We start from the raw sequence: 71,449 nt of genomic DNA, 5'->3' as shown, positions 1-71,449 counted from the left end.
GCCTGGCCAGAGGAGCTGGTCCGGTGGCACCATCTCTGTCTCCTGGGTTTTGTCCCAGCAGATGCTCAAACTTGGCCTTGAGTACAGTGGGTACCCCACAGCTACCACAGCTCCTCCTTCATGAGGGACTGAATTACTCCCAAGTGCCTGTTTCTCCCCCTTGCCCGCCTTTACCAGTTCTACCCCAATGGTTTATTTTCCCTTTCCTTTCTACAGTTGTTGGGGACAGCCAGAAGGGATTTGAAACTGCTCCCTCAAGGTCATCCCAAGCTCATCCAATATATTCCCCACTGGGCACCCAAGAATTTCCCCATCCCACTGATGCCTACCATGTGGTTCCAAGGAGCCATGACATGTTCATAGCAATCTAGAGATGAGGAACCCGCAGGCAAGTTTGTGTTAAACCAAGTCACAAAAGCCTTGGGAAGTCCCTCAGAGGTCACACAGTGTTACTGCTTTCCCTACATGGCCCTTGAGTGTTGCCAAGCACCCCTGCCCCTGCTGAGCAGAAAGGTCGGCTCCAGAGCCACAAGTCCTCACCAACAGGCTCAGAGAATGGACCAGCCATCCAGCTCCCCCTTCAGATACAGGGGATGGGTTTTAGGAGAAGCCAGCCCTGGGCACCTGAGGAGGCTCAGCATCACACAGAGCACCCAGAAGGCATCCCACCAACTATAACCACACGGCACTGCACAGCTGGGGGGTGCTCAATATCCTCACAGCAGCATCACCTCAGCTGTGTCCATGCCAATAAGTGCAGTTTGAAACATTAAACGTCCTTCTGTGCTGCTTTCTGTCCGTGAGCTGGAGCATGTTGGTGTCAGCTCGAGGGCCTCTGACCCACATGTTGTGTGTTACTCACAGAGGTATGCCCTGAGAACACTTCCAAAGGGCAGGTACTGCACACTCTGCATCCTCATGGGGAATCTGTGCAACCTAACTAGGCCACTGGGAATTCACACCCTGGCTCTCTGTGCTGGAACTCGCCTGTGGAGAAATGGCTTCTTCCAACACTCCTGGTCACGGGGAAGCGGCACGGAGAACTACAGCATTGCCAAATCTAAACATTGAAAATCATGAGTCATAGTTTCCGAAAATTATCTAGCTGGTATTTAAAAAGAAAAAATTAATGAACTCCATTTTTCATCTCTCAGATGACACCCAAAAGTTTCTCCACAGTTCTCTGTGCTAAAAACTCAAGTGAAAACAAACACATGACAGAAAGCAGGAGCAGAGATTTTCATGCATTCTCATGATTCCAGAAGCTGAAGCTTTAAGGAAATAGAAATAAACAAAAAAAGGCTCATGATATAAAGATTATAATTTGGCTAGCAGCAGAAGTAAAACCTCATGGTTTATGTGACAAACCTCAACTGAGTAACTCAGCTCAAAAACTTGGAAAAAGAAGGTGAAACATTCCAGCATCATTTTGGCTGCCAAAATAACAGAAACAATTGTGCAAAATTTCAACACAAGAAAAAAAAAGATCAGTGAGATTTGTTCCACTTTCATGAACTCAAAGACAAACAGATGTTGACAAAAAGACGTTACAAATAGTTCTTGTTGTTGTTCAGCTGAGCCTGACTCGCCGTGATGCGACTGCATCTCTTGTTCACTAAGTCAACCCCCTTCACTCTCACTCCTCACCAGTGGCTCCTCAGCCAGTGCCTCTGCACCCTCTGTTTCTTTTACATTTTTTACCAGCACTACGAGTTTAATTTCAGTCTCTTGTACACCACATTAACAGTCGTAATTAATTATTCTCATTTCTTCTGCAAGAAGTACCTGCACTGGGTACTTCTCTAAGAGAAAGAAGCACAGACCCCATTTCAGACACATGAAAAATCCCCATTCCTTGGTAACATCTGCACTTTTTAATATGATTCTACAATTTGGGCTACAAGTACCAAAGGGCTCAGCTGGCTCCCATGTGCTACCTTCTGTCCTCCTTCAGCACTGAAGCAATCTTAATTTTATTTACTCTACATTAGACTTGTACACCCCAACCTAAATGATACCAAGATCCAAGAGGTACTCTCTTGGGAAAAGCCCTCCGAAATGGATCCCATGTCCAAATTGAAGATGACACCAACACTGGTTTCATTTCAAGGCCATCCAGATGTTCAGTAAAGTGATTAGGAAGTGGTGTGTATCAAATATAAGATACTCTGCATTGAACTAATGCATTTATTTGCTCTGAATGGTTTTTCAGTTCAGGGCAGCACTTTGCCTGTCACAAGTAAAGTGCTTTGACAGAACACATGGACATTTCTGCTGCTTAAACTGAGCCAGCAAACAGAATGGCCAGCAACTCCTAAGTCTCAAAAGAGTCCAAAGAAGTACTGTCACACTGATATATTTATTTCCTGGTCAACTAAATGCATGAGTTCAGGTCCCATTTTTCAGCATCCTTCATGTCCACAGCCATTTGAGAGGAAGCAAATAAACATAACAACATTATTGTGGGGTCATTGAGTTTTCAGCCTGTTACTGGCTACCAGGTGTCCAGAATATCACTAAAATCAGGTAATATGACCCTTTGCTTAGAAGAGCAAAGGCTAAGAGCTTGTCCCAGATATAAGTGGTACAGCACCTTTGCCCAGACAGGTTTGTTTCAGTGCTGTTCCCAAACCAGGTGTCCATGCTTGTGGCACCAGGCTCTGGTGCATAACCTGGCCCCAGCTGTGTATTGGGAAAAGGTTGACAAAACCTGCCCAGGGCTAGCAAAAGGTCTTGTCTCAAATTACTGTAGAGTGCAAGCACCTTCTACCTCTCCTATAAGAACCTACTGGGGATTTATCATTCCCTTCAAAGAGGAAGAATGAGGATGAAGAACAGCTGAGAACATGAAATTGGTGGATCCCCTGTTTTACTGCCGTATTTAGCAATCCAAGAGAATAAGTAGTCTCCTTCTTCCTATTTATCAGAGAAATGCTCAGTGGATGTGTTGACTATTCCCGTTTGCCACAGTTTTCTAGGGAGAATTACAGCAACAAAATCCCCAGGCAATCACTAAATCCAGAGGAATCACATCCTCTGCTAATGGAAAACACTAACTCTGTCCAGCTCAGAAAAGGCACCAGCCACCCCATCCCATCCAAATGCTGCATCCACAGACATGAGCAGGATCTCCCCTGTCAGGGTCCCTTTTGACTCTGAGCCTATGTCTCTTTTTCTCACTCAGGTTTCTCCTTGTACCTTCTGCTTGTGAACATGGGAGGACTCACAGGCACATGGGGAAAAAAACCAGATAAGAGAATGCAGCTGGGTTGTAATTTGTAGTTTCACAGTCCTCGGTGGATAAGCCCCAACACAATACATCCATTTGCCTGCAAATTCCGAATTGTGTTAAACCCACAGTAGTTCTAATGTAACAATATCTTCATGCTGAGCAACTTGAAGACTGCTGAGAAATACAGCACTTAAAGAGAACAAAAAGCAAATTCCCAGCAGCACCTTCCCACCCCCATGTTTTTATTGAGTTTTAGTAGAAAAGAATTCAAAAATACAGAGGGCCTGCAGACCAGATTAAGCATTGTCTGCATTAATTTGGGGTTTACATTACTTTCAGCTGATACTCTGATGAAAAATTAACCCAGCATTCCTCCATGGCTTGGGATTTCATGAACAAGTTTTGCAGACACATCTCTGCTCCCTGTGGCTGGTGTTCCCAACAAATTCCACTTACATGGGCACATGGGAAAAGGAGGAACAGCTCTATGAGTGTATATTTGTTTGCAAGGCAGTTGCACAGATGAAAAACATGTAGAACATCAGCTCTGACACAAGAGCTCTGGAAGGGGTTGTGGTAACATGACTTTTCACCAGCTTTAGCAACAGAAGAATCTGGCCACCAAGATTTGTATGGTCTTTTGCTATACAAATATTAGAAACTGATTTAAGTGGCATTGAGATTTTTCATTAGTGCCTGAAGGAGCTGGAACTCACATCTTCCTGCACATGAGGAGGTGTGGGGCTCCTCAGTCTTAGGTGATCTTGCAGGTTTTTATCTTAAACCTATCTCTTAAGGTAAAAATAAAAGCTTTTTAAGGTTATAAAGGTGTTATGCTCCCAGCTGAGCTTATTCCATTATGAGATCTTAATTCTCAAAATACACAACAACTTCATAGTTGTCATTTCATTAGGATATATAGGATGCAAACCAGAGAACTGCATTCATAAGATTCATCAGTGTAACATATTTACATTTCCTGGCTTATTTCTGATGGAAACTAAGTTTTTAGCAACCACCTGTAAATTCAAACACCCGAGGTCCTCCCTCTCACCAGAGGTTACAAACTTGAGCCACTTCTCCCAAGGACATCCAGGACCAGAAAACTCTCACCATAAGGGGCACTAATAATCAAAAGCTCCATCTGCGACTGAGCAGGAGGAAACACGACTGTGGGAGGATAACAAGGCATCAACACACCCCAGCTGAACAGAGCACATGCTGAGCACTCCATCCAGACACCTTCAGCAGCAATCCAACATGCTTCACTATCCTGGAAAGACAGGCTCCTGCAACACCACCATAGGGCTTCCACCTTCCAGGGAAAGGCTGGTGGCCTTTTTCAGTAGCAGCACGACCAGCTCCTGGGAAGTACCAGCACAAAACTCACTAAGTCCCATTACTAACATTTGTAGCTTCCCAGGGCACAAAAATCACTCCTGACTCCACCAAAACAGCTCCTCTCTCTCACTTTTTCACTGCAGCCCCCTTCCAGCAGCCTGTAAGCCCCCCAAGCAGAGCCCAAGAACACCTACCTCTCCACAGCAACACATGGTCTTCTCCCTGTGGCTTCATTCCAACCAGCCTTGATCCATGACTGGCAGAGAGCTGAAAGGCATGGGAGCCCCTTCTCAGGGGCCATATTTCCCTTCTCCCTTCCAAACAACCTCCCTGGAGGAGAGCTTACCTTACTTATGGGCTCTTGTAGCCTGAGGGAGCTCTGGGAAAACAGCTTGTGCAGATGGAGCAGGTCAGGCCCATTCCCTCACTGTCTGCTCACAGGTGTGGGCGTTTTCCTCTCCTGAGCAGGAACTGGAGGTTGCAAAAACACAGTATGAAGCATCTCCCTGCTCTGCTCCCTCGGGTGGGATGGCAGGCAGGAACATGGGGACCTCAGCTCCAGAATTTCTTGTCTGGATACCTTCAACTTAAAGGAGTTAGACCCTCTAAGTTAAAGGAGTTTACATGAGACAGGGTAGCAAATTTGGGATTAAAGCAGGTCAAATATTAGGTTTTAAAAAAATACAGTAAAAAATAGCATCAGTTGGAAGTGATTGGCAAGAATTAACATGGGCATTCTCACTGGAGCAAGGTCTAGAAACTGTAGCAGACAAATAGAAGCATTTCCATCATGCATTGCTTTATATACACCCTGCAAAGGCAAATCACTGGGTGGGAAATGGAAATCATGAAGGAAAAATATACATGTTTCTGATTATTCTATCCCTAATGTTGTGTTCTGTCATTATGGCAGATTGCTTAATTGTGCTGCTGATTACTTTTCCTGAATTCTTCCTACAGCTGTAGTTTTTGCAGCACCGTGGAAACACTAATTAGCAGGAGGAATGTTGCCTTACATTTCTTTACAATATATACATGTTAAAAAAGAGAATTCCTCAGCATTTACTTACTTAGTCCTGCTCTGTTGTTTATTTAACCCATCTCACTCCTTGTTGATCTGTCCCTGCTGTACACCGTGCCTGGGAAAGGTGCAGAGGTCACAGCCAGACACGTCTCGCTGTAGGCTGAAGGCAGCTGTAATCCCAGGCAGCAGCAGTTCAGCTCAGTCCTTCCCACCCCGCAAAACTCACCTTGTCCAGCAATCCAAGTGTGCATTCACTGTGGGATGGGTTAGTCTTTTGCTACCAGGAATTATCTCTATACTTTGCAATATGCAAAATAAGCTGCCGGTATAGGAACATCTGCACGATGCTGTAATCTTACTGCATGTTTAGACTCCACATCCTTAATGATCCATCACAGGGCTGATTGGAGGTTGGTTAACTCTTGTTTCACTGTGACATGTGTTTGCCCTGCTTGTCCTGCCATATATTCCTGCAATATATCCACTCGCTGAGGAGAAATGCTTATTATTTTGTGGAAATTACTGCTGTGGCATTTAAATTTTTTATTCTTTTGTCCTTAAGTGCTAACTTCCAGTTCAGCCAACCTTCCTCTTCCTCCTTGTCATCCTCTCTCCAGCAGATGCAATGGGAAGAGAGAAGCTGCTCACCAGAAGTGTGTGTGGAGCCCTCACATAAGTTATTTTAAGAGGGGTCGGAGGGGATCCCAGTCTGACAGTTCCATAAACCCACCAGTATGGGATGGTTGGGATTAACAGCAAAATCTGAGGGGGAGTAAGCAGCACATGGCTGCTGTTTGTAAGGTTTGCCTCTCTCTGAAGTTACCGACACGTTGACCCCATCTAGCACAGCACTTTTTCTGTTTCTCTTGCACATTTAACCGTGGTCTGAGCCAGCACCTCAACTGTAACCCTGGGGCCAGCCAGCTCTGTGTAATCAGCATTTTAAGCCTCCAGCAGAGGAGGTTTTGCTCTGGATGCTTGAGACTACAGCTATTCCGTCAGCTCAGTTTGGGTTTGACTCTCTGGGAGCTCGCACAGCCCACGCACCACAGCACGGCCACCCTGCTTCCCAGGAAAGGAAACTTGGGTGGGATGAGAAACCTCTTCAGGCGCCCCAGGGGCCCGCGGCGTGGCTGACTCATGAGCGATGCCCACGGGGCTGCCGCCCGGCGCTGAGATTTCGGTGGCTTCAGCGAGTTCCCCACTCAGCCCTGCCCACGGCCCGCGACACGAGCGATGGGTGTTTCGGTGCACCAAAGTCAAGACAAAGCAAACCAAAAGCAGGTTGGGCTGAGCAGTTTAACAGCTCAAAACCCAAGGCGAGGAACATCTCCGCTCAGCTGAGCAGCGGAGGTGGATGAGAAGTGCCCAAAACTCACCGAAATAGGGTTTGACCACCTGAAAGCTGAGAAGGAAATAAATGAGAAATCTGGGTAAAGCCAAGGGCAGCTCATTAAGTCCTATTTGTAAGCAAGAAGCCAGCTTTGGGGCTTAGAGCAAGGAACAGAGGCTACACACCAACACAGATCCATTGGAGCGGCCTCCATGCTTTATGCACATTCACAAAATCCACTGGCTTCTTCTGGCATGTGTTTTCCCACCAATATATTGCTCCTGAAACTAAAATTACTTGAACAAATAGTGCTGTACACCAGGACAGGGACTTGAGGATGCATCACACTGACTGAAGCTGGCTGTACTGCTGGGATGGGCTGTAGGCAGAATCCTTGGCGCCTCCTGGGCTTCCTACACACCCTTCAAAGGACCAGACACCACGTGTATGGCCAGCCCCGTGGTGCTGGAGGCACTGGGCTTGCTTTGAGCCTGCAATGGAAGAGCTCGTGCATGCTTAGCAGGCGAGGTCAGCGTCTCTGGACATCTGGCAGCTCCCAACAGGCTGCCAGACATTGGGAAATCTGAGACAAACACACAAAAGCCTCCAAATGGGCCCATACACAATGGTCAGGTGGGAAATGCCTGGGGAAACCAGCATGTATGGTAACCTGGCACTCTACAGTCTGCTTTGCTTTAGCCATGATTGGAATGCAACCAGTTCTGGGTTTTGTGGAGTCAGGAGTGGGACCTTCCTCCCTCTACCCACTCCACAGTCAGGTTCACTAAGGTATTTGGACACTGGAATCTCACTGAACAACTAAATCCCATTCATTTCACTGGACCTCTGCTCACAGGGAGAAGTCCCTGCCCAAAAGAGCTTGCCAGTGAGGAGCAGAAATGTCAGGTAGAACAGATTGTTAAAAACCAATAGCAGACACATATCCTCCAGAAGAAAAGCCATTTTATCTGGCTGTTTCCAGTAAGTACAGGAAGAGGTTTCATGGTCACCATAAGTATTAGGATTGAATAATGTTTGGCTATATTAATCTGAAGTGCACAGCAGGGAATAAGGTAATTTTTCCATCCTTCTGATTATATGTAAAATTTTTATATGAGCTTTTTGTGGATTTGATTGCAGCAACTTGGGATGTTTCCCAGTTTGCTCCTCTCCCAGGACACTTTTTCTAGATCAGCTGCTAGCGAGCCCTAGTAGAACACATGCTATAAAATATTTGTTGCTTTAACGTTTCAAACAACCTAGAGAGAGGAGGTTATACTCTCCTGGCCCGTGGCCCATGTGCAGTGCCTTTGCTGTCTCGGAGGCCCTCTGTTAATATCTGCTACAGCCGAGCACCAAGGAGTGGGATGGTCCCACAGCACCATGTGGGCTCACAGTGATTCACCTGCAAACAGAAATCCATGCTTTCCTGCCCCAGCATGCCTGGTGACACCTTTCAGTTTGGTTAATCCAGGACATGTTGGCTAAGAATGTCCTCACCCACCCTCTAAGTGGCAGTGCACATAAGTCACTTTGTTACTTGAAGTCTGTATTTCTTTGTTAAAGGAGATGCTGCAAAGTGCTTGCAAATACCGTTGGCTGCTGTGAACTGTGGTGCCCGAATCAATGAGGGACATGACAGTCAATTACCCTTCCACTTTCTGTTTGTCCCCAGCAATCAACCTGATCGATACCTTCAATCTCAATTGACAGGAGGTATCAAATCTGAAATAGGACATTCCATTGTTCTGGAAGTACTGTCACATTGTGTGCAGGCGGCCACCGCATTTATTTAACCACTCATTTCACTTCCACCTGCTCCAATCCAGCGGGGTGATGTGCTCTCCAAATGCATCACATGCATCCTTCCAGCACAAGTGCCTGGCCACTGTCATGGATGGGGACAACAGGACTACAGCTCATTGCCCTGGGGCATCTTCACTGCAGAATTAGCTACCTGACAGTGGATGTGGTAGAAAATATGGATAAAAAGTTTAGGCCACTGCAGCAGGGCAAAAGGAGGAAAATCAGGAGGGAAACTCAGGTGCTGAAGCAAGGAAGATGTTTCCCAAGGTGCTGCTCCGCAGCAGCACTGTGCGAGTGGATCAGCCCCAGCCTTGCTGTTGTCCCAGGTGTCATCTCCATCCATTGCCACCCCTCATGTCACCCAGTCACCGTTCAAGCAGTGACAGTCTCTCAGTGTGCACTCACTGGTAGAGCACTTGGCTTTGTGGGAGGGAGGGTGTCGAGGAGCAGGAGGTTGTGCCTGTCTTTGTTACAGGAGACTTAGCAAAGCTTCCAAATATTTGAAGAAGAGCCGTGCCAGGAGCTCTTTCAGAGTTTCCTTCAAAGATGCCAGTTCGAACAGGCTTTTGTAATTGAGAAGGATGATTTGCATTTGTAATGGTTTAAACACAAACCCATACACACCGGCTGGGTGCAATGCAGCAGGGACAGGGCTGACTGGGATGGAAGCAGTCTGGAGCAGGGAAGAGCTTCCCTGCACTCCTGCCCTCCCACCCAAAAGCCTTGTGGGCTTTTTTTGGTGTCCCCCACACATCCCTGCAATCACAGGCTGCATGACATCTCCCTGCCATTGGCACCTAATGGTGCCCAGGCCCCCCACCATGACAGATGTATCCTCTTGGTGGCCCTTCAACACCTGTCCTTTGCACAGCAGGATAAGCTCCTCAATGGAATGACTACAGTGGCCAAAAATGGCCATGCCAACTTCTGGAGCTCTGCTGCCACGTATGTGTGGGCAGCTCAGCTGTGAAGCCAGAGGTCTCTTGCCTGCAGCAATTGCTCCCCACAGGTGAATCCCAACTCCATGACTTACCATCACAGTGCTTCCAGCTCCTGCAGATTCACTGCAGGGAACTGGCTCCTTAAAGCACATGTCCTGGGGTCAGACAGCCAAGGCTCTTGGCTTCACCTTAAAAATATTCAAGGAGGTGGTGAAAATAGGAGGAGTACCTGCTGCATCCTTGGAATCATGAAGAAAAAGCTGGAAGACTTGTACTCAGGAGCTCAAGATGTAGACAGCAAAAAAACTGCTCTCCCAAAAATTCTTTACTATTGGTTGGCTGTAACAGGTCTGAGCTGTGGGTCCCCTCACCCTCAGTGACACCCTCAGCTCCCTGCAGCATTGGCCCCAGCAGACCATTCAGGGTGCACTGCACAAGCAAACACCGCAAGCCCAGGCCAGGACCATGGCTGGAGGCTTGGATGGAAAGGAGGGGAGAAATAGCTAATCCATTCATCAGAGCCCTGCACAGCTCCAGCATATCCTGGGAAGGACTGGGCTGGATGATGCTGCTCACAGCCATGCAAGTAGGAGGTACTCCTGATGCACCTTTGGCTTCTCTCATCCTGTTCCTTATTATCCCTGAATACAAACATCCAAGGCAACCAACCTCAAAGGTAAATTCAGAAATCCCAGAGTATTCCCTCAGCCCTCGCAGCCCCAGGTCGGTTCTTGAAGCATCCTGGACACCATTTTTAGAGGACAGTCGAGTGAAATAGATCCCGACGAGCCGGCCGTGAGTTACGATGTTCCGATGTCCAACGTGCAACGGAGGCAGGAAAGCAGCTGAAAGATAACAGAGATAAAGCATTATTCCTGGGATTGCCGTATGGCCAGGAGCCAAGGCATTCCCCTTTTTTAATACACAATCCTTGTCATAAGATTGAACATCCATTTGGGGGCAGAATTTCCCTACTTTCCTCTGCACACTCCCCTCTGAAAGCGTTGTAATGCTTTACTTATTGGCATCTTATTTTGATGAATAGGCTGCAATTGGTGCAAAAATCTCCTGAATGGCTTTAGGAGGCTCAGACATGTGATCGTTGGCCCATTTGCACTAAGTACCATCACTCAAAGTCTGTATTACTTACAGGATGCTTAAGCCAGCATATTTTCCTAACAGGCACAGTCCTCTGAGGGTATAGCTAAGTGTGCTGGGGACTTCTTTGAAGTAGCGTAAACAGTATTTACTCCCCAAAGACTCATTCAGAAAAACACCCTTAAAAACTAAGTTTTGTGCTTTGGAGAAAAAAAAGCCCAACTCTAACATACTGCATAGGGAGCAGTGCTGGGAGGGGTGACTGCCTGCTGGGCTCAGAGTGGCGTGGAAAGGAGAGATGTCCTGTCTCTGCTCTTTGGCTACAGTGAAATGCAAGTATTGGTGGGGAGTAAAAGAAAGGGAAGAAAAAGGGACTTCGGAGAAATGTGGGTCAAGTACAAGAGGCTGCTTTTGTTTGTTGTATTTTATATAACGGGCAGGGATAACACAGGTCACAGTGTCTGGGAAAAGCAGACCTCAATCAATCAGCGGTGGCAGCAGCAAAGTCTCTGAGCTCAGGTGCATTTCTGCAACCTCTTACAGCCATGAAATAGCTTCTCTGCTGTCAAGCTGGCCCCAGTACCAGACTACTCCTTACCAAAGCACTTTTCCTCTCTGGAGCCCAGGGAACGCAGGTCCTTAGGGTGGTTTGTGTGAGCACCCCTTGGCAGATGTTTTGGGGTGGCACGGCCATGCTGTGTGAGGTTCAGGGACACCTGTGCTGGGCAGCACAGAGGGTATTTAACACCAGCAGCTAACCCAGTTATGAAGCCCTCCTCGTGCTGTGTGGCAGGAAAAAGGCATCACCCCCTGAGCACACTCACCTGTATGGGTTTTGCTGGTTTCTTCCAGAATTATTCCTGACCTTGTCAGTACTGTAGGAGACTCATCATCTTACTTTCTGAGTGCAGAGATGCATTTGATATGCTGCTGTTTACTTTCCAAGAGTCAGACCCAGACAATGCCCTGTCTTAACATCAAAACCAGCTCATTTCTAGGTGAGGAGAAAAGAGGGAAAGGCAGCTATTCCATTCAGCTCAAGAGAGGGGAGAAGCCACTTGCAGCATATAGAAGTTCCCTCCGTGGTTTAGTATTTCTAATTACAATTAATTAGAAGTTGTAGTGTGCTCTACCCCACCCTTTCTGCCTCTCTTTGTGCAAAATGGTTGGCAAGAGTTTTTTTCAAGAGTGTTTTATTTACAGTGTCAGAGATGTCACCAACACAAAGGTGTTAGCTGGCACTTTGTGTGGGATGTGCTGCTTTGCCCCACTGTGGACATAAAGTGCTTTTTCTGTGTCGTACCAGGAGTGTAGAGCCCTGGGAAGAGATCCCATCCCCAAGGAGCAACACAGGGCAGCACTGCCAGGTCCACTCCAGCTGCAAATCTGCCCAGCCATGACAGCTTCTCCCTGTTCCTACAACTTGCTTTAAACTTTGTGTGCTCAAAGGAAGTTATACCCTGACTATTTTTAACTTGCAGTTATGTTCAGAAATGCCCCAGAAATCAAAGACTTTATGAACTTTTCATCAACAGTTGAAGAAAATCTATTTCCTTAGTGCTCTTCATAATTTAGCCACCCTCCCCTCTTATTTGCAGTGTTTATACATGAATTCCTACAGCATTATGTGCTTTGTGTAAGCAGGAAAAGTCCAGTCCAGACACGGCTCCATGACAGATCCCCCTGACTAATAGCAGAATTATCCTTACATAAGTCCTTTCTCTTCCTTGGCACTTTTTCTCCCTCCAGGAGGGTGCTTCCCCGCACACCACGCGGGATGGAGCGGCTCAGCTCCATGCCTGATGTCGCAGTGCCATCTCATGGCAGCTCCAGTGCCAGCCTTTTGCAGGAGATCCACTTGCTTTCAACTCTTAGCAGGTGTTTCCTTGTTGAGCTGTTGAGGTTTTAAATTTATAAACTCTTAAAAAACCCCAAAACATTAAATAAGAGGTTTTGGTAGTTGAAAACTATGTCCAAAACTTAAGAGACTTCAAAAAAAAGTTCTGAGACGGAGCACAAGCAGCAGACATAACTTATTTTCTTAGAAGATGATGATCAGCTTTCCAGCCCAGCCTGCTGCCATATAAACGGTAACACTACACAAACATGTGTCTGCCATATTCCAGACCATCCCTAATGGCTCCTTCATTTCAACAAAGAGAAAAGAGAAGACAAAAACATACTTAAGTCTGGAAGCCATTGCAGGCTTTGAACAGTAAAACTACTGCAACTGTTGAACTTCCCCTCCCACCTCCTCATGGCTCTTAGAAGCTTCCAGCAGTAAATGCCCATGGGGGTTCCAAATACCAAGAGCTCCATCCTGCTCCATCCAGCATCTGTGGGTGCACAGCAGGAGCACCTCCATAAAGGCAGCAGAGAAGCAGAGTGAGCACACACTGAAATTTGAGTCTGCTCCCAGTCTTGTGGCGTTCCAAGTTGCTGGGAGGAGTGTTGAGTGTTTCAACAGACCTTTTCTTCGAGGCTGCAGCTCATCCTGTGCTCACAGGAGGATCAGCAGGAGGCCTAATCCCAAAGATTAAGATCTGGATGCCAGCAGTGGAGGGAAGGTTTCTCCCCCTCAGAGCAGCAGCACACACAGTGCTGGTGTGGAGGGGTATCCTGCTCCAGCAGGGAAAACCCAGGAAAATCAGATGTTGTTTCCAACCAGCTCAGGACCCTATTGGCAGAGGTCAAGTGCCAGGGTGGGAGATGAGCTGTCAGGACATGGAGGGTCTGCTGCCCCCCATACCAGAGCCAGCTCAACAGGTCCCTCTTAGGGAAAACCCAGGGTCTATATCTGATAAAAACAATCAGGGAAAATATTAGAAAAAAAGGAGGTGCAGCACCTGCCCTGCTCTTGGAGCTCCCTGGCAGGTACTTCTCCTGGCTCAGGCTCAGCCCCCTCTGCTGCATCCATGCCTCTGGTTTGGCTTTGACTCTCTCAAGACTGCGAGTCTGGTAGGATTGGGATCTCCAAAGAAAGCTGACAGGTTTACCCACAGTGTGGCAGGGTGGCATGACCATCAGCAGAGTTTGTTTTATGTGAAGACAGTTCCTGCCTCTTGTAGACTTCAGGCTGACTGGAGAAATGTGTGAAGGAGGGAGAGGTGCTCAGGGAACACAGACTGTGAGCAGCTAGAAAAGGTGAAAAAGGAGCAGGAAGGATGAAGGCGAAGGCAATGAGGATACTCACATCACTTTTGTCATTGGCTTGACTCCAGAGGGAGGATTGTCTCTGGAAACATGGAAAGGGTCTGCCTGGGCTCCTATGGTTGGGTGTCCTGCAGGAAAATATTCCAGGAAAGTCACCTGGTGACTCCTCACCACACAGCCAGAGCAAGAGGGTAATGGATCTGAGACACAAAGCCAGAAAAGTGGTGCTGCCACTGCTGCAGAGTGTAGATGTAGAGAACGACTCATAAGGTGGCTGGGAAATACTGAATGCAAACAGAACAAAAAGTCCCCCCCAAATTATCCCAAAATAAAAAAAAAAGCCATCAAGCTTTCTGTGCAGACCATGCCTGTGCCACACACTGCAGAATCATTTCCCAGGATCATTTTGAAAGGTTGCTAAGAGCCAGCAGTGCTAATGCATTTGGGTCAGGATTTTCCTACTCTGAACCCACTGTTTCATGACCAAAAAACACTCAGGAAAAGTCCCTTCTACCTTTGACTGGATTTACTATGTGATCCACCCCATGCCTCTGACAGCTGCAGGGGGAGGCAGGGGTGCAGGGTGCTGGTGTGATGGGAGGTCATGGAATATAGTTATGAGCTCAGGAAGGGCACAGCATGGCACAGGATTACATGTACCATCCATCACTTGCTGACTGTGTTGTTTTCTCTTTGCACACTTGTATGGAAATGTAACTACAAAACATTCCTCTGAACAGTTCCCTTATGTGCAAATATAGCTTTAAATGACTTCTCTAGGAAAGAATCCTCACTATTTTATACAAATTGTCTTGCATGTTTATTACACAGAATCATGATCCAAAAAGAAGGGGATTCATCCCATGCCTGTTCATAACACTGCTCTCCCTTACTCGTTAGGAGCTGGAACATACTCCAGGCCCCCTCATATGATAAATGACACTGACTTTGCTCTTTGCTTCCAGGCTGCTTGGATGTGCTTATTTATGGAGCCTCAGTGCACTGATGGATACGGTTCTCTCCCAGTTCCTGCACGAGACAGAGCACATTGTGGGCACTGGACTTGGAACAGGCAGTTTGGAGAGGGATCAGTAAAATCTGAAACTCTGCTCCTGGTCTCACCACTGTGCAGGGACACCCTGGGTCCGCTCCAGAAGTGTTGCACTTCCCACTGACTCTCTCTTCCTAGCAGGTGGTAGCTTCCCCACCACATTTAAAGCCCTTTTACCCATCCCATGACTCAGAGCAGAGCACCAGGCTGGACTCTGAGCCACACAGGTGCATGGATGCCCACTGGCCTGCCCTGGGAATGCTGTGCCTGGGAGGTGTGAGCAGGATGTCTCCTTCTGTATTTAGCTTGGCTGGCTCGGCCAGCCCATTCCACTGTCTGCACAGCCTCGGGGAGAGTGGAAGGAAACAACGTGCTGGCCAGCCAAGCCAAACACCAGGAGGTCAAATGCTGCAGCACGGCTTCTCGGAGATGACACACACACCCGGGGCAGGTCCACTTGACTCCTGGCACAGGAGCATCTTTCAGAACCCTGCAGTAACACTGCAGCTCCAAATGCCAGCCCCTGCCCCAGGCTCCAGCACATACCACCTCCCTCCCAGGGATGAGATTTGCAGCCTGCGAGGGAGGAAGGTGCTGGGATGGGTAGTCCTGGTGCAGAGCACAGCCCCCCTTCCCTGGCAGTGCAGTATGTACGGCTTCGGAAATAATACAGCCTTCATTAACTTGTCAAATTAAGAAATTGAGAGCTGTCAAAGTGTAGCGAAGATTGGAGGTGGCTTTTATAGCAAACCTTCGAATCTCCCACTGTTTGTCTAATCTAATTTTCTCATCCTCTTGTCCTAAGAGAATCATTACAGGAGAGGGAGAAGTGGAGAGATGAAGACAGGAACACTTTCCATCTGAAAGCACCTCCCTTCAGTGTGTGTGTGTGGATGAGAGTGTTTATATAAGCTGTGCGGGATCAGCAATTTTCCTCTGCCAGGTTTATGTTTTAAGACAACTCGTAAACTTCATCCTCTCTGGTCAATCTGCCACAGGAAGAATATAAAAATATTCTTTTGTTTTGGTGGAAACCCTCCTGTCCTGCAGCGCTGGCTTTTAAGAAGGCAACACCAGAGAGTGTTCTGAAAAAGCAACATGTGGCACATCTCAAGCTCCTGCAGCTGAGATAAAGCCCTGGAGGAACCAGCTGCTGTGACAGCAGAGGGTGAAGAAGCTGTCCAACGACAGCACAAAACGCAAATAAATTCATGGTTAACACCATCTCTGCTGGGGAATGAAAGGTTAAAACCACACCAGCAACTGCTTGGAAACAGGCTTTTGAGGCAAAGCTGCCATTCCTTGCCTGCTAATTGTTATGTTTTCCAAAGATTTCATCAAGTAAGTTGTATTCAACAAACTGCTATTTAATTACCAGAGTAGAATCCTGTTAATTAGCCAGCCCCAGAAGACAGCCCTTCATCCCTGTTAAGTGAAATTCCCAACTAATCCCTCCAGCAGCCACTGTGTTGCAGCCTGGGGAGCCCCAGAGAGCTATTAGAGATGCCCCCAAAGGTGGGGGGAGCATCAGAGCTCGGCCCCTGCCCAGGACTGTCCTCAGCCCTTGGAAGGTGCAGACCAGGACAAGTGTAGCACTCAGGAGTAAAAAGCTGTTTATTCCTCAGCTCTCCCTCCTAGCACCGTTTTCCCAGGTGGCTTCGACCATAGCCCAGCCAGCAGCTCCTCTTCCCCTGGGGCTGGCACTCCCATTGCATCCCTGGGCTGCATCCCCGTGCTCCCTCCCTTCCTCCGCACAGTCTGTGCTTGTGCCTGTGCAAGAGGCCACCAGCTCCCCTTCAGCCAGTTCCCCACCGTCCTCCACGTACCACCACATAGCATCAAGACTTTCCCCAGCTTTTACAAGGTGCTACAAACATTTCCAAACCCAAGCAGTGCTCTCTCTCCTCTCACCTCTCATCTCACCAGGTACAGAGGACAATCCCCATGTGACAGTAGCTCCACACCCAGCAGACCCGAGGGGGCAGGACAGGCGTATCAAGGATATGAAGTTCCTATAAAACTCAAAAAAACCAGTGCTCCAGCTGTGTGAAAAGATTCAGCCTTTCTGGATAGAGCCCAAGGGCACCATCCCAGGGTGGGAGGGATCAGCCAGGGCTTGTTCCCACCCCAAGAGGGAAGAAGGTTTCTTTCATTCTGCTAATCTGGAGTTTTTTTACTGTCTGTCACCATGAAAGTTAATTTTACATTGAAATGCCAGCAGAAATTAATTTTGACAGGAAGTTGTAGGCACTTCTTTGATTTCCATTTAAACAATTTAGAAGATTTTGAAGAAGTGTGTGTGTGGGGGGTGTCATTTAATCAAGTTCAATAAAGCAAATCTCCAGGAGAAAATAATAAATATTTAAAAGAGTAAAACTATTAACTGATCAGCATCATTTGGAATAAATACATCCCTACAGATGCAGGGATGAAAGGACAGTTCAAAAATTCTACAAAGTCTTTAAATCAATGGTTGCAAAATACCAATATGTCAGGTTCCTGTGAACTTGCCCTACCCAGTCTGATCCAAGCCTGATTTTGGATTGTGGCATACAATACACTGAATTTTAGTCAAGAACACATCCATCAACCCTGATTCTAAGTAATAATAACTATCATCAGAATTAAGCCATGTGGGAAAAAAATCCATGATTTTATAGACTAGGTTTTTAGACCAATGAAAAATTGACAACAGTTTGTAATGTGGACTTTAGCAGTCGATGTGCAGCTACCCTGCCCTAAGGGTAGAATAAAGTGTCTCTCAGTCTCTACCCATTGATGAAGCAGAGAGGTCTTTAATATTAAAGGGGCACACAAGGCAACAACATAAAAATAATTTCCTTCAATAGGATGAATAAAGTAATACCTTAAATTAGCAAGTTCCAGTGACATCAGCAGCTCAGCCATTCCTGCCAGCAGATCCAACTCTACTGAAATCAACATCCGTGCTGAAAACAAACCTGGGGAAGAGGTAAGAGAGTCTGGCTTGTTTCCAAAAGTAAAACAAAGAGGAGGGAGAGGTGTGTGATTAATTCTCCATTGGTATTCCACTCACATTTCCTCCAAAGACAGGGAAGTATTTCAAGTGAGAAATCTTGCTCATCAAGCTGTTACAAACATTTTTCCTCAATGTGTTCTACCCCTCTCTTCTCTGAAGTCACTTTTCTTCTCCATCACACAGGCCTGGAGGCTGTCCATGTACATCCCACCTGCAAGTATCTGCTGGCACTCCATACTTTTTCATTAAAAAAAAATAAAATCTCAATCTATGAACAAAACAGATAATTTTTAAGAGAGTTTTACTGAAAAATACACAGGTTTGAAAAAACAGGACCGGAAACATTTCATCTCAGAAAGCAATTACAGAAGCAAGACATTTGGACTTTAGAAAATGTGTTTAATTGATAATACTCATTAACTACACAGTTCATAAATACAAGTTAAAGTTGTAAATACAAGATAAAGTTGTAAAAAAAAAAAGCTCAAATATGTGATACTTATTTTTAAATTTATTTGATTTTTATGGTTGTCTCCTTAGTATGTGGAAATTAGTGCAACTTGAACAGCTGCCAAACAAAAACCTCTAAAAGAGGAAGGAGTGCTTAGTGGTACAGTCATCTCTACCTTGCAGCTTCTTCTCGTAAGGGGAACTAAATCAATCTTTGGTAGTATATTAAAGCACCTCAAATAGTTAAAATAGACAAACACTTAAAGGTTAACACTGTTTATATTTCTATTCTTGCTGCAACACAATCTATTACTTTTCTGTATTTTTTGTTTGTTTTAAAAAGGTCACTTAGGAAGTTTTCATGGCTTGAAACTACAGATGAGGGAGCCTCTTCCTTAGCACTGAAGTCAGCAGCAATTCTGATACTGACCTAGTGGGTGCAGACATGGGCCTGAAGTACTCCTGGAAGTGGGAGGGATGGATCCAGTTTGTAAAACACATTAGAAATTATTCATTACACTTCTTCATGAATGTACAGAAATGTACCATAAGAAAGCATACAATATAAAAACATAAACACCCCATCGCTTCTTAAATAAGATGGGGTGGAGTTTGCAGGTTTTCCTACCAAAAAAATTCTCATTCTAGCCTGAACGAGGGTTCTTCTGAAATCAATACAATTAAAAGACACTAACGTCATCCCACACAGCGTTAGTCCCAACATAATGAATATAATTTAATGAACTCTTTTCTATTTACATTTACAGTATGTGTGCTGTTGTCAGTGCATGACCAGATTACACTGACTATTAGAATATTAGAATAAATGCAGTGCAATTTCTTTCTCTCTTGGGACAAAATCAGTGAGTAAATCTTAACATGATAGGAATGTCTCAAAGTGAAAATTGAAAACACATTTCCCCAAGCCAGCATTCCTCTATGCAGAGCACATCTCAGAGAAGCAGTGCAGCATCTCTGTGCATGTTTGCTTTTCACTAAGTACAGTACAGAAGGAAAGAAAGCCTGCTATCTTAATGAAATGGGAATATAGAATCAGGTTGCAAAAAACAAGTGGCCAAAATATCTTTTAAAAGAAACAATGAAGAATTAAAAATGTCAACTCAAGATGAAATGATGAATTGCACATTTAGCAGTCAAGGCAACTGTTTTTCTTCATTTTCAACAGCAATAGCCCAGTTTGAAATGTCAGAAACTCAAAAGGAACATCTGCATGTAGCACTTCTGCAGGGCTTCCACCATTCTCCTCCTTGTCCAGACCACCTCAAAACACCAAAGAACAACAAATGAGCTTGGCACACACTGCACTTAATGCTTTCCATGTCAGCCTTCGAAAGCATGATGCTCTCTGTGGGCTAGGGAAGAGAGAAGGGGAAAAAAGAATAAAAGAACATGTAAACTATGACAAGAAAAAGATTAAAAAAACAGAAGATGGCAGTGTATAAATCAGTCAAGGAAGACATAACATGCCAACAAGTGATCTTTGGGAATACACTATTCTGATAATACATTTATAGAGATACTAAAATATGAGATCTTTTAAAATCCTGATTGTAAATGGTTCCTCTAAATGAATCCTTAAATTGAACAGCCTGTAGCCTTGAGAGTTATCAAGAGATTTGTCTCACTTGTTTTATGACTCAGGCATATTAAACATGAAACCAAATATATTCTACGATTAAATTACAAATATCTTTTGAATGATAGCTAACTTTACATTGAAGGGACATAATGCAATGACAGCTGCTATGTTCCTAAGTGATTAATGATGAATCAGGCAGGATATTCCCATGGAAATACCCTCCCAGCATCTTGTTTTTCTAATGAAGGTGGAAATTAACTGTACAAACAGTACAAAACACTTACGTTTATAGAAGACTGCCTTAAAAGATGTGTGTGGCAGAAGTTTGTGAATCTTTTCCAGAACTTTTGCTTCACTTGCTGAAGAGGCATTCACGTTCCAGACTTGCACAACATCTTCACGGTCCCGAACACTGACACTAACCCCTATTACTTCATCTTCTGCACAGAAGGGGAAGAATCATTAAGGAATACTTTAAAAGTGAGACATGTCTAATTTGCTACTTATGTATTATGAAACAGTGCCCAAAAGCTGGGGAAAAAAATGAAGACATGAAAAAAAAAAAAAAGCAATCTCCAGTGAGGAAAATACCAATGTTCAAACCAGACAAAATAGTTACCAGAAAGAACCACTGTGTTTATAGAAGCTATTGGAAATATTACCTCATAGTGTTTTTTATGAAGTGCCATAAGATTATTCATCTTTGCTATTAGCACTCTTGATTAGAAGGGAATCACAAGACTCCCTTCAGTAAGGTCAGCAATAAGATAATTTACCTACAGTAATGCCTACAAGCAAAAATGTGAGGATGAGGGTGAAACAACTAAAACCCCAGGAACAGTACCTGGTGGAAATCAGACACCAGCTTTTCCAGACTTTGTTCCCTTTTTCCTTTACATTTTGTCAAGACAGCAACAGAAAAAGGAAAAAAAAAAGAAGAAATTAATAAAGCCCCAGTCAGGCTGCTGCTGCCAGTGCTGGTAACTCCATGTTTTGCTGAGAAAGCCCTTTTTGGTGTGAAATTCTCAGGATGCAGCTTTATGGAGAGCTCAAAGGCCAAGCCACAGCTTTCCACTGTGAGCTCCATGGCACAGCTGTCCCATCCATCCTAAGGAAGGGGTCAGTAATGATAACACAAAGATGTTCAAACCAGACAAAATAGTTACCAGGCAGCAGAGTGACCCCAAGTCAACCCTACCAGTATATAAAGGGTGTGAGAGACACCATTTGGAAGGTCTTTGCTGAACTGCTCTGTGAACCTGAGTAATGCAATTCTTTTTTATGGAATGACAGAGCAGTGAAGGAACATTCCTAACAGGATATTCACAGCCACTGTAACATCCAGTTTAGTCAGATATTCATGCTTAGGAGAGAAGTAAATATGATCAAAAAAAAAACAATGGAGAAGTGCCATTTGAATTGAAGAGTTAGTTTAGTAACAGCTCCCAGAACACTTTCCCTCTAGGCCAGTCAGTGAGTTCATCATTTACTTTACCCAGAAGCAAGAAACTATTCTTTAACAGAACCTTAATGAATTAAATGGTCAGACTTGTACTTGCTTTTCATGACTAAGAAGTTGCCTTTGATGATCTGTTTTAAAGCAGCTAATGTTCACAGTCCCTTCAGAGAGTTCCTTTCCTTGCAAGGAATCTTGCAAGCCTAGAGAAGATATTTATTCTGAAAGGGACTTCATTAAATTATTACCTCTGACCAAAATAATATGTGGGCTTCTGGATGATTAATGCCTGTTTTCCAGTAAACCAGCAAAGTACTTTTAGAATATTTATGTAAATTCAATTACATGAAACATTACCTTGACCTGAGCAGTATTTTTAAGCAATGAACAAACTATTGCTTCTGGGTAGAGTGCTAACCTGGGGTTCAGGAGAGCCAGGTTTGGGTTGTGGCCCTGCTGTGGGCTTTTAGTGTCACCACAGGCAAACTATGCAGTGTCCCCCTGCTTCAGGTCTGCGCTGGTGCTTCCCCTGACAGCTCCTAACCAGTGGGACCATGAGGGCAAATGGGGACATCTATTCAAGGCCAGGTTGGATGGGGCTCTGAGAAACAGGCTCTAGTGGAAGGTGTCCCTGCCCATGGCAGGGGGTTTAGAACTAGATGATCTTTAATGTCCCTGCCAACCCAAACCTTTTATGATTCTATGATTGATCTAATTTAGATGCTTCCAACAGTGACAATCCAAACAATCTGTATGGAAGTGCCATTTAGGGTTCCATAATCCTGATACTGGGGAATGAAAATTAGTTATTTAAATACTGGCTAACTGACAGATGTTTAATAACTAGAAAACCTGCTGGCTTCCCACAGACACAAGCTGTCAGCATACCCTGTCCTCTTCTTAATGACAACAGGTATGAACAGAGTTTCCAGCCCCACACCCCATTTTTAGCAGTGCTACCGTGTTCTGTATTCCAACTCAATTTGTCATGCTTGCCTCAATCATTACCTGCTGCACAACAATCTGTAAATTGCTCTCCAATAGTTGCCAGCAGTAGCTCTTTCCAAACTGCAGCCTAAGAAAGCAAAAAAAAGTTAGCTTTGCATTATTATTTTTTAATTTAAAAGTTAGGTTTTCTAGCTCAGTTTGGAGTGTCTTCTCTTTCTGAGGTTGTCTAAAAAAAAAGGAGTATTTATTGCAAGTACCTGCTGTGTTATATAATTCATAGTTAGATCTGTACAAGATGGTTCATCTCAGTCAAGGAGATGCTGTGCACACATGTGATGAAGAACGAACTCAAAAAATGAGAAACAGGCATAAAGGTATTATTTATGTTATTTACAAGGCACTGAAAGCTGACTGAAGTTCACCTTCAAGCAGACCTTTCAGAAGTGACTGGGGCCATGTGGTGTGTAGTTTGAGAGATCAAAAGTACCTTCATTTCAAAAATGGGCTGTCATTCAGCCTCTGAAAAACAAGGCCTCTGGGGCCCCTAAATTCACTGCCCAGTAATGCAGGCTTCCCAAACCACTTGTCACTTCTGGCAATCTTCACACCTTGGATTATAAGAGGAAAAAGACAATTTGAGTCTTTTGTGATCACTTGGGACTGCAGGGGAGCAAAGCTGCAACTCACATAGAGGAAAAAAGCCCACAGGCAAAAATCAATTAACTTTTGGCTGAAATTGAGTGCCATCTTTCAGCATTTAATGCCTTCTGCAAGGCTGTCACATTTTTCTGACACTTCACTTTTCGTGTTTAAAGGCCTGATCCAAAGCATACTTGCACACATAAACACCACGTGTGAAGAGGTCAAATCTCCTCGCCATGGAAGTTCACAGGAGAAGTTACCCACGTGCATTTGATTAGGGATGCAAAGAGAAACCCAGTTATTTCATCAGGGCTCAAACAATGACATGCCTGAACAGACTTAATCTTTAACACTTTCAAATTAAAGAAAAAAAAAAAAAAAGAGAAAATAAAAAAAGGAGGGGAAAAAAATCCTGAGCAGCACTGCAATTTCCCAAAATGCACACAAGGTGCTCTGACAACTCACCGTTGCCAAAGGGGATGATCCTACTTGTCTTTTCTACTTTACACCCATCAAAAAACTCTCCTGGCCTTACAGTCTAATTAAAAATAAAAAAACCCCAGGAGACTTTTTGCAACAACAGAGTACACTAAGTTGGCTCATTAAACAGTCTGATGAGGATCAGAGCCAATGTAAGAGGGATCAGAAGAGAAGGAAGTAAGATCTTGCCTCTTCCAGTGGGAGCACAGCCATGAGTTACTGGTGGAAACAACGCCTTGGTCCACATTTGGCTGCAGAAAGTCACAGGCTACTCAGAGCCATCACAGGGGCAAACAAGCCACACCAAGCAGAAATAGTCCTACAGAGTTTGACAGGGAGTTTAGGAGCATTTCAGTGAAACTCTGTGCTGTGTCGACGACTGTGGTTCTGGTTATAATTTAGCATAGATTATCAGGAAAAGGTTTCCTGTTTTCCTTTGTATGCCTGTAAGCAAATAGTCTCGAGAACAAAGGTGATTATAAATTCCCATGTTTCCAAATGGAAACACTGTGGCTTTCAATTGCTTGATAACACGTTGCCAAATGTTATCTAAAGCAAGAGAGATGTAATTATTGGAAAAGAAAGGTTTGCTCATTGTATTTAAAAGGTTATGTATGGTAAAACAGTGCTTGGTTGTTGTGTTGGATGATGTCAGAAGTAAAAAGTTTTACAACAGCTTTATCAAATACAATTTAAAGATACTCCCTTACTAAACAAGGTCTGAGTAAGAAGTCAACATAACATACCGTACTTTCTTTAGGGACCTTCATTTTCCATATACCTCCTTTGGCATTGCTTTCTTCTTCCCTGTTATGGGAAATAGATCAGTGAAAATAAACAGTCAATTCCACATCTAGATAACCTTATGTTTGTGGTTTAATTTTCCCAGAAAAATCCCATCTGAAATGCAATTACTAACTCCAGGGAGCATGACTCTGACTTCTGACATCACAGATAATTCTTTCATTGTTCATATGAAGTGTATCTCTCAACACCTAATCCCTTTTCCTAAGTTTTGTGTCTTGGAAAATACTTACATTTTCCCTGACAACAGACCGTCTTTGAAGTGGCTGCACACTGTATGGGAACAAGCCACAAAACTATTTTACGTTTTACCATGGTAACCTTTTATTTTGGAAAACCTCTGGCATATTTTCACAGAAGCAACTTATTAGTCTCCCATTCATCCAATTTAACAAAAGAACATGAGCACACTTCGTTTCAGTTTTGTGACAGCTAGAAATTAATTGCTCATATTTAAAAAAGACTGAAGTTGCCCAGGGTCAGGGCAGACATAATCATTAAACTGCCTTGTAATGACAAAGGCACAATATACAAACCTGTGAGCTCCTCAAGTTTATTCTGCCCCAATTCATTCAATAAGATTTTAAATTATCACTTTTACTTTCCTGTTAAAACTCTGTAAAAGCAAAGTTAAAGGAATAACCCAAAATTCATCTTTGGTGGGAGACTGTTGGTCCTGGGGAATTTCCGTTAGGTTTCATAGTGGGTTTAGATATTCCAGTCCTGACAGATGCTGGGGAAAGGGGCTGGGAAGCTTTAGGAGGACACCTTCAAAAAACCTGCAGTCCTCAATTCTTACTTCAGAATTGGTTTTTCTGTCTAAAAAAAAAAAGTACATATATATATATATATATATATATATATATGCTGATATTGGCCAATATACTTTTGTGTGTAATTACTGAAAAGTTAGTGGGTTACTGATGAGATCAATCTCTGGCAATCCCTTTCCTAAAATACAAAATTACTTTGATACATTTAAAATAAAACATAAACAAGACATTCCTGTCCCACACCTGTCTCCTTTCTCCACTTCAGGTTCTTCCACTGCCCATTCCCAGAACTGTCTGATGACAACACACGTACCAGAGTGGGCGTCTTTCTCCCCGCATTAAATGGTAACTACATCTCAGAGGCAAATTTGTCACAGGAGGAATGTTGTTGTAGACACTCCAGAAATCCTTGAAAAGAAAAAACACTTGTTGCACTAACACAAGAGAGTACATTTCCTGCAGATTTACTGCCTTGCTAGTTTTCTCTAAAACAAGTGCATTTCCTGCTCCTAGAGAACTGGCATCTTCTATGTTATAACAAAATGCTTGGAGAAGAACTTGTTACAAGTTAATTTCTACTTTTTTTTTTTAGATGCCAATTCTGCACAAGTGAAGGTGGAAAGAAGGGAACCAGTCCAACTGCAGATTATTTTAGAATCAAGGTCCTTTTCAATAGGGAGGGAGGAAAAAATAATCAAAACCAGTTACACTAAGTATGTGAGAACAAAGCAGTACATAGTATTTTACTAGCATATAAAAAAATATTTATATCAAATATCCTAGCCTAGCCTAAACTTCATTGTGATTATCCTGAGTTACAAAACCACCACAAATGATAATTCTGGTGAACTAAATGCCTAACCAGCAACCCAACTACTTTGTCTAAACGAAAGGTTTCAACCACATGCAAAGAAGGTGAGATGCACGTGTTAATACAGGAAGGGGGGAGAAATCAGAAGATCCAAGTTACCAGGAACCATTTGATTACTTCCCAGTGTCTCTACTGGTACAAGCAGAAGCTGTCATGCATGTTTGTGGTGGATAAAAGGCACCCAAAAGCAGTAGTGAGCAACAGGGAGGGATGACTAAAAAGATCCCAATCCCTGTTCTTCTTTATCCAACAGCCGGGAATACAATTTTTAAAGACTTAAGTTGCATCAACACGTGGTGATGCAATATTAATTAGCAGTGCAACTCATTAAGTATTATCTACACATAATATTCAAGTATTATCTAATACATTAAGTATTATCTAATACTTAATCATTAGCACAATTTTAGTAACAAAGATTGCAACATTATGTGATAAAATTTTCCAGTCCTTGGTGACTCTGCCTACCAGCAATTACCATTTCCCAGTCACAAGAAGAGAGATGGAAGACTAATAAAAATATAAAAACTTGTTATGAAACACCTGTTTCAACTTTTGTCTTATTCTTACCTGGTTGTTTGCCCAAACCCTAAAACTACTGACAGAAGAAGCAGAGCTACACTGGCAGATGGCTGTGAAAACATTTGAGAGCGCTTTATGTCCTGAACCAGGGACTTTGTTTGGAAGGTTTTGGGTTGAAAACATCCCTCAGGTAGTGGAGGCTGGAATTCCTCATTGAGTAGGTACTGGCCATGAAGGAGAGTGATGGAGTCAATGAAGATTTTGGCTTCACTTCCCCAAGGAAGATCATATAATATGAAAGCCTTGTTTAAAACTCCAGGAGATCACTACAGCTGTGCTTCTCAAAGAGAAGGGTTTGACACTGCCTTAGAATTTCAGAGATTTAGTGAAGTAGAGTCAGCTTAGCATTAAGGTGAGACAAATACCAATTGGCTACACTTCATGGTAACTGTGGTATTAAAACAGAAATGCAATTTTACTTGCAAGAGATGTCCACTGCTAGGCACTGGCAGATGACACAGACATGCAGAATTTCTCATTACTGTGAGTATTCCATGATGTAAGAATACTTTAATTTAAGTCAGTTTGCTAAATTTTTTTTTGATTCATGCTCAAGGAGGAAAGACCAAAAAAAAATCCCACAAGCTGCAATTTTTAGTCTTTGTATAATGAATTTCTGCATTAAATAAAACATGGGAAAAAAGTCAGAAAAATTGTTAAAATCCATCAAGTATAACAATCCAACAGAGGTACAAGTGGAAACTCAGGAAAATTTAGTAATCCAATATGTTCAATCCAATATGCTTCCTCCTTTCCTGGTCTGGAAAGCCAAGTGAAATTCAAACAATGACTCAGTAATACACACACACAACTCCAAAAAAACTCACGTTTCACACCTCAGGTAAGCAAAGCCACAGCTGTGACTCATTCTGTGAGGAAAAATGAAACTTAAGGTGTGAAGTTACATTAATAACATATGGTAGCTCCTGTAGCAGAGCCAGACACTTTACCTGCACTGTTCGTACTGTATAAATCTTCTTTAAGTTTGATGCACATTCAGCAGCTGTCGTACCAGGAAGTGATCTTGAAAACAAAGTAGAGATTAATTAAAACATCTGTTTTATCAAGGAGGGAAAGAAGGGAGATGGAGAGGGAACGTGAATCGCATGAGTGCGAGGTTGAAATATTCGCGTGTCAAAGTGGAAGCCCAACTCCAATTATCATGAATCATTTAAAGATAAGAGTTAAAAAGTGCTTTTATACTTGTGAATAGGTTAATATTGACCACGTAATTTGTAAAATATGTTGATTAAAGCGGAGAATTAGGGGACTGCATGGTCATCCTCTGCAATTATTTTTAATTGCACTTAATGCACTTTAGCCCCCTTTTTAAAGCGTTTTAAGGCACTCCCAGTGCTTCACACTTGGGAAAAAAACCATAATCCGCGCTGTTCCCTAAGTGCGGGCCGCTAGGTGGCGCAGGCGCACAGGCGGCGGGAAGGCGGGATGCGGGATCATGGAGGGATGAAGGGATGCGGGATCATGGAGGGATGAAGGAATGCGGGATCATGGAGGGATGAAGGGATGCGGGATCATGGAGGGATGAAGGGATGCGGGATCATGGAGGGATGAAGGGATGCGGGATCATGGAGGGATGAAGGAATGCGGGATCATGGAGGGATGAAGGGATGCGGGATCATGGAGGGATGAAGGGATGCGGGATCATGGAGGGATGAAGGGAAGGCGGGATGCGGGATCACGGAGGGATGGCGGGATGGGGAATCAAGGAGGGATGAAGGGAAGGCGGGATGCGGGATTATGGACAGATGAAAGGATGCGGAATCGTGGACGGGTGAAGGGATGTGGGATCGTGGACGGATGAAGGGATGCGGGATCGTGGAGGGAAGGCAGGATGTGGGATCATGGAGGGATGGCAGGAAAGCAGGGTGTGGGATCATGTAGGGATGAAGGGATGTGTGATCATGGAGGGATGGCGGGAAGGCAGGATCATGGAGAGATGAAGGGATGCGGGATGGCGGCAGGACCTTCCCTCAGCCCCACACCGCCCTCATTGGGGCCAGTCACAACCATGGGTCCCTCCAATGGATGAGTCACGCACACAGGCTGAGGAGAAGCACACATCCCAAAGGGCAGCTCCCCTGCCAGGTGCCAGGTAAACCAACACACGCAGTTCTTCCACCACTGGCACTATGTCTTCAAGCCACATCTACCACCAGCACATCCCATAAAGCCACAAGATTCTCGGGTTGGCCTCACTGCCAGACACGCTGGTACACCAGGAATGGTTCAGCTTCTCCAGCTCACCCTCATACTGACCATTCCCAGCTCCCACCTGGAGCTGCTCCCTTTAGGCACGCACAGCACCAGCTGCACTTCATCCTCTGAAAGGCCTTTTCCAACCTAAATGATTCTATTCATAACCTTCGTCATGAATCTTCAGTGTTTGAGACATGGGACGGTGCATCCACACCCCCAGACATCACTTGGCTCCTGTCACCACACTAATAGTGCATCGTAACACCCACCTTACAATTCCCAGCACACAATCCCACAGACACAATTTTTAGAGGAATGAGGTCAAAATTGCTAAGGCGCATTCAATTTGTTAGAACTGGAAACATTTTTTCTCTTCAGAAGCTGAAGTAGGATTTCTAAAGAAAAATGAAGATCAAAGACAAAGCAACCTCCCATTGTGTCCCAGAAGAGGAAACAAAAATGTGTAAAATTACTAAATCTGGAAACAGAGGCAACAGAACAAGTTTAAGGAAACAGAAGAAAACGCAGCTGTTGCTCAGGTACCAGTTGAAGAAAGGATAAAAGGAAACCACATCTCAGTAACCCTCCTTGATCTGATCAGAATGAACTATGTCCAGGGAAACACTGAAGTTACTCTCAGTTGTTACAGATATCATTTAGGCTCTGGGGCAAACCCTAGACATTCACATAAAGGAAGAAATTTAATATGCAAAACTACTGAAACATCATCACATCTTCAAAAGTCTAATAATAGCTCTAAGGTTTTTTGAAGGCTCCTATCAACGTAAGCTACTTTAAAAATACAAAACCAAATGAAAAATCCCTCCCAGCTTTTCCAGTATAGAACAGGCAAACTAACACCTACTTTATTATTTGCTTGTTAATTACCAGACATAAGAGCACATCACAGTGGTGGAACTGGCAAGAAAACAGTGTTACATGTCCAAATCTCAAAAATCACTTTAACTAGAGGCTATAAAAACAAGCAAACAAAACCCAAGAAATTGCTATGGCACAGATTCTAGTCCTGTGCTCATGAACTATGAAAACTTCCATGAAAAACTGAGAACTTGAAACCAGCAACAAACAAAACTGTCATAAATGTGATCAAAAGGAATTATCATAGTAAGGATTTGGGGGTTTTTTTGTGTTTTGGCAGTTTTTACTTACACTTTACACTCAGCATTGAAGAGCAAAAAGAGAAATTCACTATTTAATAGAGAGCACCAGTCAGTCTGGTTTTGAATGCACACAAAAAGGTAGTAAATAAAACAGACTTTGAAACTTATCACGTGATATTTGTCAGTAGGGAGTAGTGGATTTGCAACAAACTACCCCTTGTTTTTTCCTTGTTGCTGACAGAAGTAGCACCTCTCTACTAACACTTGGTTTCATGTAGAATAGAACACAAACAGGTAAAGCCTGAGATAACTTTGCTTCTCGCTGTCCCACACCACTGCTCAAGAAATTACTTCTCTTAGGCACTCTTAGTAACTTAGCAGTCACCAGTGCATGTGGGGTAACATATGCTGTACAACATATAGTATCATCACCCTATATCCTCATTCTGATACTGCCACTGAGTTGCCTCAATAGTAAGGTTTACTCAAATAAAAGATTAAAATGTGTTCTCCAACCATAGCCTTCAAAGGTTACCTAGATAATCATGGTAGCCATTTAGCACATTCAATGCCATTTGAAAGAGCAGCTAAGACAGGTAGACAGAATATTCCACTCTGAGGTTATAAAATGGTTCATTTTGATAGCTGCAAATGACATTTTCCAGAGAAACTGTGATCAGCTGGCAGAAAGCACCAACCAAGCAGTAAATTATTTTTTAAAAGTTGTGGTGAGTGACCATTTATTTCTAGTGACCTGTCCAGTAAATGCTCCATGCCCACAAGATTACATAGTGTTATTTCAGCCTTTCATCTAGCTTTGGAAAGTGTCAATCATGTATGGGTATGAGCATGAACCTCCAAACATTTTTATTTAAAAAAAACCAAAACCAAAACAAAAAAAAACCCAAACCAAAACAAAACCAAAAAACCCAACCAAACAGAAAAAACACACACACAAAGAAACCCAAACAAAAAAACCCAAACAAACAAACAAACAAAAAGTCCCAACAATCAAACAAAACCAAAACCCTATTGAAAAGGCTGTGATTGAGAATATGATGATGCATCAATTTAAAAGTTCAAGATCATTTGTTGCAGAAATTACACCTGTACAAATTTGGTTTGATGGATGTGTATAAGGCAGAGACAGTATTCTAATCACAGACAGACAGAAGGAAAAATTCCTGCAAAATTCTGGACTGCTGGCAAATCTGAACTGCAGTATGTCTGTGATAGTCACCCATAAACTCAGCAGATCCACACAGATGATCGATGTGGGGGTTTTGTGCCTTGAAACCCATGAAGTTTTGATTTTAATTTTTTTCAACTTAGGATAGAGCAGAAGTTCAATTTAAGTTAGCAGAAATGGCAGATGACTTCCAGTTGAAGGAATCTGTAGAAATTCTTACTTTTATAAGTATTCCAGGAAACCCTTACACTGTACACTAGGAGTAGTAAGATGGTTGTGTACTTTACTAAAAACCTCAATACACATGGTACTACGAAACAAGACCCTGCAAATACTGACCCTTGAAATGAAGCCACTACAGGATTCCTCCCATTTGGATAATTTTACTGCCATCAAAATAAAATTAATCTGATTTGCCATACTGACCTGTCAATTACTGCCATGGAACAATTCATTTCCAAGGAACTCAGCAGGCCCTGCCAGTCCCCCTGAGCACAGTAACAGGAAGGGGCACGGATCACAGCACCAGCCTGGCACTGACAGCTCTTCTGGGCATGAAAGTAGTTGGTCTGTTGCCACTCCACCTACAAATGCACATCTGGGTTCCCTGTGGAGAGTCTGCACATAAAATATTCAATGGTTCTCCTGGCCTGCCTGTTCTGTGCCCTGTGAAGCCACTGCTCTGCTTCTTCGGGACATTATGGGAAAAATTTTAGTGCAATATCAGGGCTAATTGAGCTGCCTAATCAGGCCAGACCCACTGTACAGCATCTCACGGTGAACCACATGGGAACGTGGAAACAGGAATAATCTACATAAACTGAATCCTAATGCTATCTTGCTTCACTACTCCTTCATTATTCCAGCATGAATAAAGAACAAAGGATACAAAGATAAATCCCATTGTTTTTATCCATGAATAAACCTCCAGGTGGTTGTGCTTATGTTAATTTCTGACGCTGAACTGTAGCTTTTCTGTTTTTCTGCAAAGAATTAAGTATAGAAGTTGTTTCATATGTGCTCACACTGGCCTTTGTTTCCCAGTGGGAATCTCATCATGGCTTTAGCGGGAGCTTTAAAAGCTGCCAAGCAGTTTTGAAAATACCCCTGCAAGTGCTTAACTACAACGGCTTTTGGTATAAATAAGCAAAATATTTACTTACAAAGCATAAACTCAAAAACATGCTGTGGCAACTAAATAAATCTGGTAATCCATTCTGACTACAAAGACTGATTTCAAGCCATCAAAGCCTGTCAAAATGCACTTAGTGGGTTGAACATTCTTATAATATTAACCATCATTTTTCATTGTAAGCCACCTACTCATAAGCTGTAATAGATGAAATAGAGGATCCTGGATAAATAAGATTTTTCTATAGGGAAGAAGGGAAATTATTAAGTTTAGTTTCAAACATCTGATGTGTTCAGTTAAGAAGATTAACACATTATTAAAATAGCTCAGTTATCAAAATTTATCTACTAAACTTTATATAGAACTCATCTATAACATACAGAGAGAAAAATCAGCGCAGATAATACATCTATGCAAGAATATTTTGTCTTTCCTGAAGTAGACTAACAACCCCGCATCTTTGCCAATGTTTATAAGCACATACTTCTTTGTCTCACAAAGACACTGAAGAGTTAAACTTTTCTTGCAACAGAAATAAAATTATCTAAAGAGCATTGTTTGAACTCAGGCGAGAAGGCAAGGCAGGCAGGCCATGATCCTGCAAAGGGACCTGCCCTGCTGCACACTCAAGAGTTCCATGGGAGTGAGGTTTATCTAGAAATGAGGCATCTGTCCTAGGCTTTTGTGTGATGTGTGCCCAATTCCTGATAGCACTGATTTGTGTAGAAGGGTTCTGGTATTTTCCTTGCCGTTGACAGCACTGGCAGCTCAGACGCAGTGAGATCTTCAAACGATGGCTTTTTGCAAGGACGTGCAACATCTTCATTATCACATGTGCACGCACACACACACACACACTGGACTGAAAACCCTGACCACTGACAAAGCCTCTGGCTTCTTGTGATGCCGAAAAATCAAACAGCTACTAGGACTGTTATTTCGGTAGCAAAAGGCTTAGTGTAGCAATGAGATGTACGCTGGTTTTGGCTGGGTGGAGTTGGTTTTCCCCAGTTGGTCTAATGGGGGGCTACATTTTAGGTTTGTGCTGAACACAGGGTTGATAATATAGAGGTGTTTTTGTTATTGCTGAGCAGTGCTCGCACAGAGCCAAGGCCTTTTCTGCTTTTTGTACTGCCACACTGGCATGTAGATAAGTACTTGTACAGCAACGCTGGCTGGGGGTGCACGGGAAATTGGGAGGAGACACAGGCAGGACAGCTGACCCTAACTGACCCAGGGGATATTCCAGACCATATGCCATCATGCTTAGACTATAAAGTGGAGGGAAGAAGGTGTGACATTTGGAATGATGGCATTTGTCTTCCCAAGTCACTGTTATGCACGATGGGGCCCTGCTCACCTGGAGTTGGCTGTACACCTGCCTGCCCGTGGGAAGCAGTGAATTAATTAATTCCTTGTTTTGATTTGATTGTGTGCACAGCTTTGGTTTTTCCTATTAAACTGTCTTTATCTCAACCCACGAGTTTTCCAGCTTTTACCCTTCCAATTCTCTCCCTGATTCCACTGGTAGGGGAGTGAGTGGCTGTGTGCAGCTCGGTTTTTGGCTGGGGTTAAACCACGACAAAATGGCATGTGATACCCAGGTTAAGTAACAGTTGGGATTTGCAAACTAGGATATTTGCATGATGTCCACAAGTACAACAAAAAGCATAATCGGTTTCACAGCTTTATATTCATACAAATATCACACCCAGATCCACAATCCCAAATCCCATTAAGTGATGCTTTTAAGTGCCCAACATGGCCTGTTATCCAGTCTTTGATAGTCATGTTACTTGACTTCTTTTGTGCGATCCCTACATTGAATGTGCTCCACAATACAGTGACCAGACTTGTAATCCTCATTTTTAATTAGTTATATTCAGTGATGCACACTGACACTTTGTCATAAAAAGCAATTTAAAGGCTACACAATGTAGCAAAAACTAAAAAGGCAACCTTTCATTTCAGAGCTAGAGGCCACTACAAGCAGCACCAGAATCTCACCAAGGTTAACAGAAGTGTAAAGAGCCACAAGCATGAATCAGCTTCCCAAGGTGGCACCAACAACCTCTGGAAGACTTCCCGAAATTCCCCATCCTCCCTAAGACCACTGCATGCAAAAGTCCTGCAAATGAAACATGTGGATATGAACTTGGAAACCTGCTGAATAGATAAACAAAACTGCAGATCTAAACTGCTGGTTTCCAAACTTTTACTACGTGACCTTAGAACATTTTAACCATTAAAAAGGAAACCTCATTTCTCTTAAACGAAAAATACCTGCCAGCTTTTCTACTGCCTTCTATGAAACTGCTGACCTGCGAGCATTTGAAGATCATAGATGGGATTTTATTTGTCCAACTGGTGAATAATATTCTCCCAAAGCTTTTATCGTGCTCACTTTCCTAAGGCATTTATGGAGTAGGAGACTGGACAGAGATATCAGGTGGTTGCTATTTCAGACACACATACCAAGAAAGGCTCAGCATTTATGGGAAATGCAGTTGTCCTGTGACATGTGTGAGGTGATGGCAATGAACCAGGACCTGGCCGTAGGATACCAGCCTCCAGATGTTCAGCCTGTGCCAGGGCATTCACAGAAACAAGTGCTGATGTAGATCAAACAAAGGCATTTAATTCCAGGGCAGATGTATGCAGTGATGCTGTGATAAAAGCAAGGCTGTGAACCCCAAGGGTAGCACATCCCTAGTTGCTACACAAAGCACCACTTAGTTGATGGATATTTATTTTAACAGCGTGACTTAATGAAAAGATACATTTTAGAGATCTTAAAATTGTATGTCATGGATCTCTCTCACAGTAATTTAATAGAAAAAGATAACTACATATCTGTCTCGACATCTATTTATCCTTACACATCACTTCTTCCTGCTTTTCAGTCCAAGTACAGGGTAAAATGTAGCAGCAGCCAAAAATCAATACCATCTCCTGAGGAAACAGCACTGCTCCACACTAGGTACTACTGAAGTAAGTTAAAAAAGCACCCACAGTTATGTGCTACAGAAAGTCCATCCAATACAAGCCTAAGCAGGGATTCCTCCATCAAATCGCCATGGATGCACCAATAAACATCCCAGCCACTTCTCTGCAGAGACATGAACCTCCACACACAGCAGTAAATTAAGTTCTTGGTTCCATCTCCTGTGTGCTTCTTAATACCTTGAACATTTTTTTGACAATAAAACATGCCTTGTTTGCCATCATTCTTGTTCCCTACCATTATTCCATTGCTGTTGTCAGTGAACAAAACACAGTTTTGTGTATAAATGATCCCACTTTTTTTTTTTCCCCTGATACATACACTCTTGGATTTATAAGTTAAGAAGCAACAAGACTAATTAAATGCACTTATATGTGATCTGAAAGAAGACAAAATCAAAAAGATCAATAGAATAACTGAATTTTAAGAGTCTAAAGTATGGTGGAACCAAGACTTAGGAAAAAAAAAATCATGATACAACTCAGGAACTTGGAATGAGTTTTAGCTTCCAATGTTGATTATAAAAGATAGACATGCTTATCTGCACATGGCTTGTGTAAACAAACAGATCTGGTTGGGGGTTTGCTTAAACACCAGTCCAAATGGTGCTTTTTACAGACAAAGACACAAAAAATACTACTCGGACCCTGAACCCAACCACAACTATGTCATGAGTACAAAAGGATTAATCAGAAATTATTGGTGGGTTTATTTATTAGATTTGATTTGTGGGACCTGAGAATATTTGTGTGCTTTCAGCAGTTTCTTGTTATTTCCCTGTCATGAGTTGAAAAGTTACCAAAAAAATAACTAAAGGGGAGAATTTCACCAATAGCGTGAGGCAGTTCAGTGGCAGAAAAGCTGATAAAGGAGAGAACTTTCCTTCTGGAATGAGGGGGGCAGGAGGGAGAGGAGAAATACACCAGAAAACTGGTAAAAGGAGACAGAGAGGATTAAAAAACAAGATGCTAGAAAATACACACTTGAAAAAACAATCTCGAATTCTGGTTATAAACTTTCTGTTTCAGTTTTGACTTTGGTACTTCTTCCCTATGCCTCGCTGTGTGCACCAAGGGGGTGAGCTCCCCTGGCAGAGGCTTTCCACGGCATTAGAGGCTCCATCTTCAAGCACACAAAATGTAATATGAACACTGCAGTTAATTAATAAATTTTAGCTAATCCTTCAAAACAAGAACGGATAACCTACAGGAGCCAAACCTGATATTAAAAGAGTTGTAAGACTAGGCACGTCCCAGCCGCTGGGACCGGGTCCCTTTGGGCAGCAGCAGGGATGCACAGACCACAGCAAGCAAAGCACAACCTTTACCCTTCCATTCCCGGGGCTGTCGAGCGTCATTTCTAAATTTAGAACCCAAACCTCCACCGACCTTTCCTGGGTCAGTGTGCGGCCGTTCAACTACAAAACCGAAAGCGTTTCCAAACCGGTTTCACTCCGCGGCTCCCTCCTCGATGGGGACAGGCACCGGGACAGTCCCTCGCACCAGCGCTTCCCCCGTACGCAGCCCAAGATTAATTTCCCGGTGTCCAACCTGCTGGATGAGCGAACGGATAACGCGCAGGGATGCTCTCCACGGAAGGATTTGGGGGGTTTTCTCCAGCTCCTCTCCGCCCCCCCAGCCCCACTCACTTGTCCAGCCAGAAGGTCCATGGCGAGTGGAGCGGTAGCCCCGGTAGCCCCGGCGCCTCCTGCTCGGGGGGGCTGAGCGCCATCAACCCGGGCGGGCGGGGGGGCGAGGGGCGGGACGGGCGCGGGGAGGGGACAAGGGACGGCGAGGAGGGACGGGGAGGGGGCGAGCGGGACTCGGGCTTGGAACAGGGGCAGGAGAGGGACAGAGAAGCGGGGCAAGGGTGCGACGGGAAGGACAGACGGACGGCATGGGGAAGGGGGAGAGGGAGCCGCGCTGATGGTGACAGCGATGGACGTGCCCAAGGGCCCATTGGAGAGCACGGGTGGCTCCCCAAAGGGGCCCTGACCCAGGACATGCACTCTCCCGGTCACTGCCTCTCCTCTGGGAGGGGAATCGCCGATCTGCTTCCTTAGACCTTTACGAGGACCCACGGCCACGAGGCGCTGGGGCAGACAGGGTACCCAAAGCCCCCGTCGGGGCAGACAGGGTACCCAAAGCCCCCCTGTCCTGCACCGCTGCTGGCAGCTCCTTCTCTGCACAGGCACAGGGCACATCGCAGACCTGATGCGTCTCTGGGGCTGCCTTTTTAAGCAAATTAACCGTCGTGCTCAGTTTGGCTTGGCAACACTGACCAAAACACTGAATCTCTCTGAGAACCCAAGGTTTAGGACGCAAAACCTTTGCACGTTCACATAATGGAGGGATGGCTGCTGTGCAAACTGACCATGGATGGAGACAGCGCAAAAACGAACCTTTCCAGACTTTGGGGGGGATAATATTTCTGTCTTCTCATCTTCTCTACAGCCCATTTAATTTATATATTTGGTTTTATAGGGAGATGTTCCTCACAAATCCAACATGGACACGAGCAAAAAAACCCCTCACGTTATTTTTATAATAGTATTTTTAAAATTAAGATTCTTCCTATTGTGTAGTAAAGTAGTAAACACTCACATAAAGTTAAACACTCACATAAGTGATAGCAGGATCAAAGACCATGAATCACAGATTGCCTTGCAAGCACATTTAGTAGGATGAATAATTTTATATATACTTCATCCTATAGGAAAAATCAATAAGGACACACTCCTTTAAAGAAATAAAAATCTAACTGTAGGAAAGGGCAAAGATCATCCATAAAAAGCAGTCTGCACAGTGACAATAAAGAAACACAAAAAGTTAATGATTATGTTGTCCAGATGGAAAATGCAAGCCGCTAATCTAAATTAAATAAGATCTGGAAAACCAGTTGCACCATCTCATGCAATTTAATTTATTCCTCTTTAAATAGAAGGCAAGATAATGACCATTTGGGAGAGCTTGGAATCTAAAAATTCATTGCTATGTCCGCTCCGAGCATTTTCTCTCTGTTTTAATGGTGAGCCCACCAAAAATGTTAATCCTGAAGAAAACCCCTACAATAAATGGCTGTATCTAGGCACAGATTTTCTCAGAAGAGCTGGAGAAGACAGGAGGAGAGTGCTAATTTCTTACGACCTCAAAGGGCCACATCTTGCCTCCGTGACTGCCAATGACAGTCTCCACGCCCAACATATTTTGGTGTCCTCTGCTGAGGTTGCCAACAAAGTATCACATTTTGGATATGCAGCAGCATCACTGTGGAAGTAAGGCCTAACTCACTAGGCTGTATTACAAAAACTAACTTTGAATCCAGCACCTGCCTCTGATGGGAACCACATACTTCAGCGAAAACCTCCAGATTCCATTAGGAGGGAGCTGCTCATCAGTTAAAACATTATAGCTCAGGCTGAAAACAAATCATCATGTTATAAACAACCTGAGCTGCAAGGAACAATATAAAAGTACAACCCCCACACCTCTGAGACACGGAGTGAGAGCCAGGCAGCACAGCCTGTATCATTATTCCAAATGAGACATGTAAAGCCTCCGTTTATTCCTTATTTACATCGGTAAATACCAGGCTTCACAGTGGCACAAGGAACACTGTGGGAATCTCAACTAACAGTAAATTAATTTGGCTGTGGAGGAAGGGCAATTACAGGATGCATGGAATTAGCGCATCCTTTGCCTACAGAGATTTCTAAGTCGTGACACAGAGGCAAGGACGAGTCTCCCGAGATGGATCTCGCAAGGAAAAATGATCACGAGCGCAGCATCCTGATTCTGCTCAGCTACCTCGCACTGCCAGCACACCTTGAGAGAAATCAGTTCAGAGATTAAAAATCCCAGCAAGTTATTACCACTTTCGGAAAGGTATTTGTAAGGCTTTAATTAAAAATGTATTTTATTGATATTTGCCATCTATTTGAAATGTTCCTTTGTAAGGAAACCCTAGTGGTGCCTCCTGTGCTTTTAGTGGTGCCTCCTGTATCTTCTCAAGCAGCTTTACCAGAAACAAAGTGTTACAGTTCAGCCCTGTGCTACAAGATGGTGCAGAGATTAGTTGCTTAAAGCTCACCACCAGGGAAGGGGCTTGTGGCTCCATTCCTTACACCTTCTCCCAGCCACATCCTCCTTTTGCTTGCAGAGTTCTCCAGGGAAACAGATAGTTTTCTGCTAAGGCCTTATAAAGCAGGATTGTGGGGAGGAGAGCAGGACTCAGCCAGTAGATTAACTCAGCTAATTTCTGATGGGTAACAGCTGAAATTTTCCCAGGTAGCAACTGGGAAGGAAAAAAAACCAACTTGGAGTGGGGAATACTGTTCTGCCCCATTCTGTGTGCTCTCAGCACTGTTTGCCTGCACCCAGTTTCAGGCACCTGAGCCTTTTTGCCACACAAAGGCCCAAACCACTCCATGCTATGCTTATTAGAGCTGAAGAAGGTACATTACAGCCAGAAGAAACAATGAATACTTCATACCTCCTTCCATGCTTTTACTTGAGATTTAAATCCCTATTTTTACAATCCTTGCTGATCCCAAAATCTTGACAGCAATGGGTACATTACATGTGCTTGAAACATTATTTGCCTATTCCAGGAGATTTTCCAATATTCCCTGCCCCAGCTAGTGCAGGAAATCCCCCTGCTATGATACAGTGGTGTTTAGAGGGGACACATTGCCTCTTAAAACCATCAGGACCCTCCTTTCCCCTGCTGAGAGTTGTGCACCATCACTGTGGCAACTGGAGTGCCTGCGTACATGAGAAATATTAGGAAAGCATTAGGCTTATTTTAGCTATATTCTAAATATTAGGAAAGCATTAGGCTTATTTTAGCTATATTCTAATGCAGTGTAGCACCTGGAAGGGAGGAAGGGAACAAGCACCGTATGAGCAGTCCTACTGCATTTCCACCCTGGAAGCGTTCCACAGCTATGTCCGAGGCGACAGGCACCACACCTTAGAAAACATCTGAGATAACCTGGGTTTGTTCAGTGCTCCTGATACAAAATGAGTGCTGTGAAAGGTTGGGCTGGACCTCTCTCCAGCCAAAGCTCCTCTTTTTCACTCTGAGACTGAGTTAGCTGGAACATAAACCTTCCTGGACTTGAGGGATGGCTGGAGCACAAGCTTTGGCTGCTGTGCCCAGCTGCTGCTGCTGCTGCTGCTGCTGCTGCTTCACATCCCGAGCCAACAGCCATGAAATGTAATTTCTCTACCAAATGCTGGTGTCACGATCACTTGCTCTTGAAACACTGCCTGGGACTTCAGAAGCATATTAAGTAACACAGGAGCTGTTCCTGAGAGGTTCCCAGGAAGATAAACTGAACAACCGAGAGCTGAAGCAGAGGTGAAGATGAAGGGATTCTAGTTGATATTTGCTTCCAGAGGCTTAAATAAATGTTTTTTAAACCCTAAAACACGATAATAAAGTGTTGAATCCCAATGCTTTTGGCAAAAGCTCCCTCATCTAGGAATGATTTCATATCAGCCAAGCTGTTAAGCAGAGGTTGTCATGGAAACAAGTTATATTCAAATGATATGGCCAGAGATATACTGTATTTAGTGAGTTCTTCATTTGCTGCATATTGGGAACATGTCAGAACTAAATGATATTGCATAACTTTGTTTTGTTAAAAACAAACTGGCTCGCTGCCCCTGTTTTTCTCGCAGGCTTGTGTCCAGTCCTGCCTGGGACAGGTGGTTTTCCACACAGTACCAAGCACTGCTCCACAGGAGGGGCTCCTCACACAGCTGGTCCCTGCAAGCTCCCATTCACAGAAGCCTTCCTTCAAAGGCATGAACCTGCCCGAGTCAAACAAGCAGAGGAATCTTTCCTTAGCTTCTACAACTGACATAACCATCCATAACGAGTCCGAAAAGAAATGCTGTTAACCAGATCCTTTCCTCCTCCACTAAAAAAGTTCCTACATATGCATTGTGAAAGTCTGAAAAAAAAAAAAATCTATACAATTACATAAAAGTAAAGCCAGTTCATGTGTTTGTGGGCATCCCATAGGCATCCATGACCTCCTTGTAAACACAGGAATCCCATTAACTTACTGTTGGTGACTGATGCCAGAACAAATCTCAGAGAGGACACGTGCATACTAAATTTGTACCTCTGCTTTTTTAGCTGTGGAGCTGTTAAAAAGTGCAAGAATTTTGTTATGTATCCCAGGAGTAAATGCATATTTTTCTTAATATAAACAAAATAGATGGAATCATTCTTGCTCAAGCTATAAACCAAAATCAAATCATCTTTGGCCAGGATGCTGTGTAGAAACTTTATCCTGAAGAGCGAAAACAAAAATGAAATACAAAATTGGCTCCAAAATCACCCTCATGGGAAACACTGTGCAGCTTTTATGAAGCAGAGTCCAAAGGAGGGTGGTTTAAGCAGTCTCCCAAGGGATCAAGATTCCTGATTGCCCAATAGAAGCTGAGCAGTAAGTATAAGTCAAACAAAAGTAAAACCTTACCCTTGAAAGTTGTTACATAACTGAACATACTGTAAAATGCTTCACGGGAAGGTGATGGCATCTCACAGCCTCCAGGTCCAAAGGCATGGAAAAATGGAATGGGAGCTTGCTAACCTCTGGGGCAGGTTATTCTAAATTTCTCCGAGCTTTCTATTACAGTTTATAAAGAAAAAAACAAGGCCAAATTGCTCCTCTGGTATGCAAAAAAGCAAATCACAGGATGGAATTCTGCCAGATGTGAACATGAAGAATTCAGTACCAGTCCTCTACCTTCCTCAGGTTAATGTACAAGTTGGAAATACACCAGTCTTCCCAGGATTCTTGATGCATTCCAGAATCACAGCTCTCTCTGGTTACCACCACTTGTAAAGGAAGGCTGAGCCTCATCCAAAGCCCTTTACAGTTAAATAAAGACATGGATTGACTTCATCATGCTTTAGATTAGATCTTTTTCCTTTACTTAGCCATCTTTAGGGAGCTGAACTGGCCTAACCCAACACTCAATACGTGCATCGGGTATTAGGAGACTTGAATTTCCTACTTAGCTTTGGATACTCGGCTTCTGCTTTCATCCCTCCCTGTTCCCCACCCTTTGAAGGCACTGGGACTACCTAAGGTGCTAAAGGATGCCCAGCAAAGGTGAGGTCAGGGGCATAAATGCAAGAAACCTAACAAACCTCAAAGTTAAGTTATATGTTGGAAACAAACTCCAGAGAGCTTGCTTTTCTTGGTTTTTCAGTAAAATATCTGCAGAGTGTTCCACTTAGCTATTGCTTCCCCAAACATGGGGATCCCAAAATAGCACCATCTTTAATGCTCTTCTGTGTTATAATGTTATTGGCATCACATCTGGCATTGGCTTTGATGTGGAACATGAGCTTAAATACTGATCTTTTTTTTTTACAGGCATCCCAGTACACAGCTGAAGGAAACAACGTGCCAGAGTCACATCCTACAGGCTGAGCAAACCATGTTAGTCCATAACACAGAGTGAGCCTGGGAGGGAAACCCTCAACTATTACCTATATTGTAAAAAATAAATTCTAAAATATAAACCCCAGAGAAAATAGTATTTTATAGGCTTTATGCTCATCTCTTAAAAATTACGAGCTCTACAGTTCAGCTCATAGGGGTCATTCCACTTTCTGCATCACACCATCAAATCTGGGACCTGTCCAAGCCAGCAAAGCCAAGGGCCCCTCTGGAAATAAACCACTAGAGGGAGACTTCAGCAATGGAATACCCACAGGGAGAAAATCCTGCACATCCATTAAAAAAAACCCCAAGATTTGGGTCAAAGTTGCTCTTTGTGTTTCTTCTTCACAAATAAAAGTGGCTGATATTAAAGGGTCAAGTTTGGCTTAGTTACTGTAAGCTGAGGGAGCGTTGTGTAAATGGGATCAGGCAGTCACGTATTCTTCTGCTGTTTGTAAGAGGTTAGGCTGACTCTATTAAAAAAAAAACCATACCAAAAAATACCCTAGCCACTGAAAATACTAATAGCTGTATCCTAGCAACATCACGGATTCCATGTGGACTTTGTTCTGGAGTCTACAGTCCTATTTCATCAAAATTATTGACTTTCTCAAAGTCTCTAAACGACCATCAAAAAAACAGTTAGTGCTTAAAAAATACAAACATTTAATTAGTCACATTAATAAGAAAAAAAGAAGTGCAGCATTGCATGCTAGTGCTCCCTTTTCATGCAGCTCAATTTAGCTTCCTTTGAAATCATCATAAAAATTCCCACTTTATTCATTCATTCAGTAGCAGAGCCGGGTCCCTCCTTCAAGAAAAAAGCTGGAAATGGCCCTTCACAATTTGGCAGATGAGGTTTGTTTCGCAGGCTGAGCTCACTTATTGTATGGATCAAACTCATAGAGCTCTCTATGATCCCCCTAGTCATCATGTCCTTACTGTGAAGGTAAATCAAGTGGCATTCAAATGATATCCAGAGGCTTTCTACAAGGCTTTTGTACTATGCATGTAGCCAGTGTCCTCTTTTTCCCTAAGCTTTGTTTTTATTTAACCACGACAAATATTTTCAAGATCACAAAAAACGTGAAATCCTGTTGGATCTTCCTAAAAGCTCAGGCCCTGCTGCTCTCATGTATGAAGACTTCAGGTTTAACACAGCTCTGGAAGGTTTTTCCTCATCAATCCTGCATTGCTGAAGTGAACTTTATTAGATAAAATGCAAGGGCAAAAGGCCAAATAAATAAAAAATGAAGTGACCCAACCCTTCCAAAGAAAAACCCTTGGCACAAAAAGAACAATTGAGAATAAACCCAACCCCATCCCAAACAATTAAGCTCTTACCCTTAACTTGCATGATGATACAAGGAATCCTGGGGCATTTTGGCATTTAACTCAGGGTTTGGGCAGACTCAGGTTTTGGTCACAATTTTCACTCAGCTCCAAACTACACCACAGCTTTTCATACAGTTTTTATCTGTTATTCCAAGCTTCAGTAAATTAGCAAGACCTTTTACCAGAGAGAAAGCACTATTAAAAGAGTAGATTCCTTTTCATCAGTCTGCCTCAAAAGCTCAGTTGATAGGGTAGCACAGAGTAGAATGCTTCTCACGCTTTACTTAGCCCACAAAGTTGGTTGAGACCCACCAACACTTTTAAACTGCAAAACCTTTTAATGTGCTATTTCTCTAGTTCAAAGTTAAACGACGAGAGAATGCCTTTGTTGAAGAAGGTAATTTAAACACAGAAGGGTTAGTTAGAGACTTTCAGCCCGTGACCATGAATCTGGTGATGGCTGGATTTGAATTCCAGGCATGGCACTGAACTGTCTGTACTGCTCCAGCCTTGAGCTGACCTCTGAACTGCTGCTCCTGGTCATGGGAACACGCTGCCAAATTATCATCCTGCTCCAACAGCTCAGGAAGGGCTTTATCTCAACAGACAACACCCGTTTAACTGAGAATTTAGCATTCGAGTGTTCATGGGCTCTCTGATACTGTTAAATCTCACAGTTTTAGTCACACTGAAGGTTTTTACATTGCTCATCCTTTCAGTTCCACCAGCTGTGAGGGGGGAAGGGGCCATAGGCAAGGAAGGGATATCCATTTGCACAGAGTGCCAAAATAAGGGAGTAGTTCTGGCTTCATATAGGCTGTGCACAGGTGTAAATCAACAAGGTAATAAATATATAGGACAATAGAGCAGCAAAGAAATGGGCTTTCAGATTTTATTTACTGAAGTTAAAAGATGGTATCAGAAGCTACTTCCAGGACCTCACATAACTTTCCCTGGTGACTAGATTAATTCCAAAACTGCCCCAAGGAGAGCAACTAAACAAAAATTTGAATACGAAATTCTATTGCTAATTATGCCTTGAAAGAGAGCTGTTGGGTTGATTTATACCTGTATGTAAATATGTAAAATGGGGGGGGGAGTAAAATACACAATAAAGATGGAGATGCTTTGACTAGCCAAGCTGCTTTGATTTGAAGGCTCTCTTCAGCATTTAGTAGGAGTAGAAACCTGAGCCTGTTGGTCAGTTGCAGCAGGATTGCTTTTGATGGCAGACACTTCAGACAGCAAGTGGAGAACAGCAAGGGCTGAATTCATACCAAGGAAATAAAAAACTGCTTTCACGGTGGCTTTGAAAAAGAACTTTCAGTTGTGCGTTACCTCTTTTCTTTTTTTTTTTTTTACCCAGTGAATTTTCTAGGCAGGCATTCACAGTAGATCTATCCAAAAGCAGAGAAAGGATAGCAATGGAAATAAGTTGTTTCATGATCAGCCCAGCCACCTTTTGTTCCGAAGCTACCCACGCTGTCCACGGTGAATTTCCTGTTGGGAATGGCCAAAGGCCATTTTGCCGTGATGAGGGTGATGGATTCATCCTGGGCTGATGAGACAGCGCAGCCCCTGTGCAGGGAAGGTCATTTGTGAGGGCTGAAGTCACTCGAGCAGGGAGATGTGACAACACAGTGTGTAAAACCTGTTGTTGCCTGCTTGTCCTGCTGCCAGGTTTAGCCTCAACCTGAGGAGACAGCTGCAGCACATGCATGTACACACATGTAATTAGGTACACACTTATTTCAAGACTTTGTAGCCCCTCCTGCTAACCAAGAACTCCTGCCTGAGAAGCACCGCAGCAGCAGAGCCACAGGCTGGCAGTGCTCCTAAAGGCTCCTAAAAGCTGCTTATCTTTGGCCTAAGGAGTTTATAGCACCCATGTATCCCCAAAAGCTCATTAGCTCCTGGGTAAGCAGCTGAGACACTAGATCCACAGGCAGAACAGCGGTGGCTTGAGTTTGCTACAGCACAGATAAAACTTCTGGGCTTGACTAGTCTGCAGCAGGCTGGTTCAATAGCCTGAAGCAATCCCACTTATGTATAAACTGGAGAAAGCCTGATCTCATGAAATGCTCCTTACTATCTGGCTTTGCTAGAAGGAGTGTGTGTAGCTAAAACTCAGCTCTGCCACGGGGCTGCACCCGCCTCCCTGGTACCCACCGAGAGCCAAAATCGGCATCTGGCAGCATCCCCTGCCATGGCAGCAGAGGAAGCCACGTGCCCTGACACGGCCTCACATTGCATCTGCTTCTCCCTTGCCCTGCACTCCTCCATCACTCATTGCCTCCAGGGCAGAGGGGTGGGAATGCAACCCAAGCAGTTGGCCTGCATCCCAGGAGAGACAACTATGGAGACGGGAAAGAAGGACAGGAAAATCTGTGCCTGGGGAGGTTCCCCTGGAGATTTTAGAGGAATGGTTTTCCATAACTTTCTCAGCATGGCTGTGGGACTGGATAGCAGCTACAAGCTCCTGTAGAAAGCCATCATGTCAGGGATATTTCCTGTCTCACTCTGGCTATTCCCTGTGTCACAGGGGAGGTTCTTTCACAAAGGAGCTGCTTCTGAAGAACAGCATGTCACCAACAATTCAGCAGGTTAAGTTTAGCAGAGCCAGTGACAGATGTGAGCAGGAAGGAGCTATTCTTCCCCTCTGCTTTTCTTCCCTCTCCATTGAGCAAAATCTTTAAAGACCAGCTCCCTTTGCAGAAGGCTACAGAACTTTTAGCAAGTGGCATGCATGGAGGCATTCACAGCCATGATACCTGTGTCTGGTTATTTCCAGTCAAAATAATCTCCTACTCAATTATGGAGAAGAATAGAGAAGCTCAGCCTGACTCACAATCACATGGGGGAAAAATGAGAGGAGTTGTTCAAGTTCAAAACGTTCAGCTCGCTGTGGAGGAGGATTAGTACCGCTGTGGAAGGAGGCTTTCTCTCCCTCTGCAACAGCACAGCACTAAGGGATGGAAAAGACCCGAGTCCACTTCCCTGCTGTGCCAAATATACTCCTCCGTTCTTCTCTCCTCCCTCCGCAAGAGAGCATATGAAGTATTAAACAGCCAGGAATAAGCCCTTGAAAAATGTGATCGCTGGCTGTCAGATACCTCTCTGCCACAGAGATGCAGCTCTGTGAGTGTTCATCTGCAGATCCTCTGCTGCCATCCAGGAAATTGGGAGCCAACAGTGACATTAATACTCCCATCCACTGTGGCGTCACCTGCACATTTTGTACGACTGTGCTAATAATTCTGTGAACAAAACCACATCCAAAATGCTTCATTAGTGCACTGCTGAGCACAGATCCAGGCTCTGCTGGCCCATGCCCTTCCCAGCCTGATGGCAGTGCCCAGTGCCCCATCCCTGACCTGACATCTGGACCCTCTGCAAGCGAGAGGTAGGGTGGGGGTTTTCCAGCATTGGTTTAAATCTGTCTTCATTTCATTGGCATGAACCATGGCTGTGCCCTGGTTACAGAGGGCAAGCATGGCTCCTGTGCAGAGGAATTATTTTGGGTAATACTGTAAATTTTGCAGACTGAAAACTTCTCATGCTGTTTTAGCCAGTGCCCAAACATTACCTTAATGTGTCATCTTCTGTTCTGTCATTGCCACAAAGTATTATCATGATCCTTGTAAACACCCACAAACTGGCCTCATTATCTCCTGGCACTCCCTCCTCCCCTTCCAGGGATGACTGATAGCCACTGATCCACCACTGGCATTCCCTAGGCTGCAGCCTCGTGGTTCACTTATCCTCCCCCTTCCTTCTCCAGGGTTCATATCAGCTCTCTCTCCCATCACACCGTTGGATTTTAAGTTCCCTTGGCAAAGGGACAGCTTTTTGTTTTGCTTATGTAGCACCCTGGTCCCTGACTCACTCTGTTAGGTGCAAAGATAACACAAATAATGAATGTCATCTGGAGAACTGTCTGGGAATTACAGGAAGCTGGGAAGCAGGATCTAAATCTTTTTGTGCCAGATCCGACTCAAGCCTCCATTATCCCTTTTTGCTCCAGACTGACCTTTCCATCTCCTTGATTGCTAAGCCTGAAAACTTTTCTTTGCCTGAATTATCTGTGACAGCAAAATTGCTTTGGCTGACTGCTCTCACCTGTCCTGCTTCCCTGTGGCATCTCAGGCCTGACGGGGCTCTGAAATTGTCCCTCAGGCATGTCCAGACATTTCCTGCTTCTTCCCTTACATCACACCAGGTTTCTACTACACTAGTAAAAGGGTACAGGACACTTCTCCTTCCAGAAACATTATGCAGAGCTCCTAGACAGAGGAACACAAATAAGACCCCCAATAATAAATACCTAAGGCTTGGGGAAGCACCAGTGACTGATAGAAAGAAGGCAATATGCCACAGTATTTACTGTAAGAGTCCCTATTTCAGCTGTCTTTCCTGTTCAAGGCAGCGAGAGGAGAACATGAAGAGGCAGCCAATTCAAGTAAAGCACACTGAAAGGTCAGAGGAATCCATCTAGCTTGTGCAGCACCATTTTGTAAGCAGAGAATAGCTCTTAGTTAAACTTGTTTTGTGAAAGTGATTGAAGGGAGAAAGGAAAATAGCTTAACACACTCATTACAATCTCTGAGAATTACCTGTTCCTCATGACTACTGTGATGGATCCGGCTTTTGTCAGGCTGTGCCCAAATCAGGGTGCACCCACTGTTTCCAGCCCCTGCAGAGGCACTGGAGGCAGGAGCCCCATGTTTCAGTGCCATGTCCAGGGGTACATCCTGCAGCATCCTGCAGAGCCAAGCAGCACCAAGGACAAAGGCTTTGCCATGGGGATGTCAGGGCAATCCCTGCTGCTCCTTTTGACTCTCAGTGGTAGGCACCTCCTCAGGCACCGCAGTCCCTACAGGCTGGAAGAGCTCTTTGAGCAACTCTGTAACAGCAGAAAGGTTGCAAAATACCCTAGTTCTCATTTTTTAGTCAAATACTGTAAATCTGGTACTGTCCTAATGTCCAAACTGAGACTGAGCCTGGACAAGGAACTTGTTTGAACCTGATGGGTCTGATGCAAAGAAGCCATGAAGCAGCTTGAGGTCACTTACCTGTGTGGGGGCACCCAGGTGGGGCAGGGAGACTGGAACCAGGGCTGGGTGAAACCCATGTCAATCTAACCCTTTGGGAGGTGAGGAGCCTGCTGATAATGAAGACTCTTAACCCCCCACCTGCCCCTTATTTTCTCCATACCTTCTGGCTGTCCCTTTAGTGTCTCAGTTCTCAGCCAGTCCCAAATTCCAGTCTCACACCTCCTATAGTGCCACATAGTAGCCCCATCAGGGGAGCAGGCATGGGAAGACAGATGAAACACCATTCCCTGCCGGCTCTCCTCTCACTACAGGTGGAAGAAAGATGAGCTAGCAATTTGCTGCTGGCCTGGCAAGATAGCAGTGAATTACAGCAGCTCCTGAGCCAGCTCAGCTGCGCTGGCGAGCATTCAGGGAGAGGAGAAACCCTTCCCGCAGGCACGGAGGAGGGAAGCAGGTGTGCTATTCCCTTTTGTTCGCTTGTTGGCAGAGATCACAGAGCTAACACGGGCCATAAGGTCCCCTCTGCTCCTCCAAAAAGCCACACGCCTCCGAAGACAACTGATCCTCCTCGTACTCGTGGTTGGCAAAGCGCTTTGGCTGCTGGCACCCTGCCATGGGAGAGCCTGTTAGCGCAGTCCCGAGCTGCACCTACGTGGTGTCCCGGCTCCTCCAAAAAGACACCGCTCCCGACAGAGGTGCCGGGGCTGCCGAGGGGACACCGTGCACCCGGCACTCCAGTCACTGCACGGATGTGAGAAACGCCTGGAAAATTGCACAAAGCACTGAACAACCCGTGGGCAATTCTCTGTCACAGTAGAACTTTGGTGCAAATGAGAAACCTAACAACTGAAAACAGCTCAGACGCACTGGCTGGAAGCAAAAAGCAGCCTCAATTATCCACCACCTTTTTTTTTTAACCCCTCTCAGGATTTCTTTGCTCTCTTAACACCGCAATAAATAACAGACACAAAATAGATCCATGGGAAAATAAAGTCCTGTGTGTGATACACATTGCCCTAAACACATGTTTGGCCCAAAGTCTGGTTTTGGTTCACCACTGTTTAAATGCCAGTTCAGCAGAGCTGCTCTCGTGGCACAATCAGGGTCAGTGCCTGGCCCCTGCCACACAGAGAGGCTTTCTGAAACCAGCCAGGAAGTTCCACTCAAAAGATGCTCCACCAACATTTGCTTTTGGGGCTAATGCAGATGATTTAATTGCTACAGTTTCTGGAATAAAGCTGAATTTACTGATGGCTTTTAATAGAATGCTCAAAAAGGATTTCAGACGTGTCCTTCACAAGAGGCCATGAAGGAAACTCAGTAATAGTACGATAATTGCATTAGCATCTCCAGCGAGCCCAGGGCCGCGCGGTGGTGCGTGCCTTACAAGGCACACAGAGAGGCCTTGCCCTACATACACAAAGTGGGAGAGAGGACAAGGATCTGCATCTCACTGGCCTACATTAAACTGTGTGTTATAAACCTGCACCAACAGCACAGGGGCATCAGCAGGTGCTCTGTGCTAGTCGGGTCAAAGGTGTTTTATCCAGCTCAAAAAACCTGCCCCGCCCTCCACAGGTCCCGTGTAACTGAGCCTGGGAGCTGGTAAGCCCCTGTGCAACACAGAAACAGGGAGAGCATCCTGTTCAACCTTCTTAGGAACCCTGCTCAGACCCCAAATGTCAGGCTCCATTAGGAACCCAAATGTAAGGTTCCCGACTTGCAGAAGCACTTTTTCCTCAATGTTCACACTGAAACATTTGCTACATGAGTTTGCCGTGAACGTCTTTTCCCTGCAAACCACCGTGCCCTGCAAGGGACTGCACACACAGATGCTGTGCTGCAACAGGTGCTGCTGGACTTGTCTCTCCTGCGAGCAGAAAGTTAAATGGCCATTTAGCATGGGTAAATCTAGCAAAAAAACACTGGGGATTGTGACATGGGTATATCGTTGATGTGTGTCTACACTGGACCAACACATGTGCCCTGGGTACCAATACGCGTGTATACGGGCACATATACACCTGTGACACGCCCATGTGGAGACAAATCGGCTCCATCAGCTGTGAATGGCATCACCACCGCCCGCGGGAAGGGGACGCAGGGGGTCCGCGGGATGGCCGCAGTGGCCGGACACCCCAGCGCACCCCTCGGGCCACATCTCGGCACCTGCCCCCGGCGGGAGAAGGGCGGGGTGCGGGGGTCCGGCGGCGGGGGGCTCCTCCCAGCCCAGCCCAGCCCAGCCCCGCTCCGCTCCCATCCCCGCTGCGGCAGCGGGACCTCCGCGCCGCTCCGCGCCGCTGCGCGCCGGGCTCAGCTCCGCAGGGGCCGGGCTGCGCGGGGGGCGGGCGCGGGGGCGGAGGGACGGAGGAGCAGCAGGAGGAGGAGGAGGGAAGGGAAGAAGGAGGGAGAGAAGGAGGGGGGTTTACCCCATTGTCCTCGGCAGGAGCTGGGCAGAGCCGCCGCCGCTGTGCGCAGGCTCGGCCGGCCCCTCGCCCGGCGCGGAGGAGCAGCTGCCGGCGGTAAGGGGAGGCTCCCCCGGCTCATCCCCGATGCCCCCGGGGCGGCGGCGGCGGCGGGCGCGGAGCTAGCGCGGGTGCGGGAGCCGCATGGCCCGCGGGGAGCGCGGCGGCAGCGCCCCGCCTCGCCGGGGCGGCGGCGGCAGCGCGGCGGCGGCGGCTGCGGGCAGGGGGGCGCCGGGCGGCGCGGCCCTCGGCCCCGGCGCGCTGCCGCGGCGCTGAGCCCCCGGCCCTGCCCGCGCCGAGGAGGACGAGGAGGAGGAGGAGGAGGAGGAGGAGGAGGGAGGACCCGATGGCGAACAGCAGCGAGCTGGGGAGCAGCAGCAGCCCGCACCTGCCCAGCGCCGGCGGCCTGCTGAGCGCCTCCGGGCTGAAGCTCGCCACGCTGGGGCTGATCCTCTGCGTCAGCCTGGCCGGCAACGTGCTCTTCGCCTGGCTCATCCTCAAGGACCGGCACCTGCACCGCGCGCCCTACTACCTGCTGCTGGACCTCTGCCTGGCCGACGGGCTCCGCTCGCTCGCCTGCTTCCCCTTCGTCATGCTGTCGGTGCGCAGCGGGGCCGCCTGGCCCCACGGGCCCCTCAGCTGCAAGGTGCTGGCCTTCCTGGCCGTGCTCTTCTGCTTCCACGCCGCCTTCCTGCTCTTCTGCGTGGGGGTCACGCGCTACATGGCCATCGCCCACCACCGCTTCTACGCCAAGCGCATGACGGGCTGGACCTGCCTGGCTGTGGTGTGCATGGTGTGGACCCTCTCCATGGCCATGGCCTTTCCCCCCGTCTTTGACGTGGGCACCTACAAGTTCATCCGGGAGGAGGAACAGTGCATCTTCGAGCACCGCTACGTCAAGGCCAACGACACGCTGGGCTTCATGCTCATGCTGGCGGCCGTCATCGCCGCCACCCACTTGGTCTACATCAAGCTGCTCTTCTTCATCCATGGCCACCGCAAGATGAAGCCAGCCCAGCTGGTCCCGGCCATCAGCCAGAACTGGACCTTCCATGGGCCAGGAGCCACCGGCCAAGCAGCTGCAAACTGGACGGCTGGCTTTGGCAGGGGGCCCACGCCGCCCACCCTCGTGGGCATCAGGCAGGCCACCCACAGCCAGATCAAGAGGCTGCTGGTGCTGGAGGAGTTTAAGATGGAGAAAAGGCTCTGCAAGATGTTCTACATGATCACCTTGCTCTTTCTGCTGCTCTGGTCCCCCTACATTGTGGCCTGCTACCTGCGGGTCTTCATTAAGGCCAGCTCCATCCCCCAGGTCTACCTGACCACCTCCGTCTGGATGACGTTTGCCCAGGCAGGGGTCAACCCGATCCTCTGCTTCATCTTCAACAAGGAGCTCAGGGTCTGTCTCCGAGCCCACTTCCCGTGCTGCCAAAGCATCCAGAGCACCCAGGGCACCATCCTTTGTGATCTCAAGAGCTTTGGGATGTAGGGGGGCTTTTCTCTTTCTAAAAAAGAAAGATGGATATAATTTTCCATGTTTCTGCATATGATCTCAAGAGAGTGGGGGACATACTAAACCACCACCCAGCACCCAAACCTTAGGCTGTAAGAAGCTATTTTATTTATTTTTCTATATTTTGCGTATGCTCTCTTCAGAACATAACCAGTTGCTGTCTATGGGAACAGGTACTTGAGCAGAACACCCCCAAACCTTAGGCAGTAAGAAGCTGTTTTTCTTTGTGATTGTGTGGTTTTTAAAAACAAAACAGGGCTCCAAGTTTCTGGTCTTGCTTCTAATGTTTCTAAACATGATTCCAACAGATACGGATTAAGGCCATGACATTTTTTTTGTTTCCCTATTCCTGTCTGTTTTGATAAAGGCTTAACAATTTTACTCATGTAATATTTGATAAGGGCCAAGACAATTTTATACTAAAATTATTTTTGATGACCTCAAGAGGTGTTGTTTTATTATTATTTGATTTTAAGTGAAGAACAAGAAGAGGACGTTCCTAATGTGGTCAGAAGTCAGTTTTGGTGGGAGCTGTTGGGTTCATTCATTCTCAAATGGTTTGAATATTTGAAGCAGTTATAACTTTTGCTTGACATGCAAACAGTGTAGAACTAATTTCAATTTTTCTTGTTGCACTATTCATTTGGTAATATTTCAGAACTATTTGTGAAACGTGATTTTAAAATACCAACTTTAAAAATAATCAACTATAGCAGTTTTTAAAACCTAGATTGAAATTCATATTTTACTGCCTTTATAGGAAGTTATCTACAAACCTGGGTAATACTTGTACATTTTGACTGTTTTCTTTAATAAAATATTGAAAACCTTTACTGTATGTAATTGTTTCAGAATGGCAGCATTCTGCTTTGCTGACAAATAACTTGTGTATGTGGAAGGTTGTATGTCTTGTGTCTGAGTAGATTTCACAGCTGAGGTTATTATGGACAAGCACAATCCTTATTTGCTGTTAGATCTCAATTTAGGTGTTTATACCAATAAAAGTGACTAAAGCTATTTTTAAGAAGACTTAAGTTCATGATGGGCAACAGGTTTAAATAGCACAATTCTTTGTGTCTACTGAAACCAAAATTCTGTTAATGGCAGGAAAGACTGTGCATTTGTGGATCACTAATTTTAGTTGGCAAAGTAGTTTTTTAACATGGTGGCTTAGTTAATACCATACTCACTTTTAAACTGTATTCTTAATGGGAAGTTTACATTAATTAAGCAGGGCATTTTAACCTGCTCTATTGTTCTACAAAAACTTCTCTGGAAGTATTTTAACCAGTAGCCTGATGGCAGGATCCTGACAACATTTGAGCTGTCTCAGAGGAAGCTGTCCTGGATTTGCTTCCCTTTCTGATGGATCATGTAACATTTAAAAAACATGCTGGAGCAAGTCACACAGAAAATGACAGGGACAACCTCAGTTTACATTAATAAATCTGCATATGCTATGATTATTTCTGTAGAGAGTAGTCCAAAGTTGGTAGACATCAACTGAGAAATAGTTGTCCTGACTGAAGAGACACGTGTGGAAGATCAGAAGAGGGCAAAAGCTGCAGCTTCAGATTTGGGCAGGGAATGAAATGAGGTGGGGCTTCTAGTTTGGTTTTAAGTCTTGCTTCCCACTCCCAACTCAGATTTGACCACCAGAGAGGCAATGTTTCTTTCAGTGCATGAAGAGAAGGTTGGAATTTGAGTTTTTGGTATACCTGCAGTAGAAGCTGGAACTGTACCAGTGCTGCCAGAACTGGGCTAAGAAATATGACCATGGATGGGGTGTCTTGAAAACAAAGGGAAACTTAATGATCATTTCCAAAGCTGTTTGAAAATGCACCTGGGTACAGAAGGAGAGCTGTCACGTACTTCAGATCACAGCAGCAGCTGGTTATCAGTGCTAATTATATTTTCAGCCTGCAATATCATCTCGTAGCTTAGTGAATCTTAGAGAGTAACGAGGTTACATTCTTTGTGTTACAAAGAATGTGAGGCAAAGCGTGGATGCTGTTACTGGGAATTGTGTTCCAAGTATATACTTTACATGCCTGGTTTACTGTTAGGTCTTTTCTGCATGGTTCCAACTTTTGCAGAGTCATATTTCCTTAAGAAGCTTCCTGTGCAGGGGCCTAGAACTGTGATCTCTAACCCAAATCTTGCCATCTTTTTCTTAATCATGCTGCTACTGAAGCTAATATTTTCTTACTCTATTAAAAGTATGATATTTTGGCATCCTCTCTCTCTTCCAGGCTATAAGTAGTATGGTTATGATTCTATTTAAACCACAGAGATGGGAAAATAGTTATTTTAAAACCTCCTTAAAAGCTGCAAGGACCAGATTTTTCACTTCTAGGAAAATTAAGCACAAGTTATAGAGTCAGTCATATATGTGGGGGATGAAAACTCACCTTTGGGTGACCTGATGGTTTTATTTAGAGTTGGCTTACACAACTGCTGCTCTGTTGAATGCCAGTCTCTGTGCAGAGGCATCCCCCAGCTCAGTGATGCCCTCACTAGGTGGGTGAGCTGGTTCTTACCTACTGAAGATAATGGATGCTTTGCTATCACCCATCAGTGGCAGCCAGACCCAACCTTGCTACAACAAAAGAATACAAAAAAGGTTAAAAAGAATATCTGTATACCCTGCCTTTATCTTGCACACAGCTTCCAGGGCTGTCTTAGGACTTCTGATGTACTCTGAGGGCAAAATCAGTGCTGTTTGAAGTTAATGTTTGAAGTTAATTTTATACTTTAGGTACTTGTAGTGTCAGTCAGATTATGATCCTGGCCACGGTAGTACAAAAGAGAAGGAACTCCAGTGGCTTTAATGCAGGGTTTAGATGGGTGTTGTACAATAGGGCTTAATTCCAGAAGATGTGAAACTAAATATCAAAGACATACACAGAAAATTAAACAGTACTGGGTGCCAGCACACCAACAAACACCACTTCACTGGCTGAGCGTGCACCAAGAAAGTAGGAAAAACCAGAAAAGGCTGGAGAGACACCAGAGAATAAGTATTCCTTCTGAAATCTGAGAAAATGTAAGAAAGTTGCAAAAAAAAAAAAAAAGTAGCATTTCCAAAGCACAGCACTAACATCTCCTCACAGCAGCCTTTAGCCTGCATATGGGGAAAGTGGGTCACAGAGATTAAATGCTTTGACCAAGATCAGAGAAGGGGTGTTGGAGAGGAGGAAAACCTGTTCTGGATTTAAAAAAAATTAGAGAAATAATGTTGGGGACTATGGGCTTAGCACAGGGAACCATCACTGCTGCTCTTGGGACCTGTGAGGTGTGGCTGTAAACCTCCCTATCCCAAAAGCCAGAGTGCTGCTAGTCTCACTCAGAAGTGCAATGGCCCAGACTCAGTGAGAGCTGGGTGTTAATAATTACCTCTCATGTCTATGGGAGAAGCTCTTGCAGCTTGTGCAAGTCCTAGGCTCACTTGGAAAAAGTGAGTTGGTCTGAACCCCTCTCCCCGTCCCCACTGACTAAAACACAAGGTACTTGGAAGGTTTGGTGGGCTGTACATCAGTGAGACCTTCCCAGCTCTTCCATCGACCTGTGCTTGACTAGAACATAGATTGAGTCTTCTCACTGCCCCTCCAGGCTGATGCATCATAGTTTTCCATATTCTGGGCACCACGAGTGCTGAGTATCACAGGAAATACCAACATCATCTCCCCCAGAGATTCTTCACAGTCTGGCTCAGAGGTCACAGCATGCTGCTTCTGCATATCTGTGGTGAGGAATTGCAGTTGTGCCGAGAGCTGCTCTGGAGAAACCGTGATCGCTGCTGGCATCTTCATTCACCAGGTATTTAACACATTCCTTACAAACATTTCCAGTCAAAGTCTCGAAGTCAGTGGAAGTTTTCAGTATAAACTTTAGTGTCAGGCCAGCTTGAAAAATTACACTGGTCTGAAATCCCAGCTAGTGGCTATAATGATCTGATTTACAGCTCTCAGTGCCTGGAGTACTCTGGGGTGCTTCTAGCTCTGCTGTTGGATTTGGGATGAGTTTGCTAGGAAAGAAGCTGAAATATGTGGCTGCAGCCAAATTATCTTGTTGGGTAAAGGTCTCATTCAGTGGTCGCGCTAGAGATGAAGGATGAGCAGGGGATGCATAGCCCACAGGCTGTCATCCTTTGCTTTTCCAGTACCAGGTCTGCACCAGGGGAGGCAAAGCTGCCTCCCAGGATGGTGTGAAGCATGTAGCTTTGAGGAAAAGGGCAGGAATTTGGCGTAGTCTGATAGCAACAGTTGTTTCCTGGGGCTCTATCTGGATGTGATACAGCTATATCTCCAGAAGGCTTCTCTGCCATATGCTGTGGGACTGCCCTGGGACACATTGTGTAGAGCTCAGAGGAGAACAAAGCTGGCATTTTCCCTCTCTTCCCAGAAAAGTGTGCATGGAGTTTGGCTGGACCTCTGCCACTTACCCCACGTGGTTAAGCACAGTCACCTTGCTCCTTGGAGGCACCTGCACTTGCTCAGAATTGCCAAGAAACCACCCTGAGGGAAGCGGCTCCAGAGAGAACAACAGACACGTATTGTCGGAATGTGATGTTAAGTATCACCTCATTAACTTAGGCTGCAGATTGGATCATTCTGTGCAGTATCAGAATACCCCAGAAACCTTATTAGATAGTTATGCTGCAAATCAAAAAATTATTAGAAACATGGCAGGGGGGCTCTTTTCTAATAGAGGTTCCCTCTTTTTTTAGCACAGCTTCCTTTGTAGTTGCTCAAAACACTGCACAGGCTACAATTAATTCTATTATGATAGGAACCAGGAAGCATTTCCCATGCTATCATATTCTTATGCTTCGCAATATTATGAAGTATATGACATGCTGAAGAAATGGAGCCATCAGAGAAAGACCATCAGTGAAGACAGTCTCCTAAAAGCTGGTGCAGGGTCATGCTGGGCTAGGGCTGTTACAAGGGACATCTTACCCCAAACCTCTTTTATGCCGGTGACCTCTGATGCCATGTAATTCAAAAAGGACCTTGTGTGGGGTAAATCCTTACTCATCTGTTGGTTGTAGAACTGGCAATAAGGAGCTGACTTTCCAACTTGACATCTGTGGCACTCTGACTTTCCCTAGAGCTGCTGATGCTGAGCATCTCTGAGCCTGTTTTCACTTGGTAGAATTCATTAACTGCCCCACACCTCAGTACTTTGTCCAAAGAATGATTAATTATTCTCACTCACCTTTGTACCACACAGAACTACTGGTGGCAAAAGCAGAGCATTATCACGGGTGAACAATCGCTGACTACACAAGCTTTCATCACTTAACTTTAAAGTCAAGCTCAGCCTTTCATGCAAGCTGTTGCATTTCTGTATTTCTATTCATGTTTAATGACCTCAGTACTTGCACTCTGTCTTTGATCTTGAGTCATGCATGGTTGTACTGTGGATGTATTTATTGGAAGGCCACTGTCTTCAGTGCTGCATTTTTCACGTCTACCGTGACCAGGTTGATAGCACAAAGCACTTTGTGTAGGAGGCTTTCAAGTTCAAAGCTAGTCTTGCAAGGGCACAGGGAAGCTGTGAAGTCCCAGCTAATTTTAGGCAGTCATCATGGCACTAATAGTGTAGGCAGAAATCAAGAGATGGCCTGGTGAAGAGAAAGCCCGTCCTAAAGTTTCTGAATGTTATTTACTGGCATGTCATTAAAAAAAAATAATCCCGTGTTTGTGTGAGGATGATTAACCATTGGAACAAATCATCCAGAGAAAAAAAATGGATCCTCCATCTGTGAGACATGCAGTGTGAGCCTGCGTGCCTGCCCACGGCGCACCTGCCCGGAGCCTGCTCCCTGCCCAGCCGGGGTCCCTGTGCCAGGATCTGGGGCTCAGCCCCAGCACAAAGGGCATGAAAAAAAACCAGAAATGCCAGTAAACAGCAGTGAACGACCAGTAAACAGAGCCCTCTCTGTCTCAGGGTGATTCACTACTTCCTTTTGCTGACTGTTTTAAAACACCGATTTTACCATACCATATAAATACCAGTGCTCGTTTCAGAAATTTTAGCAGAGGTAGAGCTAAAATGGCTTTGTCATTAAAGAGGGAAACACAGGAAGATTCAGAGGAAAGGCTGAAGTCTGGGTGCTTTCTGACAGTGAGAGAGAGGAATGATTTAGTGGAATATTACCTCACTGCATCGAACCACTCAATCTGTCCCCATCTGTCACCGAGCGCTTGCAGGAGGGTGATGGAAAGGAAACGGTTGAGCAGCTTGATAGTCAAGTAAATCAACTGGGCTTTTTCCTTTTCCTTTCCCTCCCTCATTAGGCCTCACACACTCACACTACACAGCAGGTCCCTCAGCGTGCTGTACCAAGAGCAAGGGGACGATCCCCTGGGCGCCATGGGACTGCAGTGGCTCTGGGGCAGACAGACCAGCTCTGACCCCCAGGGTCAAAATGCCCTTAGGAGCCGGTTCCAGCGGAGCTGCAGGAGACATCTGGGTGTGGAGGAAGGTGGATGAAGAGACAGTATGTTCAGCCAAGCTGCAGTGTGACTAAAGGGGGGAGAACATGGGCACCCAAGCCAAGGAACCAGCAGCGTCACAGGCAGAGGTAAAGCTGGAGCCATGGTGTGAAAGGAAGGAGGGATATGTTTGGGCTGAGCGTCACCAAAGTGCTTCCCAGCAGGATGATGAGGGATGCTGCAGAAGCTGGGCTGTGCAGAACCTGCCACAGGGCTGCTGGTGGGGACAGAGGTGTTGGTGATGATTTTCCTCCCCAGGAGATCCTGAACTCTCAGCCAGACAGACTTTTTCTTACTCTGTGTTTGTGCAATAGCTCTCTGAGCCTAAGTGCTGATGTAAACCAAATCCAAATAGTCAAAGGCTCTGTTGCAATGTTGAAAGGTTTGTTAGTGACTTTGGGAAGTTTAATGACAGCAGGGCAGGGAGGGAGCTGAAATTATGACACCACCACGATCAGGAAGTTTTGCTGTTGGATTTGAAGGGGTGGTGGACCTTCCTGTCAAAGTTTCACCCATGAGAGAAGAAACTGGGGAGGAAAAAAATTAAAACCCTACTAATTTGACAGGATGTGGTGAAATTTTTGGAAAGAGTGAGAATGCTTGCAGCTGCCTCGCCAGTGCCTTTCCCTTAGCTGGCCCTTCTGGCAGGTCCCATGGAAGAGGTTAGAGGTGTGCTTTGCTGCCTGGGCTCCCATGTAGCTCGGAGGAGTAAATAAAGGGTGATCCCAATTTTGCACCCCATAGAATCAATGTCTGCTTTGCTGGTTTGTGAACTCTCTGCAGCAAGAGCCACAGCTGCCCATTCCTGTTGAAAAGAGCCCACAAATCTCTGCATGAAATGACACGAGTGCACTCACGTTCAAGAGAAAAAGTAAATAAAGCAGACCCAGCTCTGCTTGCTGGGCTGGAACCAGGCCATATTTTCAGTCTGCTTCTGCAGCGTGTTACAGCCTTGGGATTTACAAAACCACATTACATTTAAAATCAGATTTAATCCCTTCCACATGTTGTGATGCTGTGTGGGGGTTTGGGAGACCTGGTGGGATTCCCAGCCCAGGAAGAGAGAGGCTGCCCAGGCAGTGCAATGCAGAGCTCCACAGGGGTCCACAGTCCATCCTTTCTGTACCATTGGCTGGGATGCAATGCAAGGACAGCAATGCATCCCAGGACAGCTCAGGCTGCAGCGATGTGAGTACACGCTGCCTAAAGCACAGACACTTGCTTTGTATGATCTATGAGAGTTGTAACCTTCCAGGGACAGGGACATGCCTGTAACATGCTGATACCTGGTGCCATGGTACAAAGGAGCATCAACCTGGGATGCTGTGGGCACTCCTGGCACACAGTTAACAGGTACCCAGTTTCCCAGGTAAACTGGGGGTTGCAGAGGAGACTTTCTGTCATTGTGACATTGTGTGTGCCTTCATTTCCCCCCCATACTAAGGTGCCTCCCACTCAGACTTTTGGGAAACCCATACCATGGGAGTGTTTGCAGGTGTGCTATATGGTCCTATTGCTCATTCCTCCTCTCCTGCACACTTTGCTGTCACCCTGCACTGAACTCCTTGCTGTGAAACAAGCTGCCATCCATCCTCCCCTCAGTGCACCAGACTTCCTTGGCTTTAGCCCTTCACATTCAGCCTTTCCCATCCCTGATGACCAGTCAGAGAGGCCCAAAGACTGCCACCATCCTCTAAGGCAGACATGTCTAAGGCAACCTGCCTGGCCAAATCATTGAGATGTGTCCTGCTGCACTGGGCTGGGTCTGCCCACAATCAAGACTCTCCTTGAGAAACAAGAGGTGATTTGCTTTATGTACATTAAACTCATCTCCATTCCTGTGCTCAGAATTATTGATTAGTCTGACAGCTGTACCCCTGCTGGTTTGCCATTTCATATCTGTGCACAAGAGAAAGGCACATTGATTTTGCTATTATCAAAATCCTCTTGTATTTGCACAGTCTTTTCTCTTCCTGCAATTTTCTAATTCCTTCTGGAAAACATGCTACACATTGTCAAGATCAAATTCCTGAGACATCTTGTTTAAATCAAGGGATTCTTAGCACCTTCTGTTTCTTTTGAATATCCATCTGTGCAGAAATAACAAACCAGAGAGCTACTGGGGCAGAGGGAACCACCAGCAAGGACCTCAGTCTATGGTCAGACTTGCTGTTATCATACCTTTTTGTGGTGTATTGTGATGAGGTGTTGTGAAAAGTTGCCTAAAGAAGTAGCAAAATACCTCTTGACAAAACATGTTATAGGGCATCCTAACACATTAGACTTTTGAGGTAACAAGATTAGTGTTTCCAACCCACCCACAGAGATATCAAATCAAACAATCTCATTTACTTACCTCTAAACAGGTACATGTTCTTCCATTCTCTTCTCTCAACCAGCAGTATAACCTTCAGCCTTGCTTCAGTTAACCTCCTTTCACCTACTGGTCCTGTAAAACCAGGGTTTTTGTTAAGGTGACCTGTCTCCTCATTAAGGACCCACTCAGATCTGAGTCCCCCTTGCCACACAACCAGAAGAATTTATTTGTGTCATCTCCTCACTCAAAGATTTTGTAACTTTATTATTTTTTTTAAGGGACATAATTTCCCAGGGGGGGAATTGTGGGCAGGAGAATGCAGATGAAGCTGAGCTTCAGCTGGGCTTTCTCCTGCTCAGCAGCAGAGCCTTCCCTGCAGCCCCCCAGGCTCACAGGTGTGTGCTGGCTCAGCCAGCTGTGCACCCACAAACCCCAAACACCTTGCTTAACCTTTCCTAATAAGCATGTAATCAAATTAAGGCAGCAGCTCATTATATGTGGCTGTGTGTTTTCCTGCAGTGGCTCTCTGCTAACCCAAAATCTGGTTATAAACATGGAAACTCCTCCAGTGTGGTGGGATACCAGCATTATTCTATAGCATATCTGTAATATCAATATTCATATACTATTAAAAATTAATGCACAAGTTTCTATTAATAATTAATAATACTGCAATATTAATAAAATTAAACCAAACGTTGGCACAGATCTCCTAAGTGGAGTGAATAAAGGAAAGTGTTTAAACCAGGCTCTCTCTTCACAAACTGGGAAAGGAGGCTTTTCCCCTCTACCAAGGTGGTTCCAGGACTGCACAAGTTCTGTTCTCTTTTCTCATCTGATTTTTCCTGCCAAGAGAAATCCCCTTCCCTTCTTCCTAGGCAGGTAAGAAAGTTATTCCTGGCCTAGGATTATTGCCAAGGTGATCCTGGAGCAAACCAAGCAGCACAGGGGACTGCAGAAAAGTTTTCATGGCAGGGTTGGCTTGAGGCTGGCCACCTTTTCCATCAGTCATCTTGAGTGATTTGCTGTCCTCCTTAAGTCAAAAGCTGGTTCCAGGGAAAAGCAGAGGGGCATGCATGGCCATTTACATTTTGAAATGCTTCTTGTTGCCTATTATCACTGTAAAGCAAAGGTAAAAGGTTCCCTCTCAGCCTCTTCCACTGCAGAAAGAAATTAAAGGGACTTTGCATGTGCTTGAGTGAGGAAATCTCCCCTAGGATGGGAGAAAAGATAATTGATTAGGACAGACTTTAGGAAATAATTGGGATGCAAAAGCTTAATCTTCCTTCCAAAATGATCTCTCAAATCAACTAACCTTCATTGTGAGTGTCAATTAATGAAAATTAAATTACTAAAAGGGGAATCGTAATAATTATTGCGAAGTGAATGTGGTGGAGATGTAGGACAGCGAGGTTTTGCCTTTGGCTCTCCTACGTCAGCAGAGAAGGTGTGGAGAAGCCCCTTGAGGACAAGTATGGAATAAGGTCTCTCTCAAAGCTTCACCTTTCAAATGCCCTGTCCAGGAGCATCTGCAGGACATGAGAACTTCCACCTGCGCTAGATGGTGTGAACTTTGAACTCATGTAATTGGGGCTGTTCTCATTACCCAGATAAATGCTTAATCCCACAAGTTAATTGGCACAAATTACAACTACAAAGTTGCTCTGCTCTGATCTGATGAACTCTCCTAGGAGTTCAGTTTGGCAGGTCTGAGGCAGTCCTCAGATATAATTGTCCACTCATTTACAATGATATAAACCAGGGTTACTGCCTTCAGTGCAGTCACTGGTGATTTATGCCAGCAGGTGATGAGGAGCAGGGCTGGTGTTTCCTACTGTGGTTCATCTTTTGTGCTTTGGTTAAAAAAAAAAAATGGAGCAAGAGATGGGACGTATCTATTTTTCTTCTTGATTTTCCCTTGAGTGTAAATTGAAGTCCATGGTATTAAGGTTATTTTATAGTGATAGACTTGGACAGAAAAGCAACTCCCAGACTCCCAGTGTGTCCTGCTTCTGCAGACTGAGACTGTGTGGGTGCACAGGGTGTTTGGGGAGTGGCAGTGGTAGGATCAGGTTTGGGGGCTGTTCTTAAGCCCAGGTTATGGAAATTTCTGCAGCACTCACATGTCACTGCACTGGCATGGGAATGAGCTGGTCTTTCACCAGCACAGTCCAATAGAGAGGCATTGGGGTGGGTGCCCTGGGGTTGGGCTCTCTTGAGCAATCTTGTCCCTCAAGACATTTATTTTTCTAACATGTGCAGGATCCACGAGGCTCTGGCAAAACAACTAGTCCAGTTGTTCCTTGCTGTCTCCTCAGGGAGGCTGTGGGGCCCAGAGGAAGGTACCTGGTAAACTCACTGTGTTGTTTCTCCTCCTTTCTAAGTAATACAGGTCTTTGCCTTGATACAAGTGTGCCAACTTCTCCAATCCTGCCCCCCCCCCCCACCATCATCAGCAAAGCACTGATTGTGGAAAGATGAATGACTTCACTTTTCCAGTTCCAGCATATGTTTGCATGTCTGAGAGCAAGAAACGTGTGAATCTCACACAAACTATTGGAATTCCAGCTCTGGGGACTGACAAGTAAATATGAAGTCACACAGTATTTCATAGAAAACCCACAAATCTTATGTTTGCTGAGCTAAAGTTGATCCTTTGAGGCATGTGCCAAGAAAAACCTCTCATATTAGTTACACCAAGATTCCTCCACAGTCTGAGACTGCAGCCTGATTGAGGAGTTCATGCCTTGTAAAATCCAAGTTTCCCTAAAAGCAGCCAGAGGCACATAATCTTTTGCTAAGCTATCCTTAAGGAGCTCTGCTAGCTTGGTGAATCGAGTATGGGATAACAGATTACACTAAATAAAAATGAAAAGCCACAATGACAAAATAATGTTATAATATTAAAATAAATCAAATCATATACTGCCATTATTCTGATACAGAATTTTTACACAGCAAATTTGATACATATACAAGAAGTCAGGCAGCCCATTACAATAAACTTCAGGGTTCCTTTTTTTTAATATAAACTACATCTTAATACATAGTTTGAGATGATCGGGTAGTCTTACACCAATTCAGGTAACAACAACTTCTCATCTTAGAATACTAAAATAACAAATTTTTTTGATGCTTTGAATACTGGAATGCTTTGGTTCCACCTGCCACTTTTTAAAGGTGTAAAAACTACATCTATTGGTTAAACCTTTCTTCCTAGAGACATGCCTAACTTACAAATACAGTAACATAAATAAAGATACAAAATGCAATGTAAATACAGTTTTTTGGCAATCCTCATATGCTTCACACTATGCACTTATTCAACTCTCAGTTCAATTCAGGTATTCCAAGGTGTAAAAATGCGGCCAAAATTTTTCAAAACTGGCAATAAACTTGGATGTTTTCATTCTGGGTTTAAGCTGGAACCATGAAGACCATGAAATGGTTCAGAAATGGTTAAGCCCCTGCTCTCAGAAAGAAGTTTTGGTTTAGCAGATGTCATTTTGCTCCCCCAAAATAAAAGCATCTGCCACTGCGAGTCCCTCCTGAAAACCTTGGCCACAACAGCACAACTTCTCGTCTCCTGTTGATGTTGGTGAGGCAGGAAAGTGTGGTGAGGGGTTTCCCCATGGCAAGTACCTTGTTCATCACAATAACGAGAAAATGAGAATAGCGAGTGGCTCGTTCTAGCCCGGAACAGCTCCTGCTAAAAGAAGACATCTTCTTTTCTGAAGTGCAGCATACATTTGAATTTGTTGGAGGAAGTCCGTCCGCAGGTGAGGCCCGGGAGGCACGGGCAGGTGTGGTGCATCCGCCGCCCCGAGAAGGGAACCTGGGCACAAAGAGCACAGACATCAGGGACAGGGAGCACTGTGGCAGTGGTGCTTGGGGGGATGGATTCGGAGGAACAGTGGGAATACAGGAAATGCTGTCCCCCTCCCTCCCTCCACAGCCGGAGATCCCCACGAGCTGCAGCACGAGGGTGGAGAGCAGATGGCAAAGCCAACCCTGTTGTACATCCTGGTCAAGCCACAGCTAAGGGCAAAATGTTAACAGTCATGGTGCTGTGTAAATCTACATCTGTGACACATGTTCTCCATTTACTCCCATTTCCTAAAGGAGTCTGTTGTGAAATGACAGTGGCCTTCAGCATCAAAAGTTGTGGTGTCACTGTGCAGGGGTTTCTGTTTGTTCCGATTCCTGCCTTGTCACATGGCACAGAGCAGGACCCAGGAACCTTGGGATCCCGTGGTAGTCAGGCTGGAAGGGACCTCTGGAGGCCACCTCATCTGACCTTCCTTGGAGCAGTATCCTTTTCACCACAGGGAAGAGTTTTCTCATTTCATCCCACCCTCCCCCAGCCACACTGTGCTGCAGGGAGCACATACGGACTGCATTAGACAAATTTAACTGTGCCATGACATGCACATGCACTGACACTCTTCAACAACTTGATCACAAGCTCTGCCTTTTACAGAAGCTGAGCAGGACAGCGCAGTGGGACGTGGCTGGGAACTGCAGTGCTGCCAGCTGGCAACACACACTGAGCATCGCCTGGGTGCAATGAAGGAAGCACAGAGGTACAAAGGCACTGCCAGAGAGGCAGGCAACCCTAATTCCCTCATTTCCAGATTTCTAGGTGTTTTTAGCCTGGAATTTTAATATTCCAAGGTTGGTTTTTTGTTGGTATGTAAATTTTCTCTTTAAGAAAGCCAAAGGGAGAAAGTCTCACACAGTCCCTGGTGCCTCACACCAAGAACCAGCCTGACTGCAGTGACACCCTGCTGGGTGGGGGGGTGGGAGGGGGACTCACATCACCTGCAGTGTCCTGGGCCAGCACTGTCTGAAGAGTATCCTCAGCACAAGGGATGCCTTGGGCTTCCCCAAGCCACACACCACAGCCCCTCTGCTTCCGTGTGAGCATGGAGGCCACCAACCACAGATGCTGAGAACTCCCCATGGCAGTCAAACCTATCAGGTGCCCATGCACAGCACTGCAGCAAAACCCACATCCTGAGTTCTCAGCCTTCCAACAGCTCAGGGGATTTATTCAAAACATTACAGTTGCTGCAAGGAAACGTTCCTTTCAGCGGGACTCCCACGCTGTGCAACCTCACCTACCTAGTCCTGCCTCAAACCCTGCCTGGTCCTGCCTCAAGGTGCCAGCTGGGACTGCTAATGCATAAATCCATTGCCATCTAGTTGCTGAGAAGGAAACTAGAAGGTGGAACCCCAATTGCCAGCCATCTCCTCCAGGGCATCTCCAGGTTCCTCTGGGGGTCCCTGAGGTGCCATGGCCATGCTGGTGCCTGCTTTTGACCTGTCCTGCATGCAAATGAAAGGTTTTGGTGATCAGGGCACCAGCTGCTCGCTATTCAAATATTTAGGGGGGAGGAACCATTGAACAAACACTCCATCCTTAAAAATACCTCATTTTGCATACTATGGTAAATCAATCTGCTTTGTGTTTGTCAGGAAGAGCAGTGGGGTGAGGAATCTAAATCTAAAATTAACCTCATAAAGCTTACAAACATCAATGCCTGACTAAGTCTGGGGTGGACAGGCATCTTTGATTGTAATTAGGCAGGCAATCACCTTAAAATATATCACAGAGTATAAATTATTGCCCAGTAGCAATAAGCTCATAAAAAACCCTAGAAGACAATTTCTCTTATCCTGACTTTTGGTAGTATAAAGAACCTTACAAGAAAAACCTGCTACATTACATGGTAAAAATGAACATATCACAGCTGAAAATTTAAAAATTTAACTGTAACAGAACAGAGCCTTGAACTTCTTAAAACTGAGATGAGAAGTCAGGCATTGGATGAAACAGTGAGAAAGGTAACTAACTAGCTGCACATTTATAATCTGAATTTATTGCCTTGGTATCTTCCTGTTGTGATGACTCTTGGGCCAAGCTCTTCCCTGAGGATGGCTCTGAAGAACACCAGGTTCTCAAACTCCCTGGTAATATTCCATTCAGTCTTTCATATTACTTCTAAATAAACAGCTTTTTTTCATACTGCATATAATATACATAATTACACAGCCTTAAATAAACCTACTTGTTAAAATCATTACATTAATAATTCCGTGTATCATCTAATAATGTACTAATATGTAACTAATATTATTTATGTGTGTGTATATATGTATACATACATATATATTTGAAATCAGTAGGTAGAAGAGAAGAGAGTCTGTGGTGAGTGTTCTCAAGTCCAAGTATGGACTTCTCAATGGCTTCTCAATGCACCAGGTGCCCCAATACTGACTGGTGACATTTTTATGATTGTGATAGGATCTTGTCCACTTCCAGTGGGGGCAGTGACATCTGCTATGTTCCTGCTCATGCAAGTAAGGATTGGCAGGGTCGGGCTTGTGAACTGCTAACGCTATTTCAGATCACGTAACGGAACAAAAGAGCAACAACAAACTAATAAGGAAACAATCTGGAAAGCGTGTAGTGCTTTCATCCTCTGGTTCTCTCCTGCATAATTCTGACAGTAATGTATTTCCTTACATACGTACCTTCAGCGCTGTTTCCACACAGATGCAAATGGCTGGGAATGGCAAGGAATGGGACGTCTCCCTGCCCGTTCACCACACACAGTTTTTATGCAACGTGACGTGCAGCGCAGGATATTCCTGCTCCTTTCTGCCCTGCCAGCCCCCCCCCGGTGACGTACTCACTCGGTGACTCAAGGGATGGCACTCCTCTCCCAAATTCCCCATCGGTGTGCACATCCGCAGGCTGCGGATCCACAGGCTGACCGCGCAGCACATCCCGCCGCCACACTGCTGGTCTCGGTCGCAGGCCTGGAGTTCAATACAACATTAGGCAAATTAAATGAATAACAAGTATATTCCAGAAATAGGACAGATCAGATGCTCAGGAGCTGCCTCTGACACCCCACAAGTTACCACGGCTCATTAAGGCTGATTTGCAATATCTTGTATCTCCTACAGATCTGAATGTACGGGCTCCTAGAGTTAAGCCCAGGTTGTTTAAAGCCAGGACCGCACATGGAGCTGCTCAGGGCCAAATCCAGGACTGCCAGTGATTTGTAGTCCCAGATTCTGAGCACTGATGGACCATGGCCCATGCTGCTTGCTTTCCCAGATCGGTGCCCAAGTGAGCTCAGGAAGGAGCAAGGACCAACCACACTAAACAATCACCAAAACAGTCACCAAAACAGTCTATGGAGAAGCTAAGACAGGAAATCAACCATTAGTTTAATGACTTTTAAGTAACTACTCCTTATAGTTTCTTATGATATTATCATGGGGTTGAGTGCCCTTGCAAGGCTACATGATAGTTTGTAAGAGAAGTCCAAGTGGAAGTAGCTAAAATAGAAGTTTAAATATGGATTCTGTGGTTGTTGTCTAGAATTACATGTAACTAAAAGAGGCCTTAAGAAAAAGTTTGCCTAAGTGTCCACATCCAAAAAATGCTGCTGTGGTTGCATTCCCCTCCAGGGGAGGGAAAAAGTATTTTAGCCACTTACCCAATACAGCTTAGATAAGCACAAACCAAAATTCAAACTAGTGGGTATGTTTCAAAAACCACAAACCATGAAGAGCAATTGACACGTTAGGGTTTGAAAACAAGCTACTGCACATCTTTCAGCTACTTTTTAATCAAAAGTTTATCAGGCTTTTTATTATATAAATTTAATGCAAAAACCAGTCTCCTTTCTCTGATGGGAAATGCCCTTTTTTAAAGGTTCTGATTACACCCCAAACGTAAGCTTAATTAACTCACTGCTCTTGGTGTCTGACACCAGCAGTGATTGACCAAAGGCACTGGTCAGCACTACGTAAACAGGCAGCTCATAAAAATGTACGTAAAAGATGATAACGGCTCTGGGGAAGACGTATATCAGAATAAACATTCTCTGGAGGGACAAGCTTACAGATCTGACCTTGGGATTTACATGATAAATGCCTTTGGACTGTACTCTACTGGGTAAATATTGCACTGGTTTCATCAGCAGAAGCCAGATCAAAATACATATTTAAAGATCAGCCAGAAGCTTAGGAAGAAGCTGTTGCCTGAGGATAAAGTTATTAAATAGTGTGTGTAACCCAAACAGCTCCTAAACACACAGCTCTGTGCTACAGGTGAGCCCAAACACCAGAGTATTTACTTGCAAGACTAATATGGCCATACAATTACCACTAGAGCCTGCCAGATAATGTTCATTTTCTGACCTCTCTCTTACAAAAAAAAATAAATAAAAAAGCACCCTAATGATCTAATTTTGCCCTAATGAGAAAAGAAGAAAATGCAGGTCCAGTGATTTTGGCTGCCCCCGGCACACTGGTGTCCACTGCTCAGCTGGAGTCACAGGCTTTGCTATTTCTCGCCAGTCAGCTCCTGGCTTCCTTTTTTTCTCAGTTGTGTACCTCAAACCCCATCCATCTCCATGGGACCAGTCCTGGGATGAAGCACCACTCAGTTGAAAAACACACCTGCGTATGTCCTAGCAAGCAAGGGTCTCAATGTCCATGCTGAACAATTTCCTTCTAAAACTCACACCCATATATATTTACATCTGGCAGAGCTTTTCAGGCTCCCTTTCCAAAAATGCATGACAAGTTTTGAAAATATTCAACCCAAACACTCCTGCCCACACCTTATCTGCAATGTGTAATTCATACTGCTTACTCCTAATCTTCCCGGGACAACACACGAACACCCCATTTAAACAGAGTTTTGTGGAAAATCGGCTCGAGAATATTTCCCAGGTGAAATGCCAGCTGCAAAGGCAACTGGAGTCAGCACATGAACCACCACTGAAGTGAGGAAAGTTTGAATCAAGTCCTTAAATTGCAAAGGAAAAGCACCTTGCAAGCTCAGAGGATGGGGACACAAACACCTACGTCAGTTCTCATCTGAGATTTGTCCGTTCATCAGAAGCCAAAAATGCATCAAAGTGATTTAAGAGGAAATGCTCTACTATAGTTAATAAAGTAACATTTTTCTAGTTCTACTCTATTTTTGCTTTTTGAATCTGCTTTGTCCTTGATCTATTATTCAGTGCCTCACAGTTACTTTATTTGATGGATCAATTATCTTTAAAGGTGTAGCCACAACTCTAATAACAGATAAACTGCTCCTCCACTGTTGGGAATATTTCTATTTAAAAGGAACTTGAAATTATCAAATATTAAAAAATTCCTTCACATTGTCTGCTCTAAAAGATAATCAGTCTTGGTAACTTATCTGACTTCCAGAGAAATACCCAGGAGATGTTTCAGGGACTTTAGTGGTCCAGACAGGGAGTCTGGACAGCCACGGAGAAATCAGCTGCTGCGAGTACAACTTCTGATGGTTACAAAAGATATACAAACTCTTGAAGGAATTCAAGTACTGGGTTATTAATCCAAAGCAAACACTTACGAAAAAAAAAATCATTTTACTTCAGAGTGATGCAATGCTTTGGGTTAAATAACCCCTTTGGGAAAAAAAATATTTTCACAACCAAAGTAAATCTCGAGCCTAAAAACAACAACAACAACAGAGATTCATTTGCAAG

The 71,449-nt window shown here is 44.8% G+C and overlaps 3 protein-coding genes across 10 annotated transcripts in view; 1 reads left to right on the top strand and 2 right to left on the bottom strand.

Moving 5' to 3' along the window:
* Window positions 1-18,355: 18,355 nt before the first annotated feature.
* Window positions 18,356-52,158, bottom strand: EIF4E3 (eukaryotic translation initiation factor 4E family member 3). 7 transcript variants are annotated; one of them, XM_032699332.1, is made up of 7 exons: window positions 52,101-52,158; window positions 27,534-27,606; window positions 25,444-25,538; window positions 24,300-24,360; window positions 22,492-22,558; window positions 20,312-20,467; window positions 18,356-19,800 (listed from the first exon to the last, which is right to left on the bottom strand). In XM_032699332.1, exons 3-7 carry the CDS (start codon window positions 25,467-25,469, stop codon window positions 19,769-19,771), a joined length of 342 nt encoding a protein of 113 aa, XP_032555223.1. In that variant the 5' UTR covers window positions 25,470-25,538; window positions 27,534-27,606; window positions 52,101-52,158; the 3' UTR covers window positions 18,356-19,768. The 7 variants fall into 7 exon arrangements, with proteins under 7 accessions (XP_032555223.1, XP_032555221.1, XP_032555222.1 ...); XM_032699330.1 differs by lacking the exon at window positions 52,101-52,158 and adding an exon at window positions 51,957-51,998; XM_032699331.1 differs by lacking the exon at window positions 52,101-52,158 and adding an exon at window positions 36,895-36,981.
* GPR27 (G protein-coupled receptor 27) lies at window positions 51,884-54,096 on the top strand. Its single transcript, XM_032699329.1, has one exon. The coding sequence runs from the start codon at window positions 51,915-51,917 to the stop codon at window positions 53,055-53,057; it is 1,143 nt and encodes a 380-aa protein (XP_032555220.1). The 5' UTR covers window positions 51,884-51,914; the 3' UTR covers window positions 53,058-54,096.
* Window positions 54,097-64,783: 10,687 nt separating this feature from the next.
* PROK2 (prokineticin 2) overlaps window positions 64,784-71,449 on the bottom strand; it is a 7,685-nt gene continuing 1,019 nt past the window's right edge. Inside the window, exons 2-3 of one of the 2 annotated variants that reach the window (XM_032699122.1) lie at window positions 68,597-68,726; window positions 64,784-65,736 (exon numbers count right to left, since the gene is read on the bottom strand). In XM_032699122.1, the coding sequence (XP_032555013.1) occupies window positions 65,591-65,736; window positions 68,597-68,726 (276 nt within the window). In that variant the 3' untranslated portion in view covers window positions 64,784-65,590. The remainder of the gene's footprint in view (window positions 65,737-68,596; window positions 68,727-71,449) is intronic. The other variant, XM_032699123.1, reaches the window with a different exon arrangement.

Source organism: Chiroxiphia lanceolata, chromosome 11, assembly GCF_009829145.1.
Source record: "Chiroxiphia lanceolata isolate bChiLan1 chromosome 11, bChiLan1.pri, whole genome shotgun sequence".
In the NCBI taxonomy this organism is placed as follows: Eukaryota; Metazoa; Chordata; class Aves; order Passeriformes; family Pipridae; genus Chiroxiphia; species Chiroxiphia lanceolata.
Note: the sequence above shows the minus strand (reverse complement) of the source record. Positions and strands in the feature narration are given on the sequence as shown.

What these genes read in the sequence shown, in the direction of transcription:
- EIF4E3 (XM_032699331.1), bottom strand. Translation starts at nt 36,977, where the DNA reads ATGGCGCTCAGCCCCCCCGAGCAGGAGGCGCCGGGGCTACCGGGGCTA. An exon ending in TGGACCTTCTGGCTGGACAA is followed by an intron (nt 27,607 to 36,894) that starts GTGAGTGGGGCT and finishes TTTGTTTTCAAG; the next exon opens with ATCACTTCCTGGTACGACAG. An exon ending in AGGTCCCTAAAGAAAGTACG is followed by an intron (nt 22,559 to 24,299) that starts GTATGTTATGTT and finishes TTGCTTTCTTAG; the next exon opens with GCTGCAGTTTGGAAAGAGCT.
- GPR27 (XM_032699329.1), top strand. Translation starts at nt 51,915, where the DNA reads ATGGCGAACAGCAGCGAGCTGGGGAGCAGCAGCAGCCCGCACCTGCCC.